The sequence below is a fragment of the Nicotiana attenuata genome, unplaced genomic scaffold (genome assembly GCF_001879085.1).
Source record: "Nicotiana attenuata strain UT unplaced genomic scaffold, NIATTr2, whole genome shotgun sequence".
NCBI classification, from domain to species: Eukaryota; Viridiplantae; Streptophyta; class Magnoliopsida; order Solanales; family Solanaceae; genus Nicotiana; species Nicotiana attenuata.
This window is the reverse complement of record NW_017670246.1, coordinates 1937061-2009149: the sequence shown is the minus strand read 5'-3', so window position 1 is coordinate 2009149 and position 72089 is coordinate 1937061. Positions and strand designations below refer to the sequence as shown.

The following is a 72089-nucleotide window of genomic DNA, read 5'->3' as shown; positions in this document are numbered from 1 at the left end:
TTTTCATTAAGTAACTAAAAATTGTGTTTCCTTTCCTGTTTATACTATTTGCAATTTAAGCATGTTGTTAGCTTAGGGATGCATGTCTAATTGACTTAATTGCTTATTTGCTCAACTGCCTTATTTGGATTCTGTGCAACATGCTAGGTTAGAAATACCTGTTTTACCTTGGTGTGAAATTTTATTGAATTGAGTATTCTTCGTGTTGCTGCTGTGTATTTACTTTGGGACTACGGATTTGTATTCCAGGAGATCCCCCTGCACTTTTACATTGGAACTACAGGACTGCACCGGTAGATTCCCCCAGTACTGAGTATTTACATTTGGGACTACGGATCGGGATTCCGGTAGTCCCCGCGCACTATGAGTTGGACTACGGGACGGTATGCCGGGATATCCACTGGATATTTATATTTGGGACTACAGGAAGGTATCCTGGGAGATTCCCGGTTGTTATCTCTGTGTGAGCTGCATTCCTTTTCGTGATTATTTTATCTCTGTTATAGCTGTTGTTGTTCTTTCTATCCTGTGTTACTTCTTACATTTGCACTTAACTATACTGTCACTTTCCTCGTCACTACCCGACCGAGGTTAGGCTTGGCACTTACTGAGTACCGCTGTAGTGTACTCATGCCCTTTCTGCGCATGTTTTTCATGTGCAGATCCAGGTACTCCCACTCAGTCTAATGACCCTTGAGGCGAGGTGCTTTTGTAGAGACTTTGAGGTATATCTGCTGCGTCCGCAGGCCGAGGAGTCCCTTTCTATTCTCTGTACTAGTTTAGCCCTTCTGTATTTTCCTTGTTGCTAGATATTTCTGGAGTTAGAGCTTTTTATGTATCTCTTAGCTTGTGATTCATGGGATTCCGGGTTTTGGGAATTTGTTAAGTTTTTTGAGATCTTGTATTGGTATATGCCGAGCGGCATCTTAAACACTTCTACATTTGTTTATCTTCAGTTTTTATTTGTTCCCTCATTTTGTTCCTTTTTCCGCAATTGTTAGGCTTACCTAGTCGTAGAGACTAGGTGCCGTCACGACAGTTCACTGAGGGCGAACTTGGGTCGTGACAATTTAATGTACCGACCAAAATTACCGACCAACGTTGGTCGGTAATTCTGAAATACAGAATGAAATAACGGGTTTCCCCCCATTTCTCTTACTTTCTTCCCCAAATTTTTGCTAACTCCACCCTCAATACCTTCCCCTCTCCTTCTCTATTTCCCTCACACAAATCACATTCCTCGCCCCGCGTCACCACCGCCCGTCGTTGTCGTTGTCATCGGGCACTGTCACTGCTGCCCCTCTCCTTCTCCACCTAAAAATTCTAGGTTTGAATTACAACCCATTTCTTCTTTATTTCTCGGTTTTGTTTCAATTATTTGAACATTGTCTTTTATTGTTTCAATTAGTGTTTCAATTATCTGAACATCGTATTTTATTGAGGACTAGGGTTTAGGTCTTCTCCACCTGAATAGTTTAGTTAGAATTGAATTATTAACTTGTATTGTCTTGAATAGTTTAGGATTTGTTCTTGTGAATCGAATTGAACTTTTAGGATATGCATTGAACTTTTAGGATATGAATTGAACTTTTAGGATATGAATTGGAGTTTTAGTTTATAAATTGAACTTTTAGTTTATAAATTGAAATTTTAGGATAGGAATTGAACTTTTCGGATATGAATTGAACTTTTATTGAATATTTAGTTTATGAATTGAACTTTTAGGATATGAATTGGACTTTTAGTTTATAAATTGAACTTTTAGTTTATAAATTGAAATTTTAGGATATGAATTCAACTTTTAGGATATGAATTGGAACTTTTAGGATATGAATTAACTAAAAAAAGAGTAGGATATGAATTAACTATATTAAATTGTTCTTGTTTTATTTGTATAGATGGAACATCGTACTTGGATGTACAATAGGAATTATCCTAATTGGCGTGGATTGCGGGAGGATTTTGTAGAAGGTGTTGATGACTTTATTAGACATGCAATGTCACTTCTACCATACCAAAGTGAAGGAGTAATTAGGTGCCCTTGTGTCAGGTGTGACTATATGAAGTTTGAAAAACCTGAGGTAGTTAAGCTTCATCTTTATAGGAAGGGGTTATTGAGAATTACTTTGTGTGGACTAATCATGGAGAGATCGATGGTAGCCGTGGGATATTTCATAACATGGTTGTTGGTGATAGTAGTAGGTCGGTGGAGAATACAAATCTTGATTCTAGAATTCAGGATATGGTTGTGATGCTTTTGGGATGCACTTCGGGGGTGAGCCCAATGACAATGTTGAACAAACTCCTAATGATGACACAAAACATTTTTATGAACAATTAGAGGAAGCTAGTCGTCCACTACGTAAAGGATGTCTGCACTCTGAGCTGTCTGTTGCAGTTAGATTACTAAGTATCAAATCTGATTGGAATATTTCTCAAGTAGCCATGGACTCTTTCATTGACCTTATGAGTGAACTAGTTGACCCAAATATCAAATTACCTGGTGATTTCTATAAGGCAAAGAGATTGGTTTCTAAGTTAGGACTTTCGTCAATGAGAATTGATTGTTGTGAAGATGGTTGCATGTTATATTATTAAGATGATGCAACTTTAGACAGTTGTAAATTTTGCGAAAACCCTAATTTCAAGAGGCTTTCCAGCGGGAATATGGTCACTATCAAGGTGATGCATTATTTACCTCTTATACCTAGGTTAAAGAGGTTATGTGCGTCGATGAGTTCTGCTCCTCATTTGAGATGGCACTTTGAAAATAGAAGACAACCTGGTGTTATGTGTTATCCTTCAGATGGAGAAGCTTGGAAGCACTTTGATAGGACATATCCAGATTTTGCTAGTGAACCAAGGAACATTCGGTTAGGTCTGTGTGCGGATGGCTTCACGCCTTTTTCTATATCTGCGAGACCATATTCACGTTGGCCTGTCTTTCTTACACCTTATAATCTACCACCTGAGTTGTGTATGACTAGTCCATATATATTCTTAAAATGTATTATCCCCGGTCCACGTAGTCCAAAAAGTTTGATTGATGTATATTTGCAACCTTTGATTGATGAGCTAAAACAATTGTGGTATGATGGTGTTGAAACATATGACATATCAACCAAGCATAATTTCAATTTGCATGCTAATTTAATGTGGACTATTAACGATTTTCCTGCGTATGGAATGTTGTCTGGGTGGATGACTGCTGGGAAGCTAGCTTGTCCTTACTGCATGGAAAATAGTAAAGCGTTCACTTTGAAACATGGCAGAAAGCAATCATGGTTTGATTGTCATCGTCAATTCTTGCCTCATGATCATGAGTTTAGAAGGATGAAAAATGCATTCAAAAAGAATAAAATGGAATATGATTCTCCTCCGATTCTTTCAGGTGAGGAAATTTGGGAGAGGGTCCAGAACTTCAGTAAAGTTACTGAAGCTCCACCTTATAGATTCTCCGGATATGGTGTTACTCATAATTGGACGAAACAGAGTATATTTTGGGAGTTGCCTTATTGGAAGGATAATCTTCTCCGTCACAACGTTAATGTCATGCATATTGAGAAGAATTATTTTGACAATTTGTCAACACAGTGATGGATGTATAAGGTAAGACAAAGAATAACCCGAAGGCTAGAATGGACTTACAAGAATATTGCAGGCGGCCTGAATTATACTAGCAGACAGCAAATATTAGTAAGATGTTAAAGCCCAAAGCAAGTTACACATTCACTTTGGAGGAAAGACGACAAATTTGTGATTGGGTTACGAAATTGAAGATGCCCGAGGGTTATTGTTGATACCCAAATTTTCCCTATAATACTTTTTAAGTGCATATATACCTTCAAAACTATGCATTAACATCAATTGATATTTTTTCATAATTTCTACATTTTAAAACTAATTCATTCCAGTATTTTATTTATATAAATAATTCAAAATTGCACCACAAATGATCTTACAAAGTTTCATGATCCAATTTTTGCTATTTATAGTGATATTAAGTTAAAATTATTTCACAAATGGCCGGATTTATACTTTTTGGTTACAATTGCAATAACTTTGTAATTATAGCCCATGTGTACATTATTGCATTATTTTACCAGAAAATGGTTCATTGTATTTTTAAAATATTGAGCAATCATTTTTTAACATTTCTACGCATGAAAATTATTTTTATAATCAGTTAATTATTTTATAAAATAGTTTTTTTTGCACATTGTTTGGGCATTTAACAAATTGCCCCTTTTATTTAAGACCCGACCTCTTTAAAACCAGCCCAAAATCCTTTTTAAAATTTGCCCAAACCCCTTTTGGCCCAATCTGCCTACCCCCGACCCACTAGCTCGTTCAATCGTGGCCGTTGATCATTTTGGTCAACGGTTGTCACGACTCGAATTTCCCACCCTCGGGAGTCGTGATGGCGCCTACTAGTAGGAGCTAGGCAAGCCAAATTTAGTTCACTTCTATTAGCAATTATCGATCATTTCATAAAATCAAAACGTAATATGATAAAGCGGAAGCTAACTGAAAGAAAATGCGGAAGTTTAATAGAATCCTCTACCCAAGAACCGGAGTCACGAACTCACGAATGACTAGAGAATGCTAAATACAGCGTCTGAATAAAAACGTAATTTTGTTTGTTCTGGTACAAAGGATAACAAACTAAAGTAAAGATAGAAGAGACTCCGGGCCACGCGGACGTCAGCAAGGCTACCTCGAAATCCCTGGACTGAAGTCAGCTCCCAATCAACTACTGCTGTCCAAAAGCCGCTCCGGCTCCGTGATCTGTGCAAAAGAGCACAGAAGTGTAGCATTAGCACAAGCGACCCATGTGCTGGTAAGTGCCTGGCCTAACCCCGGCGAAGTAGTGATGAGGCTAGACCGGACTACCAAACAAACCTGTGCAGCTCAATACATATATTTGCAACGGAAAAGAATACGGAAATTAACCAGTCAAGAGGGAGGGGAGCATGCTGTAGGGGCTGTAACAGTTTAAAATACAAAATCAATAAATAAGGAATGAAACGACACAACTACAATAGTCAACGGGAGAAATAATCAAAACATGGCCCGGAATGTCCCTTCGTGCATTAATAATCAAAACATGGCACAGAATGTCCCTTCGTGCATTAATAATCAAAACATGGCACGGAATGTCCCTTCGTGCATTAATAATCAAAACATGGCACAGAATGTTCCTTCGTGCATTAATAATCAAAACATGGCATGGAATGTTCCTTCGTGCATTACTAATCAAAACATGGCACGGAATGTTCCTTCGTGCATTAATAATCAAGACATGGCACAGAATGTTCCTTCGTGCATTAATAATCAAGACATGGCACGGAATGTTCCTTCGTGCATTAATAAATCCTCAACACAAATCGTGCACGGCATCAACCTTCGTGCATTATCACACTTCCTCACCCAAGCAACAATCACAACCGATGGGGGCGAGGGGATAGACGAACAGTAATAGAAGTCCCGGCAAGGGAAACACAAGCAAATAGTTAAATCCCGGCAAGGGAGATAATCACTATACGAATATAGCCCGGCAAGGGAATAATCACAATTCGTTCTCGTACTCTTCACATTATATAGAAATCATCAATTCCCCAAGGAAGAATTACAATAAAATTAGAATAAGCGCAAATAAGGACTCACGGTCATGCTAGACACCAGTGTATAGATACTCGTCACCATGCCTATACACCGTACTCGACAATTAGCAACTAGCAAATAATACTCTAATCCTATTCCCTCCAGCCAAAGTTAGATCAAACACTTACCTCGAATGCTCCAAACTCAACTCAAGCCTCTAGAATAGCTTTACCCCTCGAATTTACCACCAAATCGTTCAAATCTAGTCACAAATTACTTGAATGTATCAACAAATGCTAATTGAATCAATTTGAATGCATGAAAATGAATTTCCCAAAGTTTTGCTCAAAAATTCCAAAAATGTCCCCGGGCCCACGTGGTCAAAACCCGAGGTTCGAACCAAAACCCGATTACCCATTCCCCCACGAGTTCATATCTATGATTTGTTTTGAAATCGGACCTCAATTTGAGGTCCAAATCCCAAATTTTAAGAAAACCTAGGTTCTACCCAAAAGCCCCTTTTTCACCAATGAAAATCCTTGATTTTAACATAAAAACATGTTTAATGATGTTAAAGATTGAAGAAGTTAAGTAAAAATTGACTTACAAATGATTTGGAGAAGATAAGTTTCTTGGAAAATCGCCTATGGAGTGTTTGAGTTTGAAAGAATGAAGAAATTGGTTGAAAATTCGATTAAGTATGAAAAATTGCAGGCCTCAGATATGGGAAATGTGAACATGGGTTTGCAATTGCGAACCCAACAGGCTTGGGAATTGCGACATTTAAGTTTCCATTTGCGAACTCTTGTCTACCAAGGGACCATCGCATTTGCTGGCTTCGCATTTGCGAACCTTGGCATTCCTAGGCTGGTTTCGCATTTGCGAACCAGCCTTCGCATTTGCGATAGCTGGGACTTCGCATTTGTGAACCCAGGCTTCACAAATGCGAATCCTGCAGCACTGAAGGATATCAGATTTTTAAAGGCTCTAAATGCAACTCGACACCTATCCAAAACTCACCCGAGCCCTCGGGCTCCAAACCAAATATGCACACAACCTCAAAAACATCCTACGGACTTACTCGTGCGATCAAATCGCCAAAATAACATCATATACATAGAATCAAGCCTCAAATCACATGATTTCTTCCAACTTTTCATAAAACACAAATTTTCCATTTTTAAGTCCGAAACACGTCAAATGACGTTCGTTTTCAACCAAACTTTACAGAAAGCGCTTAAATCACATATAAGACTTGTACCGGACGTCGGAACCAAAATACGAGCCCGATACCATAGTCTTCTGATAAAATTTCCTTTCTATTTTCCTTAATTAATTTCAAAAAACAATTTCACACAAAAATTTATTTCTCGGGCTTGGGATCTCGGAATTCTATTCCGGGCATACGCCTAAGTCTCATATATTTCTATGGACCCTCTGGGACCGTCCAATCACGGGTCCGGGTCCGTTTACCCAAAATGTTGACCAAAGTCAAATTTATTCATATTAATATCAAAATTCATAAATTTTTACACAGAATTTATATTTAAGCTTTTCGGCTACGCGCCCGGACTGGGCACGCAAATCGAGGCAAGCCTAAATGAGGTTTTCAAGGCCTCGGAGACACAGAATGAGTGAGAAAATAGGTGATGACGCTTTGGGTCGTCACATTCTCCACCTCTAAAACAACCGTTCGTCCTCGAACGGACAAAAGAAAGTAGTACCTGAGTCGGGAAATAGATGAGGAAAACGGCTCCGCATATCGGACTCGGACTCCCAGGTCGATGCCTCAGGGGGCTGACCTCTCCACTGAACTCGTACCGAAGGAAAACTCTTCGATCTCAACTGTCGAACCTGCCGGTCTAGAATAGCCACCGGCTCCTCCTCATAAGACAGATCCTTGTCCAACTGGACAGTGCTAAAATCTAACACGTGGGCTGGATCGCCGTGATACCTCCGAAGCATGGACACATGAAAAACTGGATCACGGCTGACAAGCTAGGCGGCAAGGCAAGCCTATAAGCCACCTCTCCCACACGGTCGAGAATCTCAAATGGGCCAATGAACTTAGGGCTAAGCTTGCCCTTCTTCCCAAATCTCATCACGCCCTTCATAGGCGACACTCGGAGCAATACTCGCTCACCAACCATGAAACCCACATATCGAACCTTACGATCTGCATAACTCTTTTGCCGCGACTGAGCCGAACGAAGCTATCCTGAATGATCTTGACCTTATTCAAGGCCTCCTGAACAAAATCTGTACCCAATAACCGAGCCTCTCTCGGCTCAAACCACCCAACCGGAGATCGACACTGCCTACTGTACAACGCCTCATAAGGGGCCATCTGAATGCTGGACTGGTAGCTGTTGTTGTAGGCGAACTCCGCTAAAGGCAAGAACCGATCCCACGAACCTCCAATGTCAATAACACAAGCTCGGAGCATGTCCTCCAATATCTCAATAGTCCGGTCGGACTGTCCGTCCGTCTGAGGATGGAATGCTGTGCTCAACTAAACCTGGGTGCCCAACTCTCGCTGAACTGCTCTCCAGAAGCGCGAGGTAAACAGTGTACCCCGGTCCAAAATGCTAGATACCGGCACCCCATGAAGGCGAACAATCTCTCTGATGTAGATCTCAGCTAACCTCTCGGATGAATAAGTGGTTGCAACAGGAACAAAATGCGCTGACTTGGTCAGCCTATCAACAATGACCCAAATCGCATCAAACTTCTTCCGGGTCAACGGGAGTCCAGTAAAAAAATCCTTAGTAACCCTCTCCCACTTCCACTCGGGAAGCTCAATCCTCTGAAACAGTCCACCAGGCCTCTGATGCTCGTACTTAGCCTGCTGATAGTTCAAACAACGAGCCACATATGCAACAATATCCTTCTTCATCCAATGCCACCAATAATGTTGCCGCATGTCCTGATACATCTTCGCGGCGCCCGGGTGAATAGAGTACCGAGAACTATGGGCCTCCGCTAAGATCAACTCATGAATCCCATCGACATTGGGCACACAAACTCGCCCCTGCAATCTCAAAACACCATCGCTATCTAAGGTCACCTTCGTGGCACCTCCACGCTGCACCGTATCTCTCAGGACACACAAATGGGGATCATCAAACTGCCGATCACGGATACGCTCCAATAACGAAGAACGAGCGACCGTGCAAGCTAACACCTGCTGGCTCAGAAATGTCCAACCTCACAAGTCGATTGGCCAAGGCCTGAATGTCCAAAGCAAGCGGTCTCTGGCTGACCGGAATATAAGCAAGACTACCCATGCTGGCGGACTTCCTACTCAATGCATCTGCCACCACATTGGCTCTCCCCGGGTGATACAGAATAGTAACATCATAATCTTTTAATAACTCTAACCACCTCCTCTACCTCAAGTTCAACTCCTTCTGCTTGAACAAGTACTGAAGACTCTTGTGATCGGTGTACACCTCACATGTCACACCATACAGGTAATGCCTCCAAATCTTCAAAGCATGAACAATGGCTGCTAACTGTAGATCATGAATCGGATAATTCTTCTCGTGGATCTTCAACTGCCTCGAAGCATAGGCAATGACTCTGCCATCCTGCATCAATACTGCATCAAGCCCAATATGAGAAGCGTCACAATAAACTGTGTAAGGCCCTGAACCTGTGGGCAAAACCAATATTGGTGCCGTAGTCAGAGCTGTCTTGAGCTTCTGAAAGCTCGCCTCACACTCATCTGACCATCTGAACTGGGCACCCTTCTAGGTCAGTCTGGTCATCGGGGCTGCAATAGATGAAAACCCCTTTCACGAACCGACGATAGTAGCCTGCTAACCCCAAGAAACTCTGAATCTCTGTAGCTGATGCTGGTCAAGGCCAGTTCTTGACTGCCTCTATCTTCTTCGGGTCCACCTGAATACCCTCTGCTGATACAACGTGACCCAGAATTGCTACTGAACTCAGCCAAAACTCACACTTGGAGAACTTGGCATATAACTGACTATCCCTCAGAGTCTGAAGAACCACCCTAAGGTGCTGCTCATGCTCCTCCTGGCTGCGGGAGTACACCAAAATATCATCAATAAAGACTATCACGAACATGTCCAAATATGGCCTGAACACTCGGTTCATCAACTCCATGAATGCTGCTGGGGCATTGGTCAACCCAAACGATATGACCAAAAACTCATAATGCCCGTACCGAGTGCGGAATGCTGTCTTAGGGACATCGGACGCCCTAATCCTCAGCTGATGGTAGCCAGATCTCAAGTCTATCTTTGAAAACACCTTTGCACCCTGAAGATGGTCGAACAAATCATCAATCGTCGGCAGTGGATACTTGTTCTTAATCGTCACTTTGTTCAATTGCTGGTACTCAATGCACATCCTCATCGAACCATCCTTTTTCTTCACAAATAACACCGGCGCACCCCAAGGCGAAACGCTGGGTTTGATGAAACCCTTCTCAAGAAAATCCTGCAACTGATCCTTTAACTCGTTCAACTCTGGCGGGGCCATGCGATACGACAGGATAGAAATGGGCTGCGTGCCCGGATCCAGATCAATACAAAAATCGATATCCCTGTCGGGCGGCATACCCGGCAGGTCTGAAGGGTAAACCTCGGGGAACTCCTGAACAATAGGAACAGAATCAATAGAAGGGACCTCTGCACTGGAATCGTGAACATACGCCAGATAAGCTAGACACCCCTTCTCGACCATGCGTCGAGCCTTCACATATGAGATAATACTGCGAGTGGCATGACCTGGGGTCCCTTGCCACTCCAAACGGGGCAAATCTGGTAAAGTCAAGGTCACGGTCTTGGCGTGACAATCCAAGATGGCATGATACGGGGACAACCAATCCATCCCTAATATGACGTCGAAATCCACCATGTCTAAGAGCAATAAATCAACACGGGTATCAAGACCCTCAAACACTACCACATAGGAATGATGAACTCGGTCGACCACTATAGAATCATCCACTGGTGTAGATACATATACAGGAACACCCAAGGCATCATGTAACGACCCGACCGGTCGTTTTTGGAATTTACGCCCCGATCCCCCATTAACTGCTTTCCCTAAGTTCATTTCTGCTATTTTGGTTTGTTGAGATGTTCGGTATTAGGATTCGGAGCGTTCTGGGACACTTAGTCCCTAAATGAGAGTTTAAGAGTTGAAAAATGGTCCGTATTCGGAACAGTGTGAAGACGACCTTGGAGTGGAAATCCGATGGTTCCGTTAGCTCCGTTAGGTGATTTCGGGGTTGGGAGCGTGTTCGGAATGTTATTTGGAGGTCCGTAGCTCATTTAGGCTTGAAATGCCGAAGTTTGGATTTTTGAAGTTTCCGGTCCGATAGTGAGTTCTTGATCCGATGGTTGGATTTGAATTTCGGAAGTTGCAGTAGTTCCTTCATGTCATTTGGGATGTGTGTGCAAAATTTCAGGTCATTCGGATGAGGTTTGGTTAGGTGTTTGATCGAAAGCATATTTGGTTAGAATTTGAAGTTCTTAGGCTTGAATCCTTGATTTAATCGGGTTTACGGTGTTGTTTGAGGTGTTTTGAGGATTGGTGCAAGTTCGAATAAGGTATTAGGTGGTATTGGTGCTTTTGGTTGAGGCCCCGGGGGCCTCGGGATGATTTCAGGTGGTTAACGGGGAAATTTTCTAAGTTGTTGCAGCTGGTATGTTTTCCCTTCTGGTATTTTCGCTTCTGCGGTTTGGGAACCGCAGAAGCGGCTTCCTCATCGCAGATGCGATTTTTGGCTTCCCCTCAGAGACCGCAGAAGCGGTCATCTTTCCGCAGAAGCGGAACCGCTGGAGCGGTCATGTGTCCGCAAAAGCGAAATTTCCCCCTTTAATGAGAAACCGCAGAAGCGGTTATTTTGCCGCTTAAGCGGGACCGTAGAAGCGGTCCCTTGTCCGCAGAAGCGGAAATGTCTGGGCAGAAATAGGAAATTTCGAGGATTTAATTTCATAAGTTTGAAAATCAATTTTGAGCTCGGGCAAGGGCGATTCTGAGAGGATTTTGGAGAGGAGATTATTGGGTAACATTTCTATGATCCTTTCTAATTATATTCTATCATTTAGTAGTTAAATCCACCTTTTAAATTCGAATTAAGGATCAAAAATCGAAGAATTTGGGTGAAAGTTCATTGACTAAACTATTGGGTTTTGAGGGGGCATTCGACCTCCAATTTCTGAGATTTTTATATGGTTAGACTCGTGAGAGTACGAGGTTTCTGAAAATGTGAAAATTATTCGGTTTCGAGACATTGGCCTGAGGGGCATTTTGGTCATTTCACCTATTTTCGCGCCTTGGCTTTAATTTCAATAGTGGAATCAGTTGTTTGCAATATTATATACGATTTGTAATTTAATTGAATAGATTTGGGCCATTTGGAGTCGGATACTCGTGGCAAGGGCATCGTTCCCTAGTTGATTTCGCACCGGTTCGAGGTAAGTGGCTTGCCTAACCTTGTGTGGGGGACTTCGTCCCTTAGGATGTGATAACTGGTAATTGAATGCCTTGTACGTGAGGTGACGAGCGCATACTTGAGCAAATTGTTGAAACCCGGATTTTTACTTAAATGCTTGATTTGGATTCCTTTTCATATTTGCCTTACTTTACTTGCTTTTATAGCCTGTGCTAGCGTAGAAGAACATGTTTAATTGATCCAAGCTGCCGATTTGTTTAAATTGTCTTAACTGTGATTACGTGGAGCATGTTAGGCCAGTATTATTTGATGCCTTGTATTGTTGTACTTAAATTTCTGAATAATTCATTGATGTTGGTTGCGCATTTACATTGGGACTACGGATGCGGATTCCGGGAGTTCCCCCTTGATTGTTTACTTTGGGACTACGGGTTTTATTCCCGGGAGATCCCCCTGCATTTTATTTTGGGACTACGGGACGGTATCCCGGGAGATCCCCCTGCACTTTTATTTTGGGACTACGGGACGGTATCCCGGGAGATCCCCCTGCACACTGATGATTGGATTACGGGACGGTATCCCAGGAGATCTTTTGATATTGATATGAGATGTGGACTACGGGACGGTATCCCGGAAGTTCCATTGGACAGTTGAGAAAATGGCTACAGGACGGTATCCTGGGAGACCCTCGTCGGTATTCTAGTAATTTTGCTGTATTTACTCCGTGTTTCTGTTTTGTCTTGCAGTACTATATTTCATTGATCTATCTTATCACATCGCTGTGTTCATTCGTTTTCATCAGACTTCGATACTGTTAATATCTTGCTATTTTATTGTTCTGTCTCAGTAGGGCCCTGACCTTTTCCTCGTCACTACCCAACCAAGGTTAGGCTTGGCACTTACTGAGTACCGCTGTGGTGTACTCACGCCTCTTCTGCGCATGTTTTTCATGTGCAGATCCAGGTGCTTCTGAGCAGGCGTATCGCCAGTAGCTGTCAGGGAGCGTATTGGGGACTTGAGGTATACATCTGCTACGCCCGCAGATCCGCAAAGTCTCCTTCTCATTTTATCCATAGTTGTTAGATGTTATTTCGATACCTCTTTGTATTAGACTATTCTGGTGACTAGAGCAGTGTAAGATTTCTTATAGCCTGTGTTGCCCGTGGGTTTTCGGGTCTTGGAGGTTATTTCAGTATTTTGTATTAAAGTGTATGTGCCAGGCGGCAACTGTATACATTACTCATGTTATTTAGCTTTCGAATATAAATTTCGCAAATGTTGTTACTTCCGCAATGTGTTAGGCTTACCTGGTCGTGAAGACTAGGTGCCGTCATGACGTGTTCACAATTGGTGAACTAGGGTCGTGACACATTCCACTTGTTATAAAGAATGACGTTTGTTAATTAGCCCAAGGAAAATCAGAGAATAAAAAAATGAAGTAGGAAATATGGAGTATTTGTAAGCAGTGAACAAAGAGACCCTCTGTAAGCAACAATTATGCAAATCGCAAATCTGCAAACAGTGGATTAAAGTTCATACCCTTGTTATCGGGAGAAAATTTAGACTGTTTCTGCTTTTGAATATCCATTCGATTTTTTCTGGCTAGTTTTTTCTCTTCTTCCATGTCAAATTGAGTCGTAATTGGTGTAGTTGTCACAAGTTGTAGAGCCGTCTATTGAAGAGAAGGCAGTTGATGATACAAGCTTATTAAAAAAGTACGTGTATACACTATACTGTAGTCAAATTGAGAAGTATAGTGTAGTTAAATTGAGAAGGCTTTGCAGAGAGAATTTTTACCTAATATTGTGGGACATTCCTCTCTTTTTCGTTTTTCTCTAACTTTTTCTTCGTCTGACCCCTCTCTTTTTGTGATCTTTATATAGATAGAAGATAGATGATGGGATTATTATAGTGGGAAAGTGGGGAGGATTGGGAAGGGGACGTGAAGGATATGGTTGGGATGTGAGGAGTGTTGTGTGGGAGTGGGAAATCATGGGGGGTATGAGGGACGTGAGACAGAATCTGCGGAAAACATCCCAGATTTAAGGGACGTGTGTTTATTCCTTAAATCCAAGGTTGAAGAATTTCTCAGATTGGCTACTGGATATTATAGCAACCGGAGTTTTGGATGCTGTCTTCCCTGTAGAAACGCGTGAATATGCTCCGTTAGTTGAAGAGGTCTGGAAAGATCCTGCTATACAGGAAACATACAAGAGGAAGAATGAGCTTCATTTTCTTCCAGATGTGGCGGATTACTTCTTGGGCAACGTTTTTTGCATATAACTTGCTTCTTGAACCAAGCTGTCCAATATAGTCCGTGTATTGAGTTTAGTCCGTCAACATCATTTAATAATTAAAAAAAATTAAAATTTCATAAACTGAATTTCAACTCTGTTTATACCGTTATGTTTGTTGACAATTGAAGTTCAGGCTTTATGTGTAGTTTTGATATTGTATATTAATTTTGTTCACCATTATATCATTGTGATTCTGTTTATTCACATCTTGTTGCAAACTATCCACACTGTTTTTAAGACAATAAAAGGAGACTTCGCGTGGAGTTGGAGTAAAGGATGAACAAATTAAGAGAAAAGAGGTATTCATCAATCTATCTACAATTTTGAACTCCAACAGGATCTGCTGTCTCATCTCAAGGAAGACCCTGCATTATTTCAAACACAATTCTGCAAATCGTTTCTGATCTTGTCAATGATAATCTGAAAAGTCGTGTATCCTGATAGTCCCAAGCTTGGCAAATGCTATCCTTGAGGAAAGCAGATTTTCTCAGCTTATGCACAACGTAAAACGGAAAAGACTTAAGGAGGAGTTCCTTGTACTGTATGGTAGACCTAAAACAAAAATGGTAATGTCATTTTTATTAATATCCAAAAGACTACAGCAGTCTCTGATGACAATTTTTACTGTTGAAGAACCAAAACTTTCTCAAGAAAGAGGAAATGATAGCACACTAATGCCATTAAGNTAAAACTCCAATTTTGAGTAAATATGGCTGAGTTCAAGAAACAGTGTAAATCACATGGACTGAGTTCAAATAATATTTCAAACAGTGAGGAAAACAGTGTTCATAAAGAGTTCAAACAGTCGGCAATAAGCCCCAAATATGGCAATAAGCCCAAATCATAGTGAAAACAACAAGTCATTGCTAATATGCGGTAAAATATCATCCGGGCTGGACCAAGTCACAGTCCCCAATAGTAAATGACCCCGCGCTCGTCATGGAGCGCGTGTCTCATCTCAACATAGCACCAAGTTGTGCGAGTCCGGGGTTTTCAAACCCTCAGAACATCATTTAAAATCATTACTCACCTCTAGCCGGTCAAAGTCTAGCTCGCTATGCCTTTTCCCCTCGAATCGACCTCCTCGTGCGTCGAATCTGATCAAAACCACAAGGAATACATCACAATAGGCTAATGGGTCATAACCCAATCAAAAAGACTCGAAAAATATCAAAAATCACGAGGTTGGCAAAACCCGAGCCCCGGGCCCACTTGTCGAAAAATTATGAAATTCACATCTCCGGATTCCTCGTCTCTCCACGAATATATACATATCAAAATCATCAAAATCGGAGTTCAAATGCCCTTTCAAATCCCAAATTTTCATTTCAAAAACCAAGCCCTAGTTCTTCCAATTTTTACCCAAATTTCCAAGAATTAAAGGTTGATTCTTCAAAAAAAATGACGTTTCTAGGTCACGAGACTTACCTCCAATCGATTCCCGTCAAAATCCTCTTCAATTTCTACGAAAAAGCTCTTAAGGTGGTCAACAATGGAGGAAATAATGAATGGGGTCGCGGATGAAATAATATAAAAAGCCCCTCTGGACGCCCAGGTTTTACCTTACGCGAACGCGGTCAACACCCCCGCGTTCGCAATGAGCAAATTCCGTTGACCACAAATTACCTCTACGCGAACGCGACTTGAGGTCCGCGAACGCGATGCTCCCGCTCATCCTCTTACGCGAACGCGTTCAACCAACCGCGAACGCGATGCACAAACCAGGCAGGGCCCTAGGCCCTTTCTACGCGAACGCGAAGCAGCCCTCGCGAACGCGATGGTCCGCACAACTTCTCATCGCGAACGTGCTCCTGAGGCTGCGAACGCGAAGGTCTGCAACAGCTGGGCAAGAAAATCTACAATAACTTCCAAGTTCAAAACCTCCGCTAAGCCCTCTGAAATCACCCCGAGGTCCCCGGGACCTCAACCAAAGGCACCAACATACCCCAAAACATCATCCAAACTTGTTCCAATCATCAAAACACACCTAACAACACTGAAATCATCAATTCACATCGGATTCAAGCCTAAGTTCTTCAAGAACTTCCGAAACACACATTCGATCAAAAACCCAACCAAACGACGTCCGAATGACCTGAAATTTTGCACACACATCACAAATCGCATATCGAAGCTATAGCAACTCTCGAAATTCCATTCCGATCCTCGGATCAAAATCTCACCTGCCAACCGGAATTCGCCAAAATACTAACTTTGCCAATTCAAGCCTAATTCTACACCAGACCTCCAAATTCAATTCCGATCGCACTCCTAAGTCACAAATCACCTCCCGAAGCTAACCAAATCACCGGAAATCACATCCGAGCCCTATAACTCATAAGTCAATGTCCGGTTGACTTTTCCAACTTAAGCCTTCCTTAAAGAGACTAAGTGTCTCATTTCTTATCAAAACCAATCCGAATCAACTCTAACACACCACATACCGATAACGAAACATGAAGAAGCATAAAAAAATGGGGAAAACGGAGCGGTAACTCAAGTGACGACGGGCCGGGTCGTCACACCAACGACAAAGAAAGAGTAACCATCAAGATGCTAGCTTTGCATAATGTTATCTGTATTCTGGAAAACAATCTGCACAAATGGTTTGTAATCTAGTCCCATAACTCCCATAATAAGCCACCAATTTATTGGAATAAAAAACGCAGCAACAACAGCTGGTTGAGGAGCACAAAATTGTTCCTTTTCACAGCCTTCTTCTTCCAACTTAAACCACACAAACCAGCTGTAAACTCCTTTTTAAAACAGGCCCAAAATACTCCAAAAATATGTGAAAATCAGCAGCAAATAGTGGAAATCGACAATCCGCTGTTTCACATCGACATTACAAAAAAATCAAATTAGCATGAAGAAAATGAAATGTCACTTCCATTGTCCTCAAGATTGTGAACCAAAATGTAAATTTACAATATCAGGACACTTGATTACCTGAAAGATTGTACACACAAGCACAGAATTGGAAACAAATATGAAATCAAGCAGACAATCCCTAAGATTGATATCCTTTCAAGTATGACGCCATTAGATCAAAGGTGTGATAGAATTGCATCGTTGTTGTCTAAAAAAAAAGGGTAACATAATGAAGAATCTCTTTTTGGATACTGAAGAGGACTCATTTCCAGCCATTGAATTCATAGAGTGATAGAAGGAGTTATTGCATAGGTTTTGACAGTTAATTTTAGCTATAAACAGAAAGAACCCTCCATGATGAGATGACATTGATCAATATATAAAAATAAGTTTAATTCGGTTCTGATGCTTCTGAAGTTTTGAAGCATTGATCCTGATCTTAAACATGTTTTGGGTTGACAACAGAAATTGGCGCTCCAAACTGCTCAAGAATACCTCAAAAAATGAAGAATTAATACCACCAAAGAGAAGTAATGAAAATACATGTATTGCCATTGAAACTAAAAGGAAAGGGAAAAAGAAAAAATTTGTACATGACATTATCTACTTCTTAAGAAATGCGATGTAAGAAGTCCCGTTAATCCATGTTATAGCAAATCCTGACATATCTGTATTTACAATATTTTTTTAAATGTTAATTTTTATATAGAATAGAGAAATAGAGAAATATATTAAAAAAATAACAGAAAGTAAAACGTACCTATCCAAAGGTACAAATGTCTTATCAACAGCTATTGTCACCCTTGGTTAATGAATCTCAGCAACGAAAGTAGTAGTTAAACCTCAAAAAAGATACTGATTATCTTTCGAGTGTCAACTAAATTTCGAAAAACTTCTTTAAATACAACATTTGTAGCTTCAGTAGTTATTTGCCCATCGTCATCACAAACCAAAATTTTTAATCCCTTTCTGCTTGTCACCCGAGAAAGAGCAACATATAGTTGTCCATGTGTAAAAACTGGTTTCTTCAAAAATAATCTCACATGAGACAATGACTGTCCTTGACTTTTGTTGATTTTCATGGCAAAAGAAACGATGATTGGAAATTGTCTTCGCTGGAACTTAAATGGAATTCTAGCATCAGATGGAGTCAATGTCATTCTTGGAATAAACACTTTCTGTCCGGTCCTGCTAACACCTTGGCTTCAATAACTTGATTTCCATGTTTAGTTATGATCAACCTTGTTCCATTACATAATCATGCTGACTGATCAATATTTCTTAATAACATTACTGGAATACCAACCTTTAGAGTAAGAGCATGATTTGGAACTCCAGAACATTTAATTGTATTTACGACTTCAGGAGTGTGGACATTTTCCAGTGCTGAATAAGTATTGTCAGAGCTGCAGATTGTATCAGAACTTAAATATGATTTCTCATAACTTTGATTAAGAGAAATCATATATTCGTTGATTGATTCCACCATATCAAGAGTTGGAGTAAGAATGGCTCTTTGCTGGAGGTATCCTATATCATTGCAACGACTGTTGAAATCTGGATATGCACTTTCTACAATTGCAGATGTTGGATCAACGGATTGTTTTATCAAAAGATCATCTGGTATTTGGACTTTTTCATTGCCCTCAACAGAAGTACCAACTATACCATCGCCAAATGCCAAAATCCAATCTGAAAAAATTCTCAACTCATCTACATGTGTCCCTATTTCATTACCTTGCAATCTCATATTCTTTGTTAACTTTAAGAGTTGACAGTGAGGCCACAAATAAGAAGAATTGAGAGAAGCGTTAACAATATCTTGTCTACTACCTTTTGGAATGACTGGTAATATTTGTCTAAAGCACCACCAAGAACAATTGTTTTACCTCCAAATGGTCGGTGTAAATTGGATGCATCTTTAAACCTAAGAATATCTCTTAAAGTTTTATCAAGAGCTTCAAATCAATATCTATGCATCATGGGTGCCTCATCCCAAATAATCAACTTTTCCTTAATAATTAAATTTGCTAAAGGAGTACCTTGCTTGATATTACATGTTGAATCTTCAGTTACATTTAGAGGAATCACAAATCTTGAATGAGCTGTTCGACCACCTGGTAACAACAAAGATGCAATGCCGCTAGATGCAATAGTTAACACAATATCTCCTCTAGATCTTAAGGCAGAAGATAGAGTTCTCCAAATAAAAGTGTGACGACCCAACCCGTCGTCTCATGTATTACAGCCCCGTTTCCCCCATTTATTGCTCCTTCATGTTTTATTATCAGCAACGGGTGAGTTAGAGTTGAATTGAAGTGGTTTGAATAGGAAAATGAGACACTTAGTCTCTTTAAGGAAGGTTTGGTTTGGAAAAGTCAACTGAACGTTGACTTATTAGTTAGAAAGCTCGGATGTGAATTCCGGTGATTCGTTTAGCTTTGGGAGGTGATTTGTGACTTAGGAGTGCTATCGGAAGTGATTTTGGAGGTCCGGAGTAGAATTAGGCTTGAATTGGCAAAGTTGGCATTTTGGCGAATTCCGGTGGATAGGTGAGATTTTGATCCGAGGGTCGGAATGGAATTCCGAGAGTTGCAGTAGCTCCGTTAGGTGATTTTGGATATGTGTGCAAAATTTCAGGTCATTCGGAGGTGTTTTGGTCGAGTTTTTGATCGAATGCGTAATTCAGAAGTTCTTAAGAAACTTAGGCTTGAATTCGATGTGATTTGATGGTTTTAGCGTTGTTTGATGTATTTTGAGGATGGGTACAAGTTTGAATGAGGTTTTAGGATGTGTTGGTATTTTTGGTTGAGGTCTCGGGGGCCTCGGGGTGAATTCGAGTGATTAAACGAGAGCTTTTAAAGTTGCTTCAGGTCTGTTGCTGCTGTCATCTGGTATTTCCGCTTCTGCGGAAATGGACCGCAGAAGCGGTTCCACAGAAGTGGGTGAGGGGCCGCAGAAGTGGTCAGGCATGGACTAGTGTAATTTCCGCAAAAGCGGAAGGTGGCTCGCACCAGCGGGTCCGCATAAGCGGACACTGTACCGCAGAAGCGGACTTGAGGGAACCGCAGAAGCGGTGGTTGAATCACATAAGCGAATAGGTGGTTTTTAAGTGAAAACCACATAAGCGGATTTTTGGCCGCAGAAGCGGTCCCGCATAAGCGGTAGCGGGACCGCAGAAGCGAAATTCGCTGGTAACAGAAGGGTTTTAATATTATATTTCCTCCACGAGCAAGAGGTAGTTTCTACCATTTTTAAGCAACTTGGAGAGCTTTGGGCGAGGATTTTCGAGGGTTTTGAATGAGAATCGAGTGGACGTAAGTTCCTTGGCTTAATTACTCGAGTTTATGGTAAATTTATCATAGAAATCAGTAGAATTTCACCAAAAACGGGTCAAGCTAGGGCTTGGAAAGCTGTGATGTAAAAATAGAATTTGGAGGGTCAAACCAGCTCCGATTTTGGTAAATTTTATATGTACGGACTCGTGGTGAGACGAGGAATCAGGTGATGTAAATTTCGTAATTTTTCGAGAAGTGGGCCCGGGGCTCGGGTTTTGCCAACTTCGTGAATTTTGGTGCTTTTCGAGTCTTTTCGATTGGGTTATATTTCTTTAGCCTATTGTAACGTATTCGTTGTGGTTTTAATCAGATTCGGCGTGCGAAGAGGTTGATTCGAAAGGCAATGGCATAGCGAGCTAGATTTGTGGCCGGCTTGAGGTGAGTAATAGATGTAGATGATGACCTGAGGGTTTGAAACCCCGGTATATCACATTGTGATGCAGGCGAGACACGTACTCTATGACGAGTGCGGGGTCGATTGTGACTGGGGATTATGACCTAGTCCGTTCCGATTGATGTTCGTACTGTGTTCTTGACTAGAAATTGTTTGGTAATCATCCTACTTGGGTTTTATGAATATGTTTGGGGCCTTGTGCCTATCATTTGCATCCTTCAGGGATCCTTATCACTGTTCCCATGATACTTAGCATATTTCATGATATCAGTCCTGAGTTAGACACTACCTTGAAATGTTAGTAAATAAATAAAGGTTACACACTTAGCTCTATAATTCCTAATAATTCAAACTAAAAAATGGACAATTTGACTATACCCGAGTGGCTTGCATGCATATATATATATATATATATATATATATATATATATATATATATATATATATATATATATATATATATATATATATATATATATATATGGACTGAGTGTGGATCGGGCTGCACGCCGCAGCGAATGTTACGATGATATTGCGCTTGGGCTGTAGNGTAAAAAACCAAAACTAGCAAAAAAATCAAGCAGTAAAACTCCAAAAATATGTTTCAATTGAATTCTCTAGGCTGATTTTGAGTTCTAGGCTTTAATTTTCATCCTTGGGTTAGACATTGAAGTGTTGAAGTGATCTGAGTATTCCTGGTTCAAATTCAACTAAATTTGAGTGAAAATCAGTGTGATGTTGGGTCATTTTGTTGCTGTACTCTTCTGTCATTTCTCCCTGGGTATTGTGGCCTGATCTGGGTTAAAAATTGGCATTGTGTGAGCTGTGTTACTGCTGATCTTGTTGCTGTGATTTGCTGCACCATTGCTGACATTATTTCCTTCTTGTTGCCCTTTGATTCCAGGTACATGTTCTGAGATTCATCACTATGTAGATTTCCAGTTGAAAAATTTGAAACGGGGCTGCAGCATAATTTTGTTGTGTTTTTCCAGTTTGCTTCAGTAATTTTATCATGATTTGTGGGATAGATATGTAGTTATTGTAATAGAACTATTTTGGACTGGGCATAATAGTTAAGACTGCTTAATTACATGGATTGTATAATTAGGAATGTTAAAAAAATTGATTCGGATTGTTTAGGGACTGTTAATTCGTGTTGGACTATTAATTAGCTTAAAACAATAGTGTTTAGTAATTAGGTTAACTATTGGCTGATTGTAAGATTTTCATTTGTAGTTAATAATTAAGCAGATTTTAGACCTGGACTGTTTGTTCCTAATTGTAAGAGCGGTTGCAATAAAGTTTTCATCCTTGTTTTGGCATATCATTAATGCAAACAAAAATCAGATCCCTAGCACAATATAGGGTCATCAAATGAGCTGTTAATTTCGTTCCCATTGTTTGGTTGGTCCAGATGTGAACTCGTATCCGTGTGAATTAAATCCACACTCAGTTAACACTAAGAATTCCACCACTAATTAGATAAGAGTTGGATCTTGAATTGTATGGTTTGGGCTTCACGCTACAGGCTTGAGTTAAATGAATTTTACTGGGATGGGCTAAACTTTCCGGGCCCAAAAATTGTTAGAATTCAAAAATCCTTCAAAAATTATATTAGGAATATGGGAATTAGTTTACAATGTGAACTTAGGTTTTCGAGTTAGGTAGCGGGTTCAAATTAAGAGGGTCCTCCCTTTTGTTTGAATTCGGACTTGAACTCGAGGCACGAATTTATAAATGTGAATTAATTAGGCCCTTTTAGAGACAAAATAAATAGAAAAATCATAGTTTGCTTTAGGTTGGCCTTTAAATAAAAATGAGATGAGCCTCGCCAAACAAAACACATAAATTGCGGGGCCCTCATTAAATGCTTATATAAAAATACTTAGAATTTGGGGCGTGCCGTTTAGCGAATTTCACGGCCCTCCGCAAAGATAATAACCCGTTAGTCGCTTTAGGCGCACTTTTAATAATTTTACCTTCTTAAATACGGGTGTGCTTCATGCAACCCAAATCCAAATCCAAAACGTTTAATAAGAATGTGTCGAAGATCCGGGTGCATTTCATGTGACGTGATCCAAAAACACGTTTTAAAACGACGTTCACTTTCTTAAAAATTAACTAAAAGGCGGTAAATAATCTTAGCACTATAGGTTGGAGCATGTATAAAAATGATATTTTAGCCATTTATAATTATTTAAGCGACCGTGCTAGAACTACGGGATCCGGGGGTGCCTAACACCTTCCCTCGGTTCAACAGAATTCCTTATTCAGAATTTCTGGTTCGCAGACTCCAATTGGGAAGTCGACAATTTTCCTCGATTTGGGATTCAAGTTAAACCGGTGACTTGGGACACCAAAAGCCAATCCTATCCCAAGTGGCGGCTCTAAAACTAAATAAATAATCCCATTTCGAATAATGTCACTTTAAATGGAAAAACTCCCTTATACATTTATCCTTCGGGGTAGGTGTGTAAAAAAGGAGGTGTGACACTTCCAGCTCAAAAATAAAAATACCAAAAACTAAATACATAATGACACAGGTAATTACTTTCGTTGATATGAAAATAATAATATTTGATACAAAGGTACTTATGCAACTGCATAACTCCCCATCCTTATTCTCTATGAGATGCCAGAGCAAGATATCGTCTACATTTTTTTACAGCATTTTGTTGCAGCTAATCTTCAATATACTACTTTTAACATTTAAAAAGGACATAAAAGCACATGTATTGCGAAGTAGCGACACAGAGAATAACACCTTTTCTTCGCTCAATTCAATGTCGCATAACGTAATATTCAGAAATTAAATATAGAAAATAGAGAAATGAACCTTTGAGAAACTGGGCTTGGAATTTCCTTGAAGGACCACCATCATTAAACGACATCACTCCACCTGGCAAAATAAGGTTTATGAATGAAAAAGACGGCGCGAATTAAAATTAGAATGTTAATTATGTTTTAGAAACAGAAGAGGGAAAACATCTAGCTATCTTATAATGAGGATATGATATCATAAGTACACACACAAGGTAGATATCCAATCACATTTGAAAGCTGACATTGAACATCATCTCCAGTACTAATTCCAAATTTGGAGCAGTGGCCAAGTTTAACCTCCAGTGACAATCCCCTCTTTCAAATCGATATTACAAAACTAAAAAATGCAGAAAATAAGAAAACGAAAACAAATTGCATTTACTTAGTCGTTCCCAATAGAATATCGTAAAATCCAGCTTATAATCTGTTGCAATTGACAAACTGAAGAGGAAAGGAAAAAGGAAAAAATTCGTACATGATATTTTGTGCTTCTTCACAAATGCGAGGTAAGAAGTCCCGTTAATCCATGTTATGGCAAATCCCGACAGATCTGTATTTTTACCTAGTATGAAATGTTAATTTATATATAAAATAGAGAAATAGAGAAAGATATAAAAAAAGAACAGAAAAGTAAAGCGTACCTATTACATGTTTCAGATATCTTATCAACAGCTATTGTCGCACTTGGTTAATGAAACTCAACAACAAAAGTAGTACTTAAACCTCAAAAAAGACAATGGTTATCTTTCGAGTGTCAGACTAAATTTCGAAAAACTTCTTTAAATACAACATTTGTAGCTTCAGTAGTTATTTGCCCATCGTCATCACAAACCAAAATTTTTAATCCCTTTCGGCTTGTCACCCGAGAAAGAGCAACATATAGTTGTCCATGTGTAAAAACTGGTTTCTTCAAAAATAATCCCACATGAGACAATGACTGTCCTTGACATTTGTTGATTGTCATGGCAAAAGAAACGATGATTGGAAATTGTCTTCGCTGGAACTTAAATGGAATTCTAGCATCAGATGGAGTCAATGTCATTCTTGTAATAAACACTTTCTGTCCGGCCATCTGTCCTGCTAACACCTTGGCTTCAATAACTTGATTTCCAAGTTTAGTTATGATCAACCATGTTCCATTACATAATCCTGCTGACTGATAAATATTTCTTAATAACATTACTGGAATACCAACCTTTAGAGTAAGAGCATGATTTGGAACTCCAGAACATTTAATTGTATTTAAGAATTCAGGAGTGTGTACATGTTCCAGTGCTGAATAAGTATTGTCAGAGCTGCAGATTGTATGGAACTCAAATATGATTTCTCATAACTTTGATTAAGAGAAATCATATATTCGTTGATTGATTCCACCATATCAAGAGTTGGAGTAAGAATGACTCTTCGCTGGAGGTATCCTATGTCATTGCAACGACTGTTGAAATCTGGATATGTACTTTCTACAATTGCAGATGTTGGATCAACAGATTGTTTTATGAAAAGATCATCTGGTATTTGGACTTTTTCATTGCCCTCAACAGAAGTACCAACTATACCATCGCCAATTGCCAAAATCCAATCTGAAAAAAATTATCAACTCATCTAGATGTGTCCCTATTTCATTACCTTGCAATCTCATATTCTTTGTTAACTTTAAGAGTTGACAATGAGGCCACAAATAAGAAGAATTGAGAGAAGCATTAACAATATCTTGTCTACTACCTTTTGGAATAACTGGTAATATTTGTCTGAAGTCACCACCAAGAACAATTATTTTACCTCCAAATGGTCGGTGTAAATTGGATGCATCTTTAAACCTAAGAATATCTCTTAAAGTTTTACCAAGAGATTCAAAACAATATCTATGCATCATGGGTGCCTCATCCCAAATAATCAACTTTGCCTTAATAATTAAATTTGCTAAAGGAGTACCTTGCTTGATATTACATGTTGAATCTTCAGTTACATTTAGAGGAATCACAAATCTTGAATGAGCTGTTCGACCACCTGGTAACAATAAAGATGCAATCCCGCTAGATGCAACAGTTAACACAATATCTCCTCTAGATCTTAAGGCAGAAGATAGAGTTCTCCAAATAAAAGTCTTGCATGTTCCTCCAAAACCATATAAAAAGAAAAATCCACCTTTGTCTTCATTCACATCTCTTATTATTTTTTCATAAACTGACTTTTGCTCATCTGTCAAATTCTTTACTAATTGTTGATGTTCATCTGCCAAAGCGCGTTTATTATAATGCAATTCATCCCGTATTAATCTGTTACTATTGTCAATTTCTTCCGTATTATAAACAGGCCTTGGCATTGTTGGAAAATCCTGGAAACTTCTTCCACAACCTTTCAAAAAAATTTCAAGCTTTTGCAAACAGCGATTTTTCAATTCTTCATCTGTTAGGCCAGCTTCTGAAATAACATGAAAATATAAAATAATTAAATACAATTAGATTGTAAAGTTTAATTTAGCCTCATGAAATAAAAAATAAGATTAACGAAAAACTATAGTGGTCAATAGTAGTTTACATTAATTTAAAGTACGTTAAACATACATAGAATTTAAAGTAATAATATAGTCGAAACAATGTGTTCCATTTTATTTTTAAAAATTGTTAATAATGTGAATATGCAATTTATTATTCGTAATGAATCAAAAAAAATTAAGTTTTTACATTAATAAAAAGTTAATCGAAGTATTTTCAATTAAAGTAGAGAATGCATATGTGACGACCCAACCCGTCGTCTCATGTATTACAGCCCCGTTTTCCCCATTTATTGCTCTTTCATGTTTTATTATCATCAACGGGTGANTATTGTTGTACTTAAATTTCTTAATAATTCATTGATGTTGGTTGCGCATTTACATTGGAACTACGGATGCGGATTCCGGGAGTTCCCCCTTGATTGTTTACTTTGGGACTACGGGTTTGATTCCCGGGAGATCCCCCTGCATTTTATTTTGGGACTACGGGACGGTATCCCGGGAGATCCCCCTACATTTTATTTTGGGACTACGGGACGGTATCCCGGGAGATCCCCCTGCACTTTTATTTTGGGACTACGGGACGGTATCCGGGGAGATCCCCCTGCACTTTTATTTTGGGACTACGGGACGGTATCCCGGGAGATCCCCCTGCACACTGATGATTGGATTACGGGACGGTATCCCGGGAGATGTTTTGATATCGATATGAGATTTGGACTACGGGACGGTATCCCGGAAGTTCCATTGGACAGTTGAGAAAAGGGCTACAGGACGGTATCTTGGGAGACCCTCGTCGGTATTCTTGTAATTTTGCTGTATTTACTCTGTGTTTCTGTTTTGTCTTGCAGTACTATACTTCATTGATCTGTCTTATCACATCGCTGTGTTCATTAGTTTTCATCAGATTTCGATACTGTTAATATCTTGCTATTTTATTGTTTCTGTCTCAGTAGGGCCCTGACCTTTTCCTCGTCACTACCCAACCGAGGTTAGGCTTGGCACTTACTGAGTACCGCTGTGGTGTACTCACGCCTCTTCTGCGCATGTTTTTCATGTGCAGATCCAGGTGCTTCTGAGCAGGCGTACCGCGAGTAGCTGTCAGGGAGCGTATTGGGGACTTGAGGTATACATCTGCTACGTCCGCAGATCCGCAAAGTCTCCTTCTCATTCTATCCATAGTTGTTAGATGTTATTTCGATCCCTCTTTGTATTAGACTATTCTGGTGACTAGAGCAGTGTAAGATTTCTTATAGCCTGTGTTGCCCGTGGGTTTCCGGGTCTTGGAGGTTATTTCAGTATTTTGTATTAAAGTGTATGTGCCAGGCGGCAACTGTATACATTACTCATGTTATTTAGCTTTCGAATATAAATTTCGCAAATGTTGTTACTTCCGCAATGTGTTAGGCTTACCTGGTCGTGAAGACTAGGTGCCGTCATGACTTGTTCACAATTGGTGAACTAGGGTCGTGACACATCACTAGGCATAACCAAGTACGGTGCAAAATAGGATGACACATACGAATACGTAGACCCGGGGTCAAATAGCACTGAAGCATCCCTATCACATACAAGAATAATACCTGTAATAACTGCATCTGAAGACTCATCCTCTAGCCTGGCTGGAAGAGCATAACACTGAGGCTGGGCTCCGCCTCCCTGAACCACATCTCTGGAACGGTCGGATGCTGGCTGGCCTCTACCTCTGGCGGTCCGAGCTCCACCTCTATGGTCTCTACCTCCATCTCTATGATCCTTACCCCCGCCTCTAGCTGGTTGGGCAGGCTGTGGATCACCTGGTGAATCATGGGGCGAGGACCCTGCTGCTGGGAACTACCCGAAGCTCGAGGGCAAAATCTGACAATGTGACCTGGATCACCACAACCGTAAAAAGCCCTCGGCTGCTGAGACTGCTGGCCCTGTCGACCTGAATGTCCACCCCGAAAACTCTGAAGTGGTGGGGCACTGATGGGTGCTGATGGGGAACTGTGAAGCTGCTGGTCAGAATAATGCGGTTGAGAACCACGACCATCTGAAGTACCATGAGAGACGAGAGATGACTGAAAGGGCCTTGGAGGATGGCCTCTACCATAAGAATCTCTACCTCCAGACGAGGTACCACTGAACCTACCTGCATGACGGGGCCTCTTATCCGGCCCACGACCACCTCCCCGTGCAAGAGCCATCTCAACTCTACGGGCCACATTGGCCGCCTCCTGAAAAGAAATCTCACTCCCGGCTCTCATAGCCATCTGGAGACGGATCGACTGAATCAATCCATCAATAAACCTCCGCACCCTCTCTCTCTCGGTGGGGAGTATAACAGTAGCATGGCGTGCTAGATCAATGAACCGGGTCTCATACTGAGTGACTGTCATAGAGCCCTGTTGGAGGCGCTCGAACTGCCTACAAAGAGCCTCTCGCTGAGTCTTGGCGGATCCTGCTAGTCGAAAGGTGGTGAAGTCGACCCCATTGGTCTCCACAATACCCATAGTTCGAAGAACCTCATGGCAGCTAAATAAGAAATCCTGGGGGTCCTCTGTAGAAGCACCGCTGAATGTGGTGGTGAAAAGCTTGGTAAACCTATCCAGCCTCCACAAAGCATCTGCGGACATAGCCGCTTCATCGCCGGTCTGAGTCACAATACCCGGCTGAACTGCCACAGTTGGCTGAACTACTGGAACCTGAGCCTGGGGAGCTACCTGCTCCGGAGTACTTGTAGCAGGAGTTTGAACTCCTTCTCCAGCCTGAGAAGTGGCTGGTGCTACTGGAAGCAAACCCGCTCGAGAGACGCTCTCAATGAAGCCTACCAACCCGAGCAAGGCGTCCTGAAGAACTGGGGTGGCTATAAACCCCTCTGGGACCTGAGCTGGGCCCAGTGGAGCTTCTGGGCTGGATCCTCCTCATCATAATCAACATGAGGCTCCACCTCTGGGGCTGCTGCTCGGGCCTGAGCTCTGCCCCTGCCTCGGCCTCTGGCACGGCCTCGGCCTCGCCCTCTGCCCCTTGTAGGAGCTACTACTGGGGGGTCGGGCTGCTGCGCGGTAGAAGAAGAAGCACGCGTTCTCGCCATCTGCGAAAGAACAGAGTAGAAAGACAATCAGTATTTGAGAAACAGAATCGTACGACAAGAAAGAACAAAAGTGAAGTTTTCCTAACTCTGTAGCCTCTGGGGGATAAATATAGACGTCTCTGTACCGATCCCTCAGACTCTACCGAGTTTGTCCGTGAGTTGTGAGACCTATGTAACCTAGAGCTCTGATACCAACTTGTTACGACCCGGATTTCCCAACCTCGGGAGTCGTGATGGCGCCTACTAGTAGGAGCTAGGCAAGCCAAATTTAATTCACTTCTTTTAAAAATTATCGATTATTTCATAAAATCAAAGCGTAATATGATAAAGCGGAGGTCTCAATATATAACTAACTGAAAGAAAATGCGGAAGTTTAACAGAATCCTCTACCCAAGAACTGGAGTCACGAACTCACGAACGATTAGAGAATGCTACATACAACGTCTGAATAAAAACATAATTCTGTTTATTCCGGTACAAAGGATAACAAACTAAAGTAAAGATAGAAGAGACTCCGGGCCACGCGGACGTCAGCAAGGCTACCTCGAAATCCCTGGACTGAAGTCAGCTCCCAATCAACTACTGCTGTCCAAAAGCCGCTCCGGCTCCGTGATCTGTGCAAAAGAGCACAGAAGTGTAGCATCAGCACAAGCGACCCATGTGCTGGTAAGTGCCTGGCCTAACCCCGGCGAAGTAGTGATGAGGCTAGACCGGACTACCAAACAAACCTGTGCAGCTCAATACATATATTTGCAACGGAAAAGAATACGGAAATTAACCAGTCAAGAGGGAGGGGAGCATGCTGTAGGGGCTGTAACAGTTTAAAATACAAAATCAATAAATAAGGAATGAAACGACACAACTACAATAGTCAACGGGAGAAATAATCAAAACATGGCCCGGAATGTCCCTTCGTGCATTAATAATCAAAACATGGCACAGAATGTCCCTTCGTGCATTAATAATCAAAACATGGCACGGAATGTCCCTTCGTGCATTAATAATCAAAACATGGCACAGAATGTTCCTTCGTGCATTAATAATCAAAACATGGCATGGAATGTTCCTTCGTGCATTACTAATCAAAACATGGCACGGAATGTTCCTTCGTGCATTAATAATCAAGACATGGCACGGAATGTTCCTTCGTGCATTAATAATCAAGACATGGCACGGAATGTTCCTTCGTGCATTAATAAATCCTCAACACAAATCGTGCACGGCATCAACCTTCGTGCATTATCACACTTCCTCACCCAAGCAACAATCACAACCGATGGGGGCGAGGGGATAGACGAACAGTAATAGAAGTCCCGGCAAGGGAAACACAAGCAAATAGTTAAATCCCGGCAAGGGAGATAATCACTATACGAATATAGCCCGGCAAGGGAATAATCACAATTCGTTCTCGTACTCTTCACATTATATAGAAATCATCAATTCCCCAAGGAAGAATTACAATAAAATTAGAATAAGCACAAATAAGGACTCACGGTCATGCTAGACACCAGTGTATAGATACTCGTCACCATGCCTATACACCGTACTCGACAATTAGCAACTAGCAAATAATACTCTAATCCTATTCCCTCCAGCCAAAGTTAGATCAAACACTTACCTCGAATGCTCCAAACTCAACTCAAGCCTCTAGAATAGCTTTACCCCTCGAATTTACCACCAAATCGTTCAAATCTAGTCACAAATTACTTGAATGTATCAACAAATGCTAATTGAATCAATTTGAATGCATGAAAATGAATTTCCCAAAGTTTTGCTCAAAAATTCCAAAAATGTCCCCGGGCCCACGTGGTCAAAACCCGAGGTTCGAACCAAAACCCGATTACCCATTCCCCCACGAGTTCATATCTATGATTTGTTTTGAAATCGGACCTCAATTTGAGGTCCAAATCCCAAATTTTAAGAAAACCTAGGTTCTACCCAAAAGCCCCTTTTTCACCAATGAAAATCCTTGATTTTAACATAAAAACATGTTTAATGATGTTAAAGATTGAAGAAGTTAAGTAAAAATTGACTTACAAATGATTTGGAGAAGATAAGTTTCTTGGAAAATCGCCTATGGAGTGTTTGAGTTTGAAAGAATGAAGAAATTGGTTGAAAATTCGATTAAGTATGAAAAATTGCAGGCCTCAGATATGGGAAATGTGAACATGGGTTTGCAATTGCGAACCCAACAGGCTTGGGAATTGCGACATTTAAGTTTCCATTTGCGAACTCTTGTCTACCAAGGGACCATCGCATTTGCGGAACTGGTCTCGCATTTGCGAACCAGTGACCATCGCATTTGCGAGGTCTGGCTTCGCATTTGCGAACCTTGGCATTCCTAGGCTGGTTTCGCATTTGCGAACCAGCCTTCGCATTTGCGATAGCTGGGACTTCGCATTTGTGAACCCAGGCTTCACAAATGCGAATCCTGCAGCACTGAAGGATATCAGATTTTTAAAGGCTCTAAATGCAACTCGACACCTATCCAAAACTCACCCGAGCCCTCGGGCTCCAAACCAAATATGCACACAACCTCAAAAACATCCTACGGACTTACTCGTGCGATCAAATCGCCAAAATAACATCATATACATAGAATCAAGCCTCAAATCACATGATTTCTTCCAACTTTTCATAAAACACAAATTTTCCATTTTTAAGTCCAAAACACGTCAAATGACGTTCGTTTTCAACCAAACTTTACAGACCCCATGTGCTGGTAAGTGCCTGGCCTAACCCCGGCGAAGTAGTGACGAGGCTAGAACGGACTACCAAACAAACCTGTGCAGCTCAATACTTATATTTGCAATGGAAAAGAGGGAGGGGAACATTCTGTAGGGGCTGTAACAGTTTAAAATACAAAATCAATAAATAAGGAATGAAACGGCACAACTACAATATTCAACGGGAGAAATAATCAAAACATGGCACGGAATGTCCCTTCATGCATTAATAATCAAAACGTGGCACGGAATGTCCCTTCGTGCATTAATAATCAAAACATGGCACAGAATGTTCCTTCGTGCATTAATAATCAAAACATGGCACGGAATGTTCCTTCGTGCATTAATAATCAAGACATGGCACGGAATGTTCCTTTGTGCATTAATAATCAAGACATGGCACATAATGTTCCTTCGTGCATTAATAAATCCTCAACACAAATCGTGCACGACATCAACCTTCGTGCTTTATCACTCTTCCTCACCCAAGCAGCAATCACAACCGATGGGGGCGAGGGGATAGACGAACAGTAATAGAAGTCCCGGCAAGGGAAACACAAGCAAATAGTTAAATCCCGGCAAGGGAGATAATCACTATACGAATATAGCCCGGCAAGGGAATAATCACAATTCTTTCTCATACTCTTCACATTATATATAAATCATCAATTCCCCAAGGATGAATCACAACAAAATTATAATAAGCACAAATAAGGACTCACGGTCATGCTAGACACCAGTGTAAAGATACTCGTCACCATGCCTATACACCGTACTCGACAATTAGCAACTAGCAAACAATACTCTAATCCTATTCCCTCCAGCCAAAGTTAGATCAAACACTTACCTCGAATGCTCCAAACTCAACTCAAGCCTCTAGAATAGCTTTACCCCTCGAATTCACCACCAAATCGTTCGAATCTAGTCACAAATTACTTGAATGTATCAACAAATGCTAATTGAACTAATTTGAATGCATGAAAATGAATTTCCCAAAGTTTTGCTCAAAAATTCCCAAAACGCCCCCGCGCCCACGTGGTCAAAACCCGAGGTTCGAACCAAAACCCGATTACCCATTCCCCTACGAGTTCATATCTATGATTTGTTTTGAAATCGGACCTCAATTTGAGGTCCAAATCCCCAATTTTAAGAAAACCTAGGTTCTACCCAAAATCCCCCTTTTCACCCATGAAAATCCTTGATTTTAAGATGAAAACATGTTTAATGATGTAGAAGATTGAAGAAGTTAAGTAAAAATTGACTTACAAATGATTTGGAGAAGATAAGCTTCTTGGAAAATCGCCTATGGAGTGTTTGAGTTTGAAAGAATGAAGAAATCTGTTGAAAATTCGTCTAAGTATGAAAAATTGCAGGCCTCAGATATGGGAAATGCGAACATGGGTTCGTAATTGCGAACCCAACAGGCTTGGGAATTGCGACATTTAAGTTCGCATTTGCGAACTCTTGTCTACCAAGGGACCATCGCATTTGCGGAACTGGTCTCGCATTTGCGAACCAGTGACCATCGCATTTGCGAGGTCTGGCTTCGCATTTGCAAACCTTGGCCTTCCTAGGCTGGTTTGGCATTTGCGATAGCTGGGACTTCGCATTTGCGAACCCAGGCTTCGCAAATGCGAATCCTACAGCACTGAAGGATATCAGATTTTTGAAGGCTCAAAATGCAACTCGACACCTATCCAAAACTCACCCGAGCCCTCGGGGCTCCAAACCAAATATGCACACAACCTCAAAAACATTATACGGACTTACTCGTGCGATCAAATCGCCAAAATAACATCATATACATAGAATCAAGCCTCAAATCACATGATTTCTTCCAACTTTTCACAAAACACAATTTTACCATTTTTAAGTCCGAAACACGTCAAATGACGTCCGTTTTCAACCAAACTTTACAGAAAGCGTTTAAATCACATATAAGACTTGTACCGGGCGTCGGAAGCAAAATACGAGCCCGATACCATAGTCTTCTGATCAAATTTCCTTTCCATTTTCCTTAATTAATTTCAGAAAATAATTTCACACAAAAATTCATTTCCCGAGCTTGGGATCTCGAAATTCGATTCCGGGAATACGCCCAAGTCCCATATTTTTCTACGGACCCTCCGGGACCGTCCAATCACGGTTACCCAAAATGTTGACCAAAGTCAACTTTATTCATATTAATATCAAAATTCATAAATTTTTACACAGAATTTATATTTAAGCTTTCCGGCTACGCGCCCGGACTGTGCACGCAAATTGAGGCAAGCCTAAATGAGGTTTTCAAGTCCTCAGAGACACAGAATGAGTGAGAAAACAGGTGATGACCCTTTGGGTCGTCACAACGGTCCACGATTATCCTTACCTTAATTAACCCCACTAAACTACCCAAGCCCTTCTCATTCTTTCCCTCACCCGCCGTCATCATCTCCCTCGTCTCAAACTCCCCTCAACCTAACCCTAACCCTAAAACACTATCACCGGCGTGAACCCCTCCTATGGTGCTTCTATGTCTTCTCCGACCAGGCTTGGTCTTCTACACGCCATGGCTCTTCGATTTCTTGGGTCCTTGAGAAGATCTCAAGGGAACCCCAACTGGTTCCGGTTTGAAACTTTGTTTACCAGCCTGTCTCAGGCCATTTTCCATCTGTGAGTAAGAACTTCTTCTTGTTTAATTACGGATCTATGGGTTCTTGACCTATTCTCTCATCTCTACTACTTTTCTGAAAACCCTAGCTCGATACTGTCGATTCTTCTCAGATCTTTACAGATCTGAGATGATTCGAATGTAATTAAATGATTTCCCTCAAAAAATATTTGTTCTAATTGATTATTTCGATTTTTATTCACTCTTCCTAAACTAGGGTTCGTCCCAAGTTGTTTTCAAAGGTTTTTCTGACTTTTAAGTGTTTGATTAGTTATTCTTTCGTCTTTGTGACTAATTTGTGCAAGAATATGTAAACACTAGTTTATTCTACATGGTTCCTTCAATCTTTGCTTCGATTTTGGATATTTTTTGGGATACCAGTTGTGTTAGTTTACTCTATCTTTTGGACTTAAACACTTTTTCTTGTTAAATCCAGTATGGCATCTTGGACTGTTTTGAAGGCCTGGTATTTCCAAGTTCACTTTGGGCCTATTTCAGGCCCCCTATAGCATAACTTATATTCATTATGTAATTCATTCATTTCTGATTTGTAATAATAACCTGTGTAAACAGATATTGGGGTATTTAGTAAAAGGGAAGGGATTCCTATATGATTTTTGCGAGGGAAACCGGGTAGAAATCATGCCTTTAGGTTTGCTATGCCTATTGGTATAAGAAATCATGCCATAGGTCTGTTATGTTACTTGCATTAGAAATCATGCCTTAGGATTGTCATGTTTACTATTTTTTGCATACCATAAAGCCTGTTACAGGCTCATCACTTCATTCTGCTTCTGCATAATCACCTAGAAATCCTGTTATAATTCTGCCTAATAGAATGACCATTCTCTATGTGCATTAGAAATCCTGCTTTAGGACTGTATTTGCATTCGCTTTAAATCACGTCTATATCGCCTAAATCAGTAACCATCTCATCTATAAAGATGTTTAAAAACAACCCCACCACATAGACACCATGTATAGGGTAAATATGTATGAAATCAGTTTCGTGATGGCCAGCACCTAGACAAGCATGTTTCTAGGACGCATAACAACCCAAATTGTTTGCTTTCTTTTAATCAATTTCCAGAATTCAGTTTGCGTTTTTTAGACAGCATGTTATAGGGCATTACAGCTCCATGCTTAGGCAAGCCTATAGTTAATCAAGGTTTTATAAAAACTATAAAAACTGTGCTCTGCTTATTCGTGAACTGCCTAGATTCAACAGGTGCTAAAATCAGTAGGCAAACTACTTAGGTTTATGCTACTTCGCTCTAAAACAATGCTGCATATTCTCTATTTGTCATGCTCACCTAGATATCATGTTCTAGAAACTTTCTGAAATTCTTTGAAATTTGCTGTTTGAGACGTGCTAATTATATGTTTATGTGTGGAGGTAAACATGAGCCTCGTTAATTGTTTTCTTATTTGGCAGTCCTATATGTTCTTTGTTGTCGCTTGAATTTTCCCTTTTAAACACCTTAGGAGGGTCTAGAACTACCTAATATTAGAGGTCCTAAACACCTCCAGGGCCACAAGGAAGGGACGGGTAAAGCACGCTTAGAGTTCGTTAATTAAAATCGCTTATATAACCGCTAAGGGGAGGGTAACTGGGTAGTAGAGGATATGATGACCTGTGCGCTAATGCCACGTGTAACCCCTCTATTTGACGAAGGCTTACCGGGTATTGTACAGATGTTATCCTATAGGCCAACAAACCTAGGACTTCCCTCACCTTATTTACATATGTGTGTATAGACTACCTATTTGTTAAACTTCCTTTATTTACATATGTCAAACATCCTTTACTTGCAAATGGGTGCTTAGACTGCCTATCTGTTAAATGACTAATTCACATAATTGAGTTCGGTCGGGACCCACCGTTGTGGACCGCGAGGGGTGCCTAACACCTTTCCCTCAAGGTTATTTCGAGCCATTACCCTAATCTCTGGTAATGCAAACTAGTTATATGAGTTAATTGCTCTAGGTGCTCTAACGCACCTTAATCCGTTAGGTGGCGACTCTTCAAATACCCAATTCCCAAAAGGAAATGAGTTGTTCCCCCATGAATGTCGAAACCCGGACTCCGCATGGAAAAAGGGGGCGCGATAGCATGGCAACTCTGCTGGGGATTTTTAGGCTCATACCATAACGAACTTGCTTTTGTGAATTAATCCCAAGCATGCTTTATTTTGATACAACCTTTCCCTTCCCCCTTATTTGGATTTAACTACTTTTTCCCAAGCATTTATGATTTCTTTTATTGCCCGAAACTGACTTGTTTCCTTGTTTTCCTTTTGTAACTTTTTTTCAATTATTTAAATACCGCATTTATCCTTTTTTAAACGTGCCAATACTTGACACCATGCTATTTATTGTTGCATAAATCATGCTCAACATCATATTCCACTCGTGCGTAATCAATCCTATAGCAACGCCTGATGAGTGTTTGAGCTTTTCCTATATATCACCCTTTTAAATTTTGAAAGGCGTATTTGCGGTAAACTAGTCGATCAGTGGTGCGTTCGACGGTTTCGTGCCTTTCCCCCTCAAGTTGTCCGCTAGAGGGTTCCAGTCTAGACCTATATGTAGTAAACTTACTCCGATCAATTGTGCATGCATCATGGTCAAACCTAGTCGGGTTAATATGTTGTCCGCATACCGACCCTTTAAGACAAGCTCCACCCAGAAGTCCATCGGGTTTTCCATAATCCCAACGAATGCAACCACGATTTTGTGCATTAATTTGGATAAAGTGCCAATATGCTAATCATTATTGTATAAATAGACAAACCTGGAGGGGGAAAGGGCCTAACCATCTTTTGTTTTGCAGAAATGAGACACGAAGTCCCCCGGTTCGGCATGGTCAGTAGCGTACCTTTATTTTTGCTAGATTGGTGGAGGGATCTTCCTTCAAGTGACCAAAATCAGGTGAAATGAGTCCTAGGGAATTCGCCTTCTTTGTTGGATCTTCAGCCAAACAAAATGTTGATCGAGGCTGCCACCATGTTCTGGGACAAAGAAAGGGCTGTGTTCCGCTTCGGAAACATAGAAATGATGCTTCTTTTAGAAGAAATAGGGGGATTTGCTGGGCTACCTTGAGATAGCCCTGGTTTATTGGCACCAGAAAACCGCACCACTAGGGGATTTTTGAAGATGATGGGGTTAAAAAAGAATGATGACTTGGAGTGCCTAAAAACTCTTATGTACCTTTCAATTTCCTCTATGAGCGATACGGTCACACCAGGTCTTACCGTATCTTTGATGATGAATTCTTCGTCACCTCCTTGGGTTGGATTCATCGTAGGGTCTTTGTGTTCATTGGGTGTTTCTTGGGCATGCTAGTGTTCCCGATCCAATGGGACAAAATCCACACCAGGCTGGCCATGGTGGCCGAAACTATGATGGACGGGATCGAGGGGCAGACATATACCATTGTCTATATGATCATCGCAGATATGTACAAGGCCTTGGAACACAGTCAGAAGGGGTTCAGATTCTTCGAGAGGTGCTATTTGCTGCTGCAAGTTTGGCTGCTAGAACATCTCCAAAGGGGTCAATACCGTCAAGAGATTCCACGAAGACCGTGGAATGATCATATAGCCTTCCACCATCCCAAGAAAATGACATATATTCCAGACATGTTTGCTCAACCAAAGGACGCTATAGGATGGGTGCAATTTTTCAACAATCTGACTGAGGACCAGGTTCAAAGGATGTTCAAATAGTTCCCCACCGACGAGCTCATCATCAGATCCAGGGATGCTCCCCACTTGGTACTAATTGGGTTAAGGGGCATATACCCTTACGCTCCCCTCAGGGTTATGAGACAGGCAGGTAGGAGAGAAGTCGTACCGTGAGTCGCTAAGATGAGTCACTTTATAGCCGATTTTCAAGGTGACGCCATCCCATACAAGAATGAAGCACAACACATGTGGAACTTGAAGATTATCGTGGAAAAGGATACCATCAAGTTGGATGTCATACATACTTTTACCCCTCATGGTTGGATGATAACATAGTGGGGATCTTCGAGCCAAGGGTTGGTCCAGAAAACAGGGTTATAGACGAAGTTGCTGAAGCACAGGTAAAGTACAACAAATTGCGCAAAAGAATTCGTGAGTCTGAAAACGAGCATATAGAGCAGCATAAGGCCGACATGGAAATGATCAATGAGTGGAAAGAAAGGCTATTAAATCCAGTGAAAGGCTAGAATATTTGGAGGATAATCTGATGGAATTGGAAGGGAAAATGAGGAAGAGAGCCACTGATTGCCAGAATGCTGAGGGAAACGAAGGAGGGCATTTGTCAAGGGAATTCTTACTGCTAAACCTACGCGAACTGGGGGAATTGATCGACAAGAGCATCCAGTCTGGAGAAGGTCCTTCTGGGACCAAATAGATTAGGTTTACTTGCTTTCTAAATGTAATAAGTGCCATTAGTGACATTATCTTATTTAGTATCGTTTTAGGTCGTCTATTTTTACATTAATGAAATGAGGTAATTATTGGCACTAAATTTCTCCAAATCTATTTGTCGCTAGGCCTACCACGGGAACAATTGGGCTCCCAAATTAGGACGCAAATTCATACTCCCGCGATACGTGTTTAAATACTGCAAATTTTTCAGAATCATTACTAACTTGGCTACATTTTGTTTTTCTTTCTTTCTTTTGATTATTCCCGTTCCCCAAAGGTTGGTTCTTGCATACTAGCATCATCAGCTTATCACACAAGATCTAGGGGCCCTCCACCTTCTCCTCCTCCTAGTCCACCAAAAGGCAAGGGAAAAGCAAAAATGGAAGATTTGAACTGCGCCAGAAAGGAAAACAACACATAGGTCGAACATGCAGAAACTTCTGATGGTAGGGGTACTCAGGCCCCAAATGAAGTAGTCTCATGGCTCGAAAAGAAAATAGTAGAACTCCAGGGTGAGCTTGAGCATGTTCGGAATGTGGCAAACCTGTCCTTCTCACTTAGCGTCCCCGACATCAGTAATCCAAACACTCAGAACCCCGCACCACCTCAAAACACACCCAAGATTCGCCCATAAAATCCACTCATACCTCACCATTATACAACTCCCCCACAAATCAAACTATCCCACCACAATACCAGCCAAACTCCTACCATACTCCACAAAATACTCCACCAGTCATTCATGAACCCCAGAATCCCACCAACGATCACCACTATACTCAGATTCCAGGTCACAAAACAACCCTATATATGTGGAGACCCTACCTCACTCTACTCAACCCATCTCCTATGCACCAGAATCTGTTGAGAAGGACATGCTCATTAAGAACCTGGCCGAGGTGCTCAAGAATATGACCAGCCAAGTTCAAGGCGTAGAAGGAGGCAAGGGGATAGAAGGTCTGAACTATGAAGACCTATGCATACAACCGAATGTAGAACTGCTAGAGGTTTAAAAACCTCCCAAGTTCGACATGTTTGACGGTACAGGTGATCCCAGGGTTCATCTAATGACCTATTGTGACAAGCTTGTCGGGGTCGGAAAAGATGAAAAGATCCGGATGAAGCTTTTTATTTAGGAGTCTTACGGGAGATGCCTTGTCCTGGTATATCAGCCAGGATCCTAAGAAAAGGTTCAACTAGGATATGGCGTCTGATTTCATGGACCGATTCAGGTTCAACACAGAGAATGCACCAGATGTCTTCTACATTCAGAACCTCAAGAAGAAGCCCAGTGAGAGTTTTCGCGAGTATACTACTCGTTGGAGGTCAGAAGCGGCCAACGTCAGGCCAGCATTGGACGAGGAACAGATGAACAAGTTCTTTGTTAGAGCACAGGATCCGCAGTATTATGAAAGGTTGATGGTTATTGAAAACCATAAGTTCTCTGATATCATCAAACTTGGTGAAATGATCGAAGAAGGCATCAAGAGCGGGATAGTAACGAACTTTGGGGCGTTGCAGGCCACTAATAAAGCATTGCAGTCAGGGGGTGTATCTAAGAAGAAGGACGTGGGAGCAGTATTGGTCGCCTAAGGACCCAAAACTCCATTCGTATACCGAACCTCTCCACATACATATCAAGCACCTCAACCTACATATCAACCCTCCCCCCCCCCCCCCCGGATACTCCCAACCAGCCACTACCTATCATACCTATAATTCCCAGCCATCTCACTTTCAGTCACCTCAACTCGTCAAAATTACCCAAGACCGCGTCTTATTTTTGACCGCAGACCACCCAAACAATACACTGCCATTGCTGAACCCATCGACCAGCTATACGAAAGATTGAAGGCTACTGGTACGTCACTCCCATCCCTGCTCTGGCCACAGAGAACTCATCCCAATGGGTTTACCTGAATAAAACTTATGCATACCATTCTGGTACGAAAGGGCATGCCATTGACGAATGCCGCACATTGAAGGACAAAATCTAGACTTTGATTGACAACAAGATCATCCAGGCAAAGAAGGCTACACCTAATGTCTGCAATAACCCCCTCCTAGATCACATGGGTGAAGGTTTCAATGTGATATAGAGGGATGAATAATGGGATCCGAAGGGAGAGGTTGAGGTAACTGCATCAATCCCATTAAAAGTTAAGGTAGGACCCCCTGCAGTTGCACCTATTCCATTTGAGGTTAAAGTAGCCACACCATTTACAGTGAGAGTATCAACTACACCGCTTTTCAGCACCGAGGCTGTACCATGGGATTATGTGGCCGAAGCTAGAAGAAAAGGAAAAACCAGGATGGGGGAATCTGGTGCTGCACAAGAGATGACTAGGACTAGAAGGGTCTATACACCCGAGCATTTGGGAGAGTCCAGTAAATAGGCCTCTAACATACCTCCCATTATTGAAACAGGTCCAGATGACCTCTGGAGGAAAGTGCAAGCAAGGGAGTATTCAGTCATCGATCATCTAAATAAGACTCCTGCTCAGATATCTATCATGTCGTTGCTACAGAATTTAGAAGCACACAGGAACGCTCTGATGAAAGTATTGAACGAAGCATAGGTTCCCAATAACATCACAAGCGGAGAAATGGCTAACATGGTAGGACAGGCATTGGAAAGTCACAAAATCACTTTCCACGAGGGTGATTTTCCGCCTGAGGGTTTGAATCACAATAGGGCGCTGCATATCACAGTGCAATGCGAAGACTACTTTATTACCAAGGTCCTGATTGATGGAGGATCCAGTCTCAATATTTGCCTATTAACAATACTGAATAGGTTGGGCAAAGGCCTATACGAGATACGAGAAAGGACCATGAACGTAAAGGAATTTGATGGGTCCCAAAAGGCAACCATCGGGGAAATTAATCTCTGTCTGCAAATGGGGCCTACATGGTTTGATGTCGAGTTTTAGGTGCTGGACATATCTGCATCCTACAATTTGCTGTTGGGACGACCATGGATACACGCCGTTGGGGCTGTGGCATCAACTTTGCATCAGGCAATAAAATTTGAGTTGAACCATCAGGAGGTGATTATCCACGGAGACGGGAGCAACCCCATTTGTACCCGTCAGACTATTCCGATGGTTGAGAATATGAGAAAGGTAGGCAGAGAAACTTATCATCACATCAAGTGGGTCAATGCAATCGACAAAGATAAGTGGTGGGATGACAAGATAGCAAGCATGATGAATTGGGTATGGTATGAGCCTGGAAAGGGTCTTGGTAAAAACCTTCAAGGCATCACAAAGCCAATACAGCCAAAGTACTATTGTACCACTTTTGGGCTGGGGTATCAATACACCTGGCAAGAATACAATGACTGGTCACCCCCATGGAGAGGTCCGTACTATCCATTGGAGCAACCTATATTGCACTTGAGTCAGACTTTCTAACAGGCCGGCATCATATGGGGATCAGAGAAGGAAGAGGCACTGGCAGCCATAAGGAAGTTGTTCTTGGAGGATGAGGACATGGACTGTTGTGTAATTGTTGAGGAGGAGGAAGGCCCTACCATCCGAGCTGTGGAGAGAGGATCATTCCTCAAGATTTGGACTGTCAGACCATCCAGGGCCCGACGAGTCCCGAGGTAGCAAGGATGAACAACATTAATTTGTTTATTTTTTAAGAAAATGATTTCCCTCTTTGGCATTTTGTCTTAAATAATATTTCCAATGTTCCGAAAACGTTGTTTAATTTATTGAAATTCACTTTTATGCTTCAATGAATCAATATTTATTATTACCGTTTTTCTCTCATATCTTTATCTATACAGCATTACCAATTCTTGTCTCGATGAACCAACAACTGTGACATGTAATGAAACGACGCAACAAAAGGATAGTGATTCGGAAGAAGAAGATGTCATACCCGAGGAAATTGTCATAGAAGTAGAAGACTTTGAGAAAAAGCCCAAGTCCAATTTGGACGAAACAGAAATAATCAACTTGGGAGACTCTGAAACTGTCAAGGAAACTCGTATCAGCATCCACCTGTCGCCATAAAAAAAAAGAAGAGTACACACAGTTCTTGAAAGAGTATGAGGACATCTTTGCATGGTCATACGATGATATGGCCGGGTTAAGTACATCCATTATGGCTCACAAGTTGCCCAAAAACCCAGCATGTCCACCAGTAAAATAGAAACTCAGGAAGTTCAAGCCTGACATGAGTCTGAAAATCAAGGAGTAGGTTACTAAGAAAATCAAGGCCAAGGCCTCAGGGTGGTTGAATACCCAACTTGGCTAGCCAACATCGTGCCAGTTTCAAAGAAGTACGGGAAGGTCAGGGTCTGTGTTGATTATCAAGATCTCAACAGAGCCAGCTCAAACGATGATTTCCTGCTTCCAAACATACACACCCTAATCAACAATTGTTTCAAGCATGAACTCCAGTCGTTTGCGGATTGTTTTGCCGGTTACCATCAGATCTGGATGGACGAAGAGGACGCTGAGAAAATGGCTTTCATTACACCATGGGGAGTATACTGTTGTAAGATGATGCCATTCGGTCTAAAGAATGCTGGGGCCACCTACATGAGGGCTATGACTACCATTTTTCATGACATGATACATAAGGCGATCGAAGTGTGTGTGGATGACATCATCATCAAATCCAAGAAAGCCACAGATCATATAACCGATTTGAGGAAGTTTTTTGACAGACTGCAGAGATACAACCTGAAACTAAACCACGCAAAATGTGCATTCGGGGTTCCTGCCGGAAAGTTACTTGGGTTCATTGTCAGCTGTCGAGGGATAGAATTGGACCCGTTAAAAGTCAAAGCCATCTAGAAGCTACCGCCACTGAAGAGTAAGAAAGATGTAATGAGTTTTCTAGGACGGCTAAACTATATCAGCCGCTTCATAGCTCAGTCTATAGTTATATGTGAGCCAATTTTCAAGATGTTAAAGAAGGACGCTGCAACCAGTTGGATTGAAGATTGTCAAAAGGCTTTCGACAAGATCAAGGAGTACTTATCAACACCACCAGTCTTGGTCCCGCCAGAGCTAGGTAGACCCTTTCTACTCTACCTTGCAGTGCTACATGGAGCCTTTGGATGCATTCTGGGGCAGCACGACGAGACAGAGAGAAAGGAACAAGCTATGTATTACCTGAGTAAAAAGTTCACTCCATATGAAGCGAGGTACTCTCTATTGGAACGTACCTGCTGCGCTCTGACCTGGATAGCTCAGAAGCTGAGGCATTACTTATGTGCCTACACAACGTACCTCATATCAAGAAACCCATGCCCACTGGCAAGCTGCTAAGTGGCAAATCTTATTGAGCGAGTTTGACATTGTTTATGTGACTCAGAAAGTAGTCAAGGGACAGGCACTGGCAGATCCTCTTTCTGAGAACCCCGTGGAAGGAGAATATGAACCCTTGAAAATGTATTTTCCTGATGAAGAGGTGCTATTCATAGGAGAAGATATTGCTGAGTCCTACGACGGTTGGAGAATGTTCTTTAACGGAGCGGCAAATTTCAAGGGAGTCGGCATTGGAGCTGTTTTGGTATCAGAAACTGGCCAACATTATCCGGTATCTGCTAAACTCAGATTTCCCTGCACCTACAACATGGCAGAGATGAAGCCTGCATACTAGGGCTCGACATGGTCATCGACATGAATGTTGAGGAGCTGCTGGTAATCGGTGATTCAGATTTGCTTGTGCACCAGGTACAAGGAGAATGGGACACCAAAAATTCCAAGATATTGCCATATCTGCACCATGTGCAGGAATTGAGAAAGAGGTTCATGAAGACAGAGTTTCGGCATGTTCCCAGGATTCAGAACAAGTTTGCCGATGCATTGGCCACCTTGTCATCCATGATACAGCATCCCGACAAGAACTTCATCGATCCCATCTCAGTAAGGATCCACAGTTAACCGGCATATTGTGCCCATGTTTAAGAAAAATAGACGGGAAGCCTTGGTTTAACGATATCAAAGAATATTTGGCAAAAGGAGAATATCCGGAGCATGCAAGTCAAACTCAAAAACGTACGCTTCGGAGGTTGTCCAATAATTTCTTCCGTAGCGGAGGAACCTTGTACAGAAGAACTCCTGATTTGGGATTGCTAAGGTGTGTCGATGCAAAAGAAGCTTTTAAGCTAATTGAGGAGATACATGTTGGAACCTACAGCCCGCATATGACTGGCTTTGTCTTGGCCAAGAACATACTTAGAGCCGATTATTTTTGGATGACCATGGAGACAGATTGCGTCCAGTATGTCGAAAATGCTACCAATGTCAAGTACATGCCGATATGATAAAAGTGCAGCCAAATGAGCTCAATGCAACCAGCTCGTCTTGGCCATTCGTCACCTGGGGAATGGATGTCATTGGTCCAATCGAGCCCACTGCCTCAAATAGGCATCGGTTCATCTTGATAGCTATTGATTACTTCACCAAATGGGTCGAAGCAACATCCTACAAGGCAGTAACTAAGAAGGTCATAGCATATTTTGTCTACGGCCAGATTGTTTGCCGGATTAGAGTTCCAGAATCAATCATCACCGACAATGTTTCCAATCTCAACAGTGATCTGATGAAGACCATGTGTGAGACTTTCAAAATCAAGCACAAGAATTCCACACCCTATAGACCTCAGATGAACGGAACTGTAGAAGCTGCTAACAAGAATATTAAGAAGATACTGAGAAAGATGGTAGAAAAGCACAAACAATGGCACGAGAAGCTGCCATTCACGTTATTGGGATATCGTACCATAGTCCGCAGATCAACCGGGGCAACTCTCTACTTACTGGTTTATGGTACTGAAGTTGTTATTCCCGCTGAAGTGGAGATCCCTTCTCTGAGAATCATACAAGAAGCTGAGCTCAGCAACCTGGAATGGATAAGGAGCCGTTATGAGCAGCTAGCCCTCATAGACGGGAAAAGGATGAATGCAGTGTGTCATGGGCAACTCTATCAGAATAGAATGTTGAAGAAGATCTTTCCGCATCAGGACGAAGCCAAAGGGAAATGCTCTCCCAATTGGCAAGGCCCTTACATGGTTCATAGAGTATTGATAGGAGGAGCCCTCATACTTGCAGAAATGGATGGAGAAGTCTAGCCAAAACCGATCAACTCAGATGCAGTCAAGCGATACTATGTGTAACTATTTATATTTTCACAAAATGATGTAAATTGAACTACGCTCGACCTGATTCCCATTTAAGAGGGGATACGTAGGCAGCCCTGTGGGTTCGGTCATAATTCAGTAAAAATCCTATTTTTCCCCACAACCAGAAACTGGGGCAGAATTTTGAGGAGGACCCTCAAAATTCTAAAGTAATTTCAGCCGATCGCAGCATGTGTAGCAGTCAGACGTGTCCATCTAACAGGGGCAGAATTTTGAGGACCCTCAAAATTCTATAGCTTGAGAGGTTGCGATGTCTCGGATCGTGTCACAGTCACTGGTTCATCTAACCAATTTCTGAAATAATATATTTCTATTAAGTCTTTGAAACTATGCATGCTTGCTTGTAAAATGACTCCGTTTAGACAATGCTACCCCCAAAGATTTGATCAGGACCTGCGGACCAAGCAAAGCAAGCCAAGCAAACAAACGGAGGCACAAACCGACCTCCCCCCTTTATAGAACTCACGATTTTTCTTTGGATGCAAGAGCGAAGAATATACATGCCTCCAAGTCACAATCTTTATAACAACTGTGATGCTGAAATCTATTACCAGCTAAGAAAACCCTGCTATCACCTGCTATTTATTCTATTTTGCATGGGACTAAGCCCTGTCCCAAATCATGCATGAGGCTAAGCCCTGCCTCCATATCTGCATAAGGCTAAGCACTGCCTTCCATTTGCATAGGACTAAGCCCTGTCCCGAATCTTGCATGAGACTAAGCTATGTCTCCATCTTCATGAGGCTAAGCCCTGCTTCCATATCTGCATGAGGCTAAGCCCTGCCTCCGTTTTTGCATAGGGCTAAACACTGCCTTTCATTTGCATGGGACTAAGCCCTGTCCCGAATCTTGCATGAGACTAAGCTCTGTCTCCATCTGCATGAGGCTAAGCCCTGTCTCCATTTTGCATGAGGCTAAGCCCTGCCTCCATTTTGCATAAGGCTAAGCGTTGCCTTCCATTTGCATGGGACTAAGCCCTGTCTCGAATCTTGCATGAGACTAAGCTCTGTCTCCATCTACATGAGGCTATGCCACTCCATAACTTCATGAGGCTAAGCCCTGCCTCCATTTTTGCATAAGGCTAAGCAATGCCTTCCATTTGCATGGGACTAAGCTATGTCCCGAATCTTGCATGAGACTAAGCTCTGTCTCCATCTGCATGTGGCTAAGCCTTGCCTCTATATCTGCATGAGGCTAAGCCCTGCCTCCGTTTTGCATAAGGCTAAGCTCTGCCTTCCATCTGCATAGGACTAAGCCCTGTCCCGAATCTTGCATGAGGCTAAGCTCTGCGTCCTATTTGCATAATGCCAATCATCACCTTTATTTGCCGAGACTAAGCACTGACTATCTATTTGCTCCTCTTTCGGGCTAAGCTCTGCCCTCAACCTCACAAGACTAAGCCTTGTCTTGTTGATTTTTGCATCATATTATTGCATCTTACGGGCTGAAATATCGTCAACTTGTCCAAAGGCGTCATAGTCCGTAGGCATCATACTCATAGTCTGAAGACACCATGCCATGGCCTGAGGATCTCTCAAATTTGCATATTATTATTCAAAGGCGTCATGGTTCGGAGGCACCATTTTCATGGCTCGATAACATCATTTCATGGCCTGCGAATCCCTCATTGAACAATTCATGGCCCAGGATATCATGGTCTAAGGACGTCATCCTCAACCGTCCGAAGACAACTTTCATGGTCTGAAGGGAAACTTCATCATGTTTAAATTTCCGCACAAATATATGCTCGTAGTATCTCTTTATTTGCAGGTGACCTGATAAGCAACCGCTACCCCAACAGGAGCAATCCCGCTCCGATCCCTTCAAACTATCTCAAACCTGAACTCTCACCACAACCATTCTTCACCTATTCTCCGTTCTTGTGATGACTTCATCGGTATATTCTGCCGATGAATTCGGAACTACACATGGCCTTATTCCTGTAAAACCAGGGATATATAGGCAGATCAAAGACCAGAGTCCGGCCTCTATTTTTCAAAAGCATCCCATTCGGTCAAAATTGGCCATTATTTCTTTACCCGAAAACTCTTTCATCCTTCCCGGGTAAAGAAGGGCAGCTGTTGATACCTAATTTTTCCCTATAATACTTTTTAAGTGCATATATAACTTCAAAACTATGCATTAACATCAATTGATATTTTTCCATAATTTTTACATTTTTAAACTAATGCATTCCAGAATTTTATTTATGTAAATAATTACAAAATTGTACCACAAACGATCTTACAACATTTCATGATCCAATTTTTGCTATTTATACTCATATTCGGTTCAAAATATATCACAAATGGTCAGATTTACACTTTTTGGTTACAATTGCAATAACTTTGCAATAATAGTCCATGTGTACATTATTGCACTATTTTACCAGTAAATGGTTTATTGTATTTTTAAAATATTGAGTAATTATTTTAAAACGTTTCTACGCATGAAAATTACTTTTATAATCAGCTAATTATTTTATAAAATATTTTTTTATAAATTGTTTGGGCATTTAATAAATAGCCCCTTTTATTTCAGACCTGACCTCTTTAAAACCAGCCCAAACCCCTTTTTAAAATTAGCCCAAACCCCTTTTGGCCCAATCTGCCTACCCCCGACCCACTAGCCCGTTCAATCATGTCCGTTGATCATTTTGATCAACGGTCCATGATTATCCTTACCTTAATTAACCCCCCTAAAGTACCCAAACCCGTCTCATTCTTTCCCTCACCCGCCGTCATCATCTCCCTCGTCTCAAACTCTCCCTCAACCTAACCCTAACCCTAAAACGTCGTCACTGGCGTGAACCCCTCCTATGGTGAAGCACAGTAATATCACAATAAAATCTCAGCAACACAAATAACGTCCCAAATAAATCAAGTAACAATAGGAAATCAGTAAGTAAGCGTAAAGAATACCATAACTCAATTACCAGTAGAATCAGGAAAATTAAGGACAAGTGCACAACATCACCCTTTGTGCTTTTATTCTCGTCCTCACCATGAAAATCAGTATAATTGGCACGGCAGCACCTTTCCTGCTTTTACCTCACATAATCACTCATATAAAGGCACGGAATTGTACGTCGTGCAACACGGCATCACCCTTCGTGCTTTACACTCTTCCTCGCAAAAATCAATGCACGACATCATCCTTCGTGCTTTAACTCTCTTCCTCACCCAAACAACAATCACAAACAATAGGGCAAGGAAATGAATGATATTTTGCAATAAGAATCCCAGCAAAGGAACAATAATTCAACAACAAGTCCCGGCAAGGGACAACCTCAAAACAACAACAACAATATCCCAGCAAGGGACTCGATATAATGATTCTTTTCTCTTCTTTCACCTTTGTTTCACAATTCACTTCACAACTAGATCCAATGCTCCAAAAGGTTGCAATTACCGCTCGTACTTTCACAATTCGTTATACAACTTGAGCCAATGCTCCTCAATAATCAAACATCACAATTACTTCCCCGAACCTTGCTCAACAAATAAAAATCCTCACCAAGATATAAATAATACGACGAAGTCATAAAAATCACATTAAGAGACTCACGGGCATGCTAGACACAAATGTATAGGTACTTGTCACATCCCTATACGTCGTACTCCACAATTACCCCATAGCAAATAGGACTCGACACCTAATCCTGCAAGCTAAGGTTAGACCAAACACTTACCTCGATGCCACGAACACAATTCACGTTTAAATTATACATTTACCCCTCGATTCCACCACCAATTCGCTCGTATCTAGTCACAAGTTACTTAATTACATCAATAAACGCTAAATGAATCAATTCAAAGCATGAAAATGAATTTTCCAAAGTTTCACCCAAAAAGTCAAAAATTGCCCCCCGGGCCCACATGGTCAAAACCCGAGGTTCAAATCAATACCAAGTCACCCACTCCCCCACGAACCCAAATATATAATTTATTTTGAAATCGGACCTCAAACCGAGGTCCAAATCCCCAATTTTTGAAAATCTAGGCTCTACCCAAAACACCCAATTTCCCCATGAAAATTATTGATTTTAAGTTAAAATCATGTTAAAAGATGTTAATGATTGAAGGAAACTAGTTAAAAATGACTTACCATTGATTTGGAGGAAGAGTTGTTCTTGAAAAATTGCCCTAGGGAGTTTGTGTTTTGAAAAGATGTGAAAATGGGTTAAAATTCATCTAAGTATAGAAGTTGCAGGTTGCAGATCTGAGAAATGCGAACAGGGGTTCACAATTGCGAACCACGACCTCTGCTATCTTGGGAATTGCGAAACAGGACTCGCATTTGCGAACCCTTCAAGAATTTTGAGACTTTCGCATTTGCAAAACAAGTGTCGCATTTGCGATACATCAGCCTTCGAGCCATCATCGCATTTGCGAGAGGCTGTTCGCAAATGCGAAGTCGCATTTGCGATGATGAAGTCGCATTTGCGACTCAGGCTGCCAGTCCACTTCTTTCACATTTGCGATGGTTTGTTGCATTTGGGAGCCAGGCTTCGCATTTGCGAAGCCTGCAAACCTGATACACCAGCTGAGAAATCTGCAATTTTTCGAAGTCCGAAATGTATCCCGTGGCCTATCCAAAACTCACCCGAGTCCTCGGGGCTCCAAACCAAACATGCACACTACCTCAAAAACATCCTACGGACTTATTCGTGTAATCAAATCACTAAAATAACATCACGAACATCGAATTAAACCTCATGATCAATGAAATTTCTCAAAACTTCTTTAAACATCAAAATTTGCATTTAAGGTCCGAATCACGTCAAATGGATTCCGTTTCTTACCAAACTTTACCGACAACACATATAAATCATATTGAACCTGTATCGGGCTCCGAAACGATAATACGGGCCCGATACCACTGGTCTCACATAACATTTCACTTTCAAAATTTTTTATATTTTTCATAAAACAATTAGTTTCAAAAATTCATTTCTCGGGCTTGGGACCTGGGAATTCGATTCCGGGTATACGCCCAGGTCCCATATTTTCCTACGGACCCTCCGGGACCGTCAAATCACGGGTCCGTGTCCGTTTATCCAAAACGTTGACCGAAGTTAAATTAATTCATTTTATAGTCAAAATTTATCATTTTTCACAGATTTTCACATATAGGCTTTCCGGCTACGCGCCCGACTGCGCACGCCAATTGAGGTGATGCTAAAAGAGGTTTTTAAGGCCTCGGAATGCAGAATTCCTTTTAAAAACAAGTGATGACCTTTTGGGTCATCACAGGATGTTTCCCCCTTCGTCGTGTCACTTGCCATGTTGAAGCCTTTCAAGACTCGAGATGCTGGTATGATTTGACTGAGTAATCCCAGCTGCTCCACGACCTTTGACTTGATTATATTTGCCGAACTACCTGGATCCACGAGAACACATTTAACCTGAACTTTATTTAAAATGATAGAAATTACCAGAGCATCATTGTGAGGATGAGATAAGGTCTTGATGTCTTCTTTGCTGAATGTAAGGCCATCCTCGGGCATGTAGTCCCGAGTCTGTTTCTCCCTTGTGATGGATACTTTGGTACATTTGAATATAGGTCCTTCTGGGACGTCGACTCCACCAATGATCATGTGAATGACATACTGAGGTTCTTCAGGTTCATTTTTCCTATTTGCATCTCTCTCTCGGAAATAGCTCTTGGCACGGTCATTGAGAAATTCATGAAGATGCCCCTCGTTGAAAATCCGGGCTACCTCCTCTCTAAGCTGCCTGCAATCCTCGGTCCTATGCCCATGAGTACCATGATATTTGGACATCAAGTTGGAGTTCCTCTGAGAAGGATTGGTCTGCATAGGCTTGGGCCATCTAGTGTCTCTAAATTTGCCAATGGCTGAGACGATACCCGAGGTATCAATGTTGAAGTTGTACTCCGATAATCGGGGTGCCTATGCCGGTCCCAAGTGCCCATCAAACCCGGTTTTGCTCATGAGTCCCCGGGAACTTTGACCTCGATCATTTCTTCGATCGTTTCGAGGTATGTTACGCCTTGAATTGTTCCTTCGATCCTCGACGTATGGCTGATAACTTTCCTTATTCGGCCTTGACCCCCTGTCTGCACTTCCTGACCCCTTTGGTAGTAACCTGCTTGGATAAACTGAGACCAACGGGGCTCCCAACTGGTCATCCTCGACCCTAACTTTTTATTGGTACCTATTATGCACATCCGCCCATGTCACGGCGGGATACTCGATTAAGGTTCTATTTTAGATGCTTCGAAGCCATCGAACTTCGTTCATTTAGTCCATTAGTGAAGGCTTGTACAACCCAGTCATTAGAGACCGGCGGTAACTCCATCCGTTCTGACTGCAAGCGAGAGACAAATTCCCTCAGCATCTCATTCTCCCTTTGCTTTATTTTAAATACATCGGACTTCCTTATTGAGGCTTTTTTGGCACCAGGATGTGCCTTTAAAAATGAGTCTGCCAACATGGCAAACAAATCAATAGAGTTCGGGGGTAAGTTATGGTACCAAATCATGGCACCCATAGACAGAGTTTCCCCAAACTTTTTTAGCTAAACGGACTCAATCTCATCGTCTTCCAAATCATTTCCTTTTATACCACAAGTATACATGGTGATGTGCTCGTTTGGATCAGTGCTCCCGTTGTATTTTGGGATGTCTGGCATCAGAAACTTCTTCGGGATGGGATTTGGAGCCGCACTTTGGGGAATTGGTTTTTGCACGAACTTCTTCGAGTCCAGTCCTTTCAAAATCGGAGGTGCTCTTGGTATTTGGTCGACCCTCGAGTTGTATGTTTCCACCTTTTTGTCATTGTCCTCAATTCTTTTTTCTCCTGATTCGATCCTCTTCGTGAGTTCCTCGAGCATTCTCATGACGGCGGGGTCAATTCCTGAGCCGTTGTTACTTGATATCTCCGGGGTTGGCTCAACACGATGAGCGGTTTCTGGCTCAGCCACGCTCGGAGTCTTTTGCTGGCTCTGTAACTGGGCGATAGCAACTTGTTGTGCTTGCAACATCTCAAAAATTACTTGTAGACTAACTTCTCTTTCTCCTTGAGCCTGTGTCCTTTGAGCGTCATGTTGATCCCCTCCGCGTACACTTCCTTCGACATCAATTTCCAAATCGACGTTCACGGCAATGTGTGAACCAACGTCGACGGGGTTTGGCACTGGTGCTACCCCAGGGTTTAGCGGTGGCACACCGGTCTATGCAGTCGTTGCATTGTTTTCTCCATGAGATCCGAGACCACCGTTTCCATGCACAGGTGTGTTTGCTGAGCTAGACATATCTTAGCCTGAAATCAAAGAATCTTTGACAAGAAAAAGTGTGAAGAATAACGTGTGTTATCTGAAAACTAGCACTAAAATAATCACTATTATCTTTAGCCCCCACGGTGGGCGCCAAACTGTTTACCTCAAAAAATACGAGTAATAATTAAAGGTGATTTGTGGTTTTAAAGATATGTGATTTATTCCAATACAAGTGAATATACAAGTAATATTAGGTTTAAATAAGAAAAATTGATGAATCAAACCAGCGTTGTTAGAGTGACGGGGACCTCGAGCTTGATTGACTCGGGAGCCTCGAGGTGAGTTGAGAGCCAATAAAGTAAAAACAATAAAGTTGCAGAACAATTGTGGAGCACGATATACGAGAAAAGCAGAGTAGAATATTCTATTGCACTGAATGAGATAATCCTTACAAATGATTGGGGTCCCCTTTATATAGGGGGAAAATCCCAAATCTGGTAGATTCCCAATTATGGTCAAGAATGGTACAGTTGTATAACAACCTAGTACGGACTCGTACTATTTTGTACAAATCTTTTCCTATAATTTATACCCTGACCCATGTGTCCTTGAGAAATTCCCGCTCATTCTTGAGTGTCATCGAAATTATACTTTCCTCATGGCAGATTATGGCGGGTCTCCGATTTGCCTCTCGAGGTGCACACATCCCGGCAAGGGTATGATCAAGTCTCCGATTCTTACTCCGAGCTTCCGAAATCGAGCTCTCCGATTTAGACCGTATACAAATACATATTAAGAATTCATTTAGAATGCAAATAAAACTGAAAAGGTCTGATAAAGAGAAAATAAATAATATAGAATAGGGGACGGTCAAAATTAACCCTAACATATACATGTATTGCAGCTGGGGGGACGGTCAAAATTAGCCCTAACATTTACTATTGAATATGTTTACCTTTTTGTTATTTTATTAGAATGTAAGTTTATATTTTTGTACAAAGTTTAATATAGAGTTGTGTTTGATTGAAGGACAAAGCTGTCACTCTGTTTTTTATGGGCATTTTCGTAACCCAAACCTTAACTTTAGAGGCTTTCCACTTATAATATAGTACTAGTTTCGCAACGCGTGCGTTGCACGTGTATGTCCAGCCATGTAATACATGATTTTATAAATAGTATTAATATTATTAAAAATGTATTTTAGTTAATAATTATACATAAAAGAATAAGATATATATGTGAACTGTCGAATAGTTTTTACTTATCTTTAATTTGTAACTATTATCTCTTTTTCCTACTTCATCATTTCTAACAAGTGATTGTTACTAACATTCAAACTACATTTGAAAACTATGAGACTATATTAGTCAAAAGTATCAAGTAATAGAGTATAAAAATAATTCCTAAATTCCTATAAGGAATTACCAAATAGCGTTATCGGTAAATATCTCCGCCTCTTTTAAGGATAAACCATTTGGGCTCTCTCTCTTAGAATCTCTCTCTAAGATGAACTCTCAACCCTTTGAAAACCAAAACACTATCCCTCCAAAATCACCTGAAATAGTTCATCACAATCCGTCGTAAAATGATTTCGAAAAGTTTCCCTCCATCACTTAAACAAATTGTTGGAGTCAAATCGAATGGATTTTGATCCTACAATAGAACAGGAAGATATAGTCTACACAACAAACTCAATGGAAGAGAAGGAGTTTGTGCATGATCCAGAAGATAGCACAAGAGGTTTTATAAAAATTTTCCTCTCCACGGAAGATAGACAACATATCTATGAACCATGGAAATATTCTATCATAATCAAACTAGTAGGAAAACGTATGCTACATCATTATCTAAAGAGAAAAATTCATGATCTATGGAATCCAATGGAAGATTTCTCACTAATTGATCTTGGAGAAGACTATTATATCATCTAATTCAAAAAGAAGAAAAATATGGACAAAGCTATCCATCAAGGTCCGTGGTTCATAAATGGCCATTTTCTGTCCATCTCCAGATGGAAACCAAACTTTGTGGCTAAAAATAAAAAATTAACTACCTCCGCTGTATGGATTAGGCTTCCTCAATTGCCAATAGAATTTTACGATGGTAAAATCCTAGAAAAAATTGGAAATGCAATAGGACGCCTACTGAAAATAGACACATGCACATCAACAACCCTAAGAGGTCGATATGCAAGGATTTGTGTTGAAATTCCTCTAGAAATCTCAGTCCAACCCTACCTATTTGTTGGACACCACAAGCAATACATTCATTATGAAGGGGAAGATTTTCTTTGCAAAAATTGTGGTCGATTTGGTCACACAATGAGACAGTGCAACTATATCAAGAAATAAAGTAATGATCCTCACCATGCAGGACAAGAACATCAACCTACAGATACAAAGGAAGATACTGAAGCACAATGGATAACTGTTTCATTCAATAAGAGAAGAAATCAAGGTAGAAAAATTCCATCTCAACCTGTCAACACCCAAGCAAAAGGCAGTAATGGTCCAGGTATATCGGTTAAATTGTTCAATGCTAATACAGGTAAGTATTTGGATACTCAAATGCTTCAATATAAATCTAAAGATCATCCCACTTCTAATCTGCCCTCAAAAGCTAATACTCAACTAATCATTACTAAAGATCAAACCACTAGTCTAGCCAAAAACAACTTCTTAGATAATAAGCAAATGGTTTCTCCAAAAATTACTATGGCTAATACTAATTTTCTTTGTAATAATAAATTTATTCAATTAAGTGATGACTTGGCCTTTGGAGAAAATGACACTTGTATGAGTGACTCCAACGTGGTATCAAATGATTCTAACATTTTAGATACAAATAATGCCATGCAAAATAGTGCCTTAGCGGACACTACTTACCCTCCTAATAATCATACCCCTACTACCCTAATCCCCCCTCTCAAAGCAAAAATCTTTCTAAAATCTAGTGTTATCCGATGGATCTCAACAAAATCCTTCCTTAAGATTTGGCAAATTCATCATCCCACCACATGTTGGCCAAATGGCAATGGAAGAAGAAAAGGGAAGCCAAATGGCCACACCCTTAGAAAACCAAAAAGAAGCAATCAATAGTCCTATATATCAAGACATTGAGCAACTAAAAGACACAAAATTGGAATGCTCAATCATTGATTCTTCCACCAATCCGCCGCCTCCCCTCCATTAACATTGTCCTCACGCCTACTCTTAGTTCATTAAATACTCCTTATGCTATCCAAAACGCCAAGGATTCCTTTATCCCTACGAAGGAGGAACCGTCTAATTCAAATTCTACGCCAACACAGACCTTTCAACATGGAAAACATTCCACCCCTTCACCCTCAGGAACACCCTCAGATAATTTATGCCCAACTCCCTCAAACGCAAGACTATCATCCTACCAGTTGGATGGAGCTAGGCCTCATGGGCTATGCAATATCCTTCACGGTCCTAATCAACGGTCAAGAAGCAATAGTAATCCTCCACAACACCCAATATCTAGCAAAACTCATAACGGAAGGAATGAGATTAGCCATGGATAACTATCTAAATCAAGTTCGGCTAAACAACATCATTCATCCAATGGCACCATCATTAAACCCTCAAATGGCTCAGGTAATGAGAGAGAAATGGAGCATGCCACTCCAGTTCAATCCCATAAACCCTCAAAATGCTCCCGTGGACCTTCCCTTCTTCCCCTCGGAGATGTACACCCATCTCAATCCAATCTTTCTTCCTTGGGACATCAACCCGGGGAACCAGGAGATTCCAAACCCATCGGTACCCCCTCCAGTATCTCCACAACATCACGAGGAAGACCCAATACCCGGTACAGTAGAAGCAAAAATGGAGGAAGACGATGTCCCCCTAAACCTTAACTTAGGGCAAGTCCTAGAACTCTCTCAAACCTAGACGGAATAAAAAAAATTCTCTTCACGGAGAGGCACGAGAAGAGGCATGTGCTCAGCTACACGTTAGCCTTATACAAGTGCTCGATGTACATCCGTCCACCACACGATCCAACAATGGGCAACAAAGCATTGATCCTAGTACCTTCGATGAGAAGAAACCATGTCCTTTTGGGAGGGGGGGGGGAGGGGTAAGGGAGAATGGAGAGAGGGCAAATCCAGTAATTAATCTATCAATAAACCGTCCTACAAATTTTATAATTTGGAATATAAGGGGAGGGAACAATGAAAACTTCAGGAGAAATTTTAGGGAAATGATTGATACCCATAGGCCCTTCATGGTAACACTGTTGGAAACAACAATGGTTAACCATACAACCTTGCTTAATGACTTTGGGTTCACGGAGATGATTGAAGTTCCTTCGGAGGGTCAGTCAAGAGGCATGGTTATGATTTGGAATGATGAATTAATCAATGTTCAAAATGCAGTACGTAGGAACCAGGAAATCCATGCAACCATAGAGGTACTTCCTATAGGTAAACCTTGTCTTTTTTACTTCTATATAAAGGGCCTTGGCTTGTAGGAGGTGACTTTAATGATATTCTAGCCGCTAGTGAAAATTCAGTGGTAAACCTATTAAGGATAGTAGAGCTAGGTGCATATGGTCAAAAATCAATAAGTGTAACTTGCTCGATCTAGGCTTTAAAGGTAGTAAATACACTTGGACAAACAACAGGCATAATAAAAAGGTCTTATAATGGAAAGATTAGATAAAGTTTTTGGAAATGAGGAGTGGATTGAACTCTTCCCTAAAAGCTCAATAATCCACCTGCCTAGAACCCACTCTGACCATAACCCTATTCTTATAGAATTGATTCCTAAAAATAGGTCTCTTCATAAAATATCTTTTAGACTAGAGACTTCCGGGTGTAAACATCCAGAATTCCAGACTGTAGTGAAAAATAATTGGTATGGTAGTGACTACTTCAAAGCCAGCCTTAACTTTGCGGAAAAATTAAAACCCTGGAAAAACAACACCTTTGTTAATATTATGGAAAGGAAGAGGAAATTACTAGCTAGACTCCAAGGTATCCAAACATACAATAGTTATACTACTAGTACTTTTCTTCGTAAGTTAGAATTAGATCTTAAAAATGAAAACAATGGCATTCTAAAAATCGAGGAAGATTATTGGAAACTAAGGTCCAGAGTCTTGTGGCTAAATGAAGGAGACACAAATACAAAATTCTTCCATGTCTCAGCCACCAATAGGAAAAGAAGAAACAAAATTAATTTCTTCAAAGATGATGCTGGTAATTGGATTAAGATCATAATCTGATTATGTCTCATGTCATAATTATTTTACCTCTACTTTTACAACTTCTCACTCACAAACTAGCAGGGCTAACCCCCTAAATCATCATTTTAATTGTAATAAAATCAACCTAGGCAATCTAGACACCCCCTTCTAGACTCTGAAATTAAAAGAGTTTTTTTTTTTCATTCAAACCATTTAAATCTCCTGGTCTGTATGGTCTACATCCTTTTTTCTTCCAAAAATATTGGAATCACATAGATCAACCAGTTTGTAACCTTGGTCATGACATTTTCAATAACCAAGAAATCCCTTCTGAAATTAACAAAACCTTTCTCTGCCTTATTCCTAAAATCCACAATGCCAACAACATTAAAAACTTCAGTCCTATTGGTTTATGCAATACTATCTACAAGCTAATTACTAAGATCCTTGTAAACCGTCTTAAACCATTCCTCGATCAATTGATCAGTCCATATCAGGATAGCTTCATGAAAAATAGAAGAGCGTCTGATAATGCCATCATCATCAAGGAACTGGTTTCTAAATTTAATAAATTAAAAGGAAAGCAGGGCCACATGATTCTAAATATTGATCTAGAAAAGGCCTTCGATCGGTTAGAATGGTCTTTTGTTCGTCACACTCTTGATAACTTTAAATTCCCACCCAAATTTTATTAATTGTTACTGAGCTGCATCTCAACTAGTAGTATATCAATTTTAGTAAACGGATCCGTCACAAATTATTTTGAGCCAAGTAGGAGAATAAGGCAAGGAAACTCCATTTTTCCCTATAACTTTATTCTCTGTTTGAAAATGCTCACTAGATACATAGAGCACCAAGTTGATACTAAAAATTGGGATCCCATATCCTTAGAACATAGATGACCAAAAATCTCTCATTTATTATTTGCAAACGATCTTACCCTAATGGCTAAAGTAAATGATAAATCATGTCAAGCCATTAAATATGGCCTTGACCAATTTTGTTCCCTATCAGGTCAATGTATCAATATTACAAAATCAAAAATACTCTTCTCCCAAAATTGTAATCATACTCTCATTAGAGATATTACCACTATGTTAGGTATAAAAAAAGTACTAATTTTGGCACCTACCTAGGTTTTTCTATCTTAAACCATAGTCCAAAACCTAGGGACTATCAATTCCTAATCGGCAAGTTAAGAACCAAACTTGCCTCCTGGAAAATGAAGTTCTTTTATCTGGCAGGAAGAACAACCCTTGCAATATCATGCCTAAATTCCATACCCAACCACTACATGCAATACACCCTTCTTCCCAAGAAAACCCTAAAAGAAATTGGCAAAGTCCAAAGAGACTTTATATGGGGTAGCTCAATAGAAAAAAGGAAAATTCACCTAGTCAACTGGTCTACCCTTTGCCAGCCTAAACCTAATGGTGGCTTAGGTATCCATAATGCTTTGAATAAAAATCTGTGCACCTTAGCTAGCCTAAGTTGGAGACTTCTTACAAATGCCACAATCCCTTGGGCCAAGCTTATCATTTCATGCTATTGTACTAGTACAATACTGAATAGGTGTTCCTTCGTTTGGAAAACTATTTGCAAAGGTTGGGAAATTTGCTCTAAGGTTATAATATGGTCCCCCCACCTTCACTCCAATCTTAACATATGGGAAACAAATTGGATCCCTAAATTTGGTAACCTAAGAAAAAAATGTGATAGGCCCACCCTCCACTAAGGATACTATGACAAAAATTAGAGATATCTTCGATGGTTGCAATTGAAATTTGGATGGCCTATCCTTTCCTCTTCCTCGGTGACTATTAGCTAATATCACAAAGATCAAAATTCGTCTCAAGGGCCCCTCTAATGATTTAGCTATTTGGTCTCTCAATAATAAGGGTGTGTTCACTAATAGGTCTTGTTATACTCTTCTAGAAACACCAAAGAACACTGACTTAGAATTTGACTGGATTTGGAAACTAGACTGCCCCAATAAAATAAAATATTTTTTATGGAAATATCTTCATGATCGAATCCCCTCAGGAAATACCTTCACAGATTGGGCTAAACATTGACCCTTACTGTCCCATTTGTAAATGTCCTAATGGAGAATCCATAAAACATATTTTCCTAGAATGCAAAGCCGTCAAAATATTGTAGGCTTGCCCTCGAGGGCAAAACCACAATATTTTAAATGGTAACCACTGGCTTATCCAAGTAAGAGACCTCAACTATTCTCTTAATAACACACACTTAAATTGGAACTCTTATTTTCCCTTTATCATTTGGCACATTTGGATAAATAGAAATAATAATAACCATAATAATACTACTAACCCTATCAATGATTCTCTTATTATGAAGAGGGCTATAGAATTTAAATTACTCATGGAAAAACTCTCTGTAAACCCTAAAACATTACCCATTAAAATCAATTGGCTGAAACCTCCAAGGGGTTGGTTTAAACTAAACGTTGATGCCAGTTTCAATAACTATAACCAATGTTGTGGCTTAGGTGGTGTTTTCAGGAATGCCAATGGTAATTGGGTGGTTGGTTTTACAAAATCGACTCATGCATATGGTTCACTAGCAGCAGAATTGAAATCCCTAAGAGAAGGTCTCAGAACAGCAACGGATTGGAATCTATTCCCACTTGAAATAGAGACAGATTGCACAGAGGTAATCCAGGCAATACATGACGGTAATAATTTATTTAATAAGGATGTGAATGATTGCAGGTTGTTAATGCACCAGCAGAAGGTTATCCTCCAGCACACCTTCAGGCAGGGGAATAGGACAGCTCATCAACTAGAAAAAAAGTGCCTGAATATGGGAAGTCAAGCTTTTGGAGCAGCTGGAAGAAGTAATGATCAGGGGAGCAGTAAAAAAGTTTTTGTTAGACCTCCAAGTGATGTAATATGTTTTGTGGATAGGGAAAGACTTGAACTTACAACTGATGAAAAATTACTATCTTTTGAAGCTTGCCAACTGTTGGCAAGCTTAGGGAACCAATGTGTCCTTCGTGACACATCTTATGATAATCATGTACTGAACGCTCTTTAGTTATTAATATATATATTTCTTGTTTGCTAAAAAAAAAGATAAACCATTTGATTCTTTTTTTTGGTGAGAATATCGTTACCGGATTCATTTACATTGGTGGTGTTATATTAATAGTCATTTCACTTTTGTGTGCACTGAAGATTAGTTAGGGTTAACACAATGTAATTGGATGTTAATAATATAGTAGCTCATACATGGTTCTAAGAAGTCCTTGCATTTAGCGGTGTACGTGGATCGGGTTGATTCGGTTTTTATCAAAACCAAACCAAACCAACTATATCAGTTTGGATTGGTTCGTTTTTATCGGGTTTTTCGGATTTTTTATTACTTAAATATTATTTCAGTCTTACTTTGTTAAATTTTTTATAAGTAAATATATGTTTAGTAAAAATTTAGAAACATGACAAACATATACTCTATTAAAATATTCTTATAGGAGAATTTTCTTAGTAACACATGATAGTTAAATTTTTAGTCATCTGACAATAATTTTTGTTGATGTACACTTTCAAGGTTAACTGATCACACCCAACTCTAGTCCTAAAAATAATAAGCGATCGCTGCAAATATAATTCGGTCTAAGAGTTCGGAGTCGAATCACACAGAGAACTAAGGTTTTGCTTTAAGTGTTCAATATCACCAATAAGCCAAGCTCGAACAATTCCTAAGTTATAAATATTAAGATTCTTATATCTAACTATTTAACTAACAAATTAAAATGGTAAATTAGCAACTAAAGATACTAAGGGTTAGAGACAAGATTAAGAAGGACTAGAGTTATGATTTCCCCAAATGTCGGAATCCTTCCCGCTACATCTTCTACAATTTCGTTTAAATATTCTCTGCACATTATGAGCACTCGACTTATCATAATTCTCTCTCAAGCAACTATAATAATGTACTAGTCATATTCTCTCGAACTACGCTATCTCGCACTTTTTCACCGCTCACTAGGATCACGGCAAAGCTTCATTATCTCTAATCCCGCTTTTAAATCTGCCGTATTGATCTCTCATATACCATAGGAGTGACGTTGTTCAACAACCACCTAAATATTTATCCTTTCACAAGCAACACATACTAAATAGGCATTGTCTATCGATCACCATTCAATCAACTGAAATAAGCACGTTGTTGAACAAGTAGATAAATCCAAAGGTTAAATTATATTAAAACATAACAAGAATTCATCCTCCAACAGGTTCCATCAAAACTCTAGATAATAAATTAGCTACTCATAATAGTATGTAAAACTACAATACTAAAAGTCATAACCAAGTATGAAAAGTAGGAAGAAGAAGGCGAAAGACTTGTGGTTGAATGTTCCTACTTGCTCCTAACGTATTCTCGCCTCCTTGGATGTTGTCTTACCCTAAAGTAGTGTCTCCCCCTTCAAAGTTGGTGCAACGGGCGACTTCTAACACGCTCCCAGTTTCTTTCTTTTTTTCTTCTTTGTTCTTTCGCGTGCTAGGTCTAGTGCCAACCTCCATACTTTGCTGTTTTTTGTTCATCTCTTAGGCTATTTCGTGCCTACTGTCATGACCCAAAATCGTGATGGAGCCTATCATTGAACTGTGCAAGCTGTCACACTCCCAAACAATTCGATATTTCATTAAAAGATAGATAAAAGCCTTTTTCATGCTGAAATTTCATAAAACGAGTTTAACTCGAAAACATAATGAGGAAATAAATAGCCTGACATCATCGGGGTGTCAGTAAGTCATGAGCAAAGACTAACATAGTCTAAGAGTTGCCAAAATACACTAAAGGGAAGATAAAGTAGGAGAAAAGCAGGACTTCGATCGCCAGGAAGCTACCTCACTATCTCTGATAAAAGTCTGCAACTGAAATAGTCAACAGCCGCTACTGTGGCCAGAGATACCTGGATTTGCACACAAGGTGCAGGGGGGTAACGTGAGTACACCAACTCAGTAAGTAACAAGTCCAAACTATGGACTGGTGGGTACTGACGACCTAAACCTCATTAGGTAAACAAAATTAAACTGTGCAGTAAAGTAAGCATGCTTTCAATCAATTATTCAGCTCAAGTAGTAAAGTAAATACAAATCTGGGCAATGTGAAGTATAAAGCTCGGCTAATCTCTACGTGCCAATGCACAAAATGCATGAAAATGTATCGTGTACCTCCACTATTAAGTGCTCAATCGCTACTGTATATGGCCATCCGACCTAGGGAAGATCCATGCCAGAATATATACACATCACTGAGAATAGTCACTCAATACCGAGGAAGGCCATTCCAGCCCTATGGAGAAGATCCATCTCCAGGTATAAACACTTCGGACAAGATCCATGTCCTGGGAAGATCCATCCCTCAATAATATCAACTGTTCTCATTGGGGTGTGTTACAGACTCCGGAGGGGCTCCTACAGCCCAGTCGCTATCATAATCATCAACATAACCGCTGCGGTGTGCAGCCCGATCCCATAACTGTCACTTACAATCAGGCTCTCGGCCTCACACAGTCATCACTCTTCAGTCTCACACACGGGCTCACAATGCCATGAAACTAGCCCGGAACAATGATATGATGTGCCAAATAATAACAACTAAGATAGAGACATGATATGATATGCATGAATAAGACTGAGTACAGAATATCAATGAAACTAATGAGATAACAACAAGAAAAGACCACTCAGGTCTCAACAGTATCGACGTGAAGCCCTAACATGATATCTAGCATGATTTACAGCTCATTTACTTAATAATCACATGATAGAAACACGGATATCAGCAAGAAAGAGTCACTAAGCGGTGCCATGGAATGAACCAGGCCACAATCCTCACAGTGCACGCCCACACGCCCGTCACTTGGCATGTGCATCAGCTAAATACTAATAACACATAGTTCGGGGTTTCAAACCCTCAGAACCAATTCTTGAAGCGTTACTTAACTCAATCAAGCCAAAATCCTACTCTGTGACGCCCTCGCCTCTAGACTTGGCCTCCCAATGCGCCGAATCTATTCACAGTCACTACAATACCATCAATATACGCTAATGAAATAAATTCCCCGAGAAAAACTATCAACTTAGACCAAAATCCCAAAATTCACCCAAATCCGGCCCCCGGGTCCACGTCTCGAAATCCGACAAAAATCACAAAACTAGAAAGCCCCTTTCACTCACGAGTCCATACATATGAAATTCATCAAAATCCGACTCCATTTGGCCCCTCAAATCCTCAAATCAAACTCTCCACAATTCCAAGCCCTAACCCTCACTTTTCACCCCTAACTCTTCACTAATTACATGATTAAACAATGGGAAGTCACCACATATACAAGTATTAGGGCTCAAGCAACTTGCCTCACTGATAATCCCTTCATCCCNCGACCCCTCTTACCCAAATTCCATGCTTACCCAATCCATCCCCCTACCCCCACCATATCAACCTACCCCCACCAAGATATTCCCAAACTGCACCGTCTACCAAGCCTATAATGTTCAGCCTTCTCACTATCAATCACCTCCCGCCCGCCAAAACTTCCCCAGGCCACGCCCTAACTTCGATCGTGGACCTCCCAAGCAATACACCGCCATCGCCGAGCCAATCGACCAATTATATGAAAGACTCAAAGTAGCCGGTTACGTCACCCCAATCCCTGCCATAACTCTAGAAAATCCATCCCAGTGGGTCAATCCAAATAAAACCTGTGCGTACCATTCCGGCATGAAAGGGCATACTATTGATGAGTGCCGATCTACATTCAAACTACATTTGAAAACTATGAGATTATATTAGTCAAAAGTATCAAGTAATAGAGTATAAAAATAATTCCTAAATTCCTATAAGGAATTACCAAATAGCGTTGTCAGTAAATATCTCCGCCTCTTTTAAAGATAAACCATTTGGGTTCACTCTCTTAGAATCTCTCTCTAAGATGAACTCCCAACCCTTTGAAAACCAAAACACTATCCCTCCAAAATCACCTGACACAGTTCATCACAATCCGTCGTAAAATGATTTAGAAAAGTTTCCATCCTTTAAAGACAAATTGTTGGAGTCAAATCCAATGGATTTTGATCCTACAATAGAACAGGAAGATATGGTCTACACAACAAACTCAATGGAAGAGACGGAGTTTGTGCATGATCCAGAAGATAGCACAAGAGGTTTTATAAAAATTTCCCTCTCCACGGAAGATAGACAACGTATCTATGAACCATGGAAATATTCTATCATAATCAAACTAGTAGGAAAACGTATGCTACATCATTATCTAAAGAGAAAAATTCAAGATCTATGGAATCCAACGGAAGATTTCTCACTAATTGATCTTGGAGAAGACTATTATATCATCAAATTCAAAAAGAAGGAAAACATGGATAAAGCTATCCATCAAGGTCCGTGGTTCATAAATGGCCATTTTCTGTCCATCTCCAGATAGAAACAAAACTTTGTGGCTAAAAATGAAAAATTACCTACCTCCGCTGTATGGATTAGGCTTCCTCAATTGCCAATAGAATTTTACGATGGTAAAATCCAGAAAAAATTGCAAATGCTATAGGACGCCTACTGAAAATAGACACATGCACATAAACAACCCTAATAGGTCGATATGCAAGGATTTGTGTTGAAATTCCTCTAGAAATCTCAGTCCAACCCTACCTATTTGTTGGACACCACCAGCAATACATTCATTATGAAGGGGAAGATTTACTTTGCAAAAATTGTGGTCGATTTGGCCACACAATGAGACAGTGCAACTATATCAACAAACAAAGTAATGATCCTCACCATGCAGGACAAGAACATCAACCTACAGATACAAAGGAAGATACTGAAGTACAATGGATAACTGTTTCATTCAATAAGAGAAGAAATCAAGGTAGAAAAATTCCATCTCAACCTGTCAACACCCAAGCAAAAGGCAGTAATGGTCCAGGTATATCGGTTAAATTATTCAATGCTAATACAGGTTAGTATTTGGATACTCAAATGCTTCAATATAAATCTAAAGATCATCCCACTTCTAATCTGCCCTCAAAAGCTAATACTCGACCAATCATTACTAAAGATCAAACCACTAGTCTAGCCAAAAACCACTTCTTAGATAATAAGCAAACAGTTTCTCCAAAAACTACTATGGCTAATACTAATTTTCTTTGTAATAATAAATTTAATCAACTAAGTGATGACTTGGCCTTTAGAGGAAAAGACACTTGTATGAGTGACTCCAACGTGGCATCAAATGATTCTAACATTTTAGATACAAACAATGCCATGCAAAATAGTGCTTTAATGGGCACTACTAACCCTCCTAATAATCATACCCATACTACCCTAAACCCCCCCCCCCTCCCCCCGCAAGCAAAAATCTTTCTAAAATTGTGTTATCCGAAGGTTCTCAACAAAATCCTTCCTTAAGATTTGGCAAATTCATCATCCCACCGCATGTTGGCCAAATGGCAATGGAAGAAGAAAAGGGAAGCCAAATGGCCACACCCCTAGAAAACCAAAAGGAAGCAATAAATAGTCCAATATATCAAGACATTGAGCAACTAAAACACAGAAAATTGGAATGCTCAATTATTGATTCTTCCACCAATCCGCCCCTCCCCTCCATTAACATTATCCCCACGCCTACTCTTAGTTCATTAAATACTCCTTATGCTATCCAAAACGCCAAGGATTCCTTCATCCCTACGAAGGAGGAACCATCTAATTCAAATTCTACTCCAACACAGACCTTTCAACATGGAAAACATTCCACCGCTTCACCCTCAGGAACACCCTCAGATAATTTATGCCCAACCCCCTCAAACGCAAGACTATCATCCTACCAGTTGGATGGAGCTAGGCCTCATGGGCTATGCAATATCCTTCACGGTCCTAATCAACAGTCAAGAGGCAATATTAATCCTCCACAACACCCAATATCTAGCAAAACTCATAACGGAAGGAATGAGATTAGCCATGAACAACTATCTAAATCAATTTTGGCTAAACAACATCATTCATCCAATGGCACCATCATTAAACCCTCAAATGGCTCAGGTAATGAGAGAACAATGGAGCATGCCACCCCAGTTCAACCCCATAAACCCTCAAAATGCTCCCGTGGACCTTCCCTTCTTCCCCTCGGAGATGTACACCCATCTCAGTCCCATCTTTCTTCCTTGGGACATCAACCATGGGAACCAGGAGATTCCAAACCCATTGGTACCCCCTCCAGTATCTCGACAACATCACCAGGCAGACCCAATACCCGGTACAGTAGAAGCAAAAATGGAGGAAGACGATGTCCCCCTAAACCTTAACTTAGGGCAAGTCCTATAACTCTCTCAAACCTAGACGGAATAAAAAAAATTCTCTTTACGGAGAGGCACGAGAAGAGGCATGTGCTCAGTTGCACGTTAGCCTTATACAAGTGCTCGATGGACATCCGTCCACCACACGATCCAACAGTGGGCAACAAAGCATTGATCCTAGTACCTTCGATGAGAAGAAACCATGTCCTTTGGGGGGGGGGGGTTAGGGAGAATGGAGAGAGGGCATATCCAGAAGTAATCTATCAATAAACCGTCCTACAAATTTTATAATTTGGAATATAAGGGGAGGGAACAATGAAAACTTCAGGAGAAATTTTAGGAAAATGATTGATACCCATAGGCCCTGCATGGTGACACTGTTGGAAACAACAATGGTTAACCATACAACCTTGCTTAATGACTTTGGGTTCACGGAGATGATTGAAGTTCCTTCGGAGGGTCAGCCAGGAGGCATGGTTATGATTTGGAATGATGAATTAATCAATGTCAAAAATGCAGTACGTACGAACCAGGAAATCCATGCAACCATAGAGGTACTTCCTATAGGTAAACCTTATCTTTTTACTTCTATATAAAGGGCCTTGGCTTGTAGGAGCTGACCATAACCCTATTCTTATAGAATTGATTCCTAAAAATAGGTCTCTTCATAAAATATCTTTTAGACTAGAGACTTTCGGGTGTAAACATCCAGAACTCCAGACTATAGTGAAAAATAATTGGTATGGTAGTGACTACTTCAAAGCCAACTTTAACTTTGTGGAAAAATTAAAATCCTGGAAAAATAACACCTTTGGTAATATTATGGGAAGGAAGAGGAAATTACTAGCTAGACTCCAAGGTATCCAAACATCCAATAGTTATACTACCAGTACTTTCCTTCGTAAGTTAGAATTAGATCTTAAAAATGAATACAATGGCATTCTAAAAATTGAGGAAGATTATTGGAAACTAAGGTCCAGAGTCTTGTGGCTAAATGAAGGAGACACAAATACAAAATTCGTCCATGTCTCAGCCACCAATAGGAAAAGAAGAAACAAAATTAATTTCTTCAAAGCTGATGTTGGTAATTGGATTAATGATCATAATCTTATTATGTCTCATGTTCATAATTATTTTACCTCAACTTTTACAACTTCTCACTCACAAACTAGCAGGGCTAACCCCCTAAATCATCATTTTAATTGTAATAAAATCAACCTAGGCAATCTAGACACCCCTTTCTAGACTGTGAAATTAAAAGAGTTTTTTTTTTCGTTCAAACCATTTAAATCTCCTGGTCCATATGGTCTACATCCTCTTTTCTTCCAAAAATATTGGAATCACATAGATCAATCAGTTTGTAACCTTTGTCATCACATTTTCAATAACCATGAAATCCCTTCTGAAATTAACAAAACCTTTCTCTGCCTTATTCCTAAAATCCACAATGCCAGCAACATTAAAAACTTCAGTCCTATTGGTTTATGCAATACTATCTACAAGCTAATTACTAAGATCATGTAAACCGTCTTAAACCATTCCTCGATCAATTGATCAGTCCATATCAGGATAGCTTCATGAAAAATAGAAGAGCGTCTGATAATGCCATCATCATCCAGGAACTGGTTTCTAAATTTAATAAATTAAAAGGAAAGCAGGGCCACATGATTCTAAAAATAGATCTAGAAAAGGCCTTCGATCGGTTAGAATGGTCTTTTGTTCGTCACAATCTTGATAACTTTAAATTCCCACCCAAATTTTATTAATTGTTACTGAGCTGCATCTCAACTAGTAGTATATCAATTTTAGTAAACGGATCCGTCACAAATTATTTTGAGCCAAGTAGGGGAATAAGACAAGGAAACTCCATTTTTTCCTATATCTTTATTCTCTATTTGGAAATGCTCATTAGATACATAGAGCACCAAGTGGATACTAAAAATTGGGATCCCATATCCTTAGAACATAGATGCTCAAAAATCTCTCATTTATTATTTGCAAACGATCTTACTCTAAGGGCTAAAGTAAATGATAAATCATATCAAGCCAATAAATATGGCCTTGACCAATTTTGTTCCCTATCAGGTCAATGTATCAATATTACAAAATCAAAAATACCTTTCTCCCAAAATTGTAATCATACTCTCATTAGAGATATTACCACTATGTTAGGTAATAAAAAAAAGTACTAATTTTGGCACCTACCTAGGTTGTTCTATCTTAAACCGTGGTCCAAATCCTAGGGACTATCAATTCCTAATCGGCAAGTTAAGAACCAAACTTGCCTCCTGGAAAATGAAGTTCTTTTATCTGGCAGGAAGAACAACCCTTGCAACATCATGCCTAAATTCCATACCTAACCACTACATGCAATACACCCTTCTTCCCAAGAAAACCCTAAAAGAAATTGGCAAAGTCCTAAGAGACTTTATATGGGGTAGCTCAATAGAAAAAAGGAAAATTCACCTAGTCAACTGGTCTACCCTTTGCCAGCCTAAACCTAATGGTGGCTTAGGTATCCATAATGCTTTGAATAAAAATCTGTGCACCTTAGCTAGCCTAAGTTGGAGACTTCATACAAATGCCACAATCCCTTGGGCCAAGCTTATCATTTCATGCTATTGTACTAGTACCATACTGAATAGGTGTTCCTTCATTTGGAAAAGTATTTGCAAAGGTTGGGAAATTTGCTCTAAGATTATAATATGGTCCCCCCACCTTCACTCCAATCTTAACATATGGGAAACAAATTGGATTTCTAAATTTGGTAACCTAAGAATAAAGTGTGATAGGCCCACCCTCCACTAAGGATACTGTGAGAAAAATTAGAGATATCTTCGATGGTTGCAATTGAAATTTTGATGGCCTATCCTTTCCTCTTCCTCCGTGACTATTAGCTAATATAACAAAGATCAAAATTCGTCTCAAGGGCCCCTCTAATGATTTAGCTATTTGGTCTCTCAACAATAAGGGTGTGTTCACTACTAGGTCTTGTTATACTCTTCTAGAAACTCCAACGAACACTGACTTAGAATTTGACTGGATTTAGAAACTAGACTGCCCCAATAAAATAAAATATTTTTTTATGGAAATATCTTCATGATCGAATCCCCTCAGGAAATACCTTTAATAGATTGGGCTAAACATTGACCCTTAATGTCCCATCTGTAAATGTCCTAATGAAGAATCCATAAAATATATTTTCCTAGAATGCAAAGCCGTCAAAAAATTCCGGGCTTGCCTTCGAGGGCAAAACCACAATATTTTAAATGGTAATCACTGGCTTATCCAAGTAAGAGACCTCAACTATTCTCTTAATAACACATACTTAAATTGGAACTCTTATTTTCCCTTTATCATTTGGCACATTTGGATAAATAGAAATAATAATAACCATAATAATACTACCAACCCTATCAATGATTCTCTTATTATGCATAGGGCTATAGAATTTAAATTAATCATGGAAAAACTCTCTGTAAACCCTAAAACATTACCCATTAAAATCAATTGGCTGAAACCTCCAAGGGGTTGGTTTAAACTAAACGTTGATGCCAGTTTCAATAACTATAACCAAAGTTGTGGCTTAGGTGGTGTTTTCAGGAATGCCAATGGTAATTGGCTAGTTGGTTTTACAAAATCGACTCATGCATATGGTTCACTAGCAGCAGAATTGAAATCCCTAAGAGAAGGTCTCAGAACAGCAACGGATTGGAATCTATTCCCACTTGAAATAGAGATTGATTGCACAGAGGTAATCCAGGCAGTACATGACGGTAATAATTTATTTAATAAGGATGTGAATGATTGCAGGTTGTTAATGCACCAGCAGAAGGTTATCCTCCAGCACACCTTCAGGCAGGGGAATAGGACAGCTCATCAACTAGGAAAAAAGTGCCTGAATATGGGAAGTCAAGCTTTTGGAGCAGCTGGAAGAAGTAATGATCAGGGGAGCAGTAAAAAAAGTTTTTGTTAGACCTCCAAGTGATGTAATATGTTTTGTGG

General features: G+C 40.5%; 2 pseudogenes; both read right to left on the bottom strand.

Moving 5' to 3' along the window:
• Positions 1–16890: 16890 nt before the first annotated feature.
• Positions 16891–19422, bottom strand: LOC109236595 (annotated as a pseudogene).
• Positions 19423–24514: 5092 nt separating this feature from the next.
• On the bottom strand, positions 24515–54235 carry LOC109236594 (annotated as a pseudogene).
• Positions 54236–72089: the final 17854 nt, after the last annotated feature.